This window comes from Colias eurytheme, chromosome 22, assembly GCF_061535395.1.
Source record: "Colias eurytheme isolate Ceu_HAF_F1 chromosome 22, ilColEury1 Martin Lab GWU primary, whole genome shotgun sequence".
Lineage (NCBI taxonomy): Eukaryota > Metazoa > Arthropoda > Insecta > Lepidoptera > Pieridae > Colias > Colias eurytheme.
The window spans coordinates 1,880,194-1,952,282 of NC_143001.1; the positions used below are offsets into that span (position 1 = coordinate 1,880,194).

The 72,089-nt window shown below is 32.1% G+C and overlaps 2 protein-coding genes and 1 pseudogene across 5 annotated transcripts; 1 reads left to right on the plus strand and 2 right to left on the minus strand.

Annotated features, from left to right (window-relative positions):
* Positions 1–1,484: 1,484 nt before the first annotated feature.
* LOC149898554 (uncharacterized) lies at positions 1,485–49,628 on the minus strand. 4 transcript variants are annotated; one of them, XM_090115040.1, is made up of 3 exons: positions 49,501–49,628; positions 2,318–2,443; positions 1,485–1,856 (listed from the first exon to the last, which is right to left on the minus strand). In XM_090115040.1, the coding sequence occupies exons 1-3, from the start codon at positions 49,589–49,591 to the stop codon at positions 1,630–1,632; spliced, it is 444 nt and encodes a 147-aa protein (XP_089971166.1). In that variant the 5' UTR covers positions 49,592–49,628; the 3' UTR covers positions 1,485–1,629. The 4 variants fall into 4 exon arrangements, with proteins under 4 accessions (XP_089971166.1, XP_089971162.1, XP_089971164.1 ...); XM_090115036.1 differs by lacking the exon at positions 49,501–49,628 and adding an exon at positions 44,121–44,424; XM_090115038.1 differs by lacking the exon at positions 49,501–49,628 and adding an exon at positions 21,160–21,350.
* A 6,412-nt stretch (positions 49,629–56,040) lies between these two features.
* On the plus strand, positions 56,041–59,821 carry LOC149898555 (uncharacterized). The gene is made up of 5 exons (XM_090114832.1): positions 56,041–56,281; positions 57,728–57,798; positions 58,284–58,521; positions 58,887–59,005; positions 59,404–59,821. The coding sequence occupies exons 1-5, from the start codon at positions 56,041–56,043 to the stop codon at positions 59,770–59,772; spliced, it is 1,038 nt and encodes a 345-aa protein (XP_089970958.1). The 3' UTR covers positions 59,773–59,821.
* A 2,430-nt stretch (positions 59,822–62,251) lies between these two features.
* The window catches only part of LOC149898556 (uncharacterized), a 12,030-nt pseudogene continuing 2,192 nt past the window's right edge, over positions 62,252–72,089 (minus strand).

Below are 72,089 nucleotides of genomic sequence, written 5' to 3' on the forward strand. Positions count from 1 at the left end.
TTTAAATAAGATCACGAAATCCTACTAATATCATGATTATCAATATAAAGAGGAACGATTTGTTTTTTTTTTCTTTATAATTATTTTGATACCAGCAGCTTTTCACCTGTACGTGTACGTACAGCTTTCACAAAAACCTTCATTGAGAACCACTGTATCGATTATAAAACCTCATTAAACTCTGCTGCATAGTTTTAAAGATCTAAACATACACATAGACATGTATAATATATAATATATAGATAGACATGTATAATATATAATATACAGACTAGTGGTCCGCCCCGGCTTCGCCCGTGGTACCTACATGTTTAAACTATCCTATCTCTCAAGTTGGATCGAACTGCACATGGTGTGCGAATTTTATTATAATCGGTTAAGTGGTTTAGGAGTCCATTGAGGACAAACATTGTGACACGAGATTTATATAATATTAAGATAAATCTGAAATCTCAAAACTAGATTTCGACTGGAAAGCGCTCGTGTGATAAATCTTGATAGGTCGTTATTTTCATACACAATAAAATATAGTGTTGTTTCACTTCAAGTTGAAGTTTTGTGAAAAATTTCTAGGAAATTCAATATATTTATTGTACGGTCTAGGTACATCTGTTTCACAATAATTATTCTCTGTATGGAAAAAGAAGAAGAGAAATCAAAACAAAAATAAAACAACCGTTACTTATAACTAAATATTTTTATTATAAATATATTAACACGTAATTTACAAATATACATTTATACCGCATTCGGTATAACAATATGTTCTTATAAAAATATTTCATTGTCCATTTATATAATAATTCAATAATTTAACAATGATCAGTCTTACGTCCTCAATGAAGACTGAAGATTATTAAAGTTATTTAAAAATAGTTATTTCGGTTTCGTTTTACATATTATGAAACTAATAACGCACCCGTAACGGTAACGATTTAGTAACTGTTGTGAAATCACTGTTACTTTTATAGTATTGAAAAGATACATAGGTATTCTTTATATTTCAATTTCGAATAACTGTGTACAATACGTACAATGTACATATTGTGACATGATTATTACTTTAATTTAAATACTCAAAAATACTTGGTGAGTGATGTGAAAATACCTATAATCATTTTTTTTACTAGCTTTTTTTATATAAACCTACTGTCAGTAGTGTAAAAACTGATTTGGTTATGTTTTTATATTACTATATGACATAATGTACTTGACTAGACAAGTAAAATTAAGTATATAGAAATATGAATACACAGTCTCCGGTAATTTTATTATCAAGCGTTTTCACACCAAATGTTAATTGACTATCTGAACCCGTTTGCTCTATATCACAAAATCGTATAAGATATTTAATATGGCTTGAAGCCTAAATGCATACCAGTTTGGGGCTTAAAGTAGTGTGGAAAAATATTACGTATTTGTGCAAAAAGTAATTATTTATTCTCGGTCGTAATTGTATGACAGAGAGTAATATCTTCATAAATCCTATTATATTTTGGTATTAAATTTTAACAACAATCATACAAATTGTATATATTTTACCTGTCTTTGGTAATGTAATATCTTAAAGTACAATTGGCCCCATAAATACTGGTTTTAAATAAATACATATAATATTTATTATTTGGTTCATGTCGCTACAGCGACTGGACGTCGCTCGTCGATAGTCGTTACCGTTGTCGTTTCTGGTATCGTTTCGTTGGGTGTGGTATTGGTATCGGTATTTGTAACAGTTGAATTCGAGCTTTGCGTTACTAACGCGTTTGTTATTGGCTGACTGATTGGTTGTACTGGTGGTTGGTATGCTGGATAGTGGATACCGACCACTTCTTCGTAACTTGGTGGGGCCATCGCCTCTGTAATGAGAAATAAAGGATAAGTAATTTGTTAAATTTATATCGATTGTAATATAAATTACTTTCGGGTGTACTGATCAAAATTGAACAGTACAAATTATTTACAAAATTTAATGCAATGTGGCTTTATTTGTATGTTGAGAAATATAAAATGTAGGAATGAAACAGTCATTTAATAAACATAAAACCTATATTCAACTGTGTTATAACACTAGCTTACACAAGCTTTTACTAAAAAAAAAATATACTGAGTAATCGATCTATCGAATCGAAGTAAAAAAATCCCCGTTTCCTCTTATAAGTAATGCATATTATGCATTTATTCTGAGAAATACGCCGATTATTTGACTTATAATTATATGGATTTGATAAATTTGCATGCTAAACATGCTGAATTGTAACATCTTTGTATATCTACCTAATACTGGCAAATAAATGAATTATTAAACCGGTCTACGTACCATATTTGGGCGGTGGGGGCAAGTTGGCCGGACTGACGTAAATAGTGGGCTCCGCTGTTGGCAGAGATGTTCGGGAACGGGTACCCATGTACGGTCGCCTCTGCTGCGGATTGCGCGTCTTTTGTCCTGGAATTGAGAACAAATCTGGTTAGTATACATTGAATAAACATCCTACAGCTTAGTATAAAAGTTTTTGAGGAGCAATAAACACTTTCACTAAACAATGATTCGATTAGGATTCTGCATGTAATTTGGTAGACATTTAAATCAGCGAAATTTGGTCAGTAGAACTAAATATTCATTGGATTAAAGATACTGGACCAAAATTGGGATCTTAATTAAAATAGCTATCGTAGGAATTTAAATGGCGAAATCGAATCATGATTGTAACTTTGTAATGCTTGCTAGTTTGCTTATTCAAACCCATCACCTTCAACTTGCTGTGCTAATGGATGCTAATGGATATTTTATTTGTTAATTTACTTATAATTCTACCTTGTATAACATTATATTGTAGCTAATTAAAAATTATAGCAGAATATAATAAGCTTAATTTATTTAATTTAACTATTTAAAATAGTTTAAAAAAATAGGGTTCGTAAATCCTACTTCGTCGAAATTATAAATCATGACGAAGCATTCAGTTCGCAAAAAATTACAATTTTGTACTGATTTGATAAGATACTGTTTCGGTAAAAGATTCGTTTGATAAAAAAAACAGATGAGCAAATAAGATACGAAGAAAAAATCTAATATGTATTTATTAACCACCAACCACCAAAACATACACGTTGCTTTGGTAAGCTAGCGATTGTAAAGATAATGGTTACATAATATCTAATTACAATTTATATAACGGGAAGAGGAAATGCGAGCAGTATCAGAGGCTTAATGTTAAAATTTGACACCTAATTAGTATGAATGAAAAAGAGGAAAACATTGAGCACTTGCAAGTCTATGCAGTTTCTATGCCTTTTTGAGTTTTAATGTTTTAAAATAGTTATTTTCCTTATAATGTAATGAATGACATCTGAGTAGAACAAAGAAGAATAAAAATATTTACCAATATTCATTAATCTAAGAAGGAATGATAATACTCCAACGCAAAATATAAATACACATAAAACAACTAAACACAACGCAAAACGTTGATATTGTTCACTTTTATTGTCACTAAATAAATGTGTATCGTTAACTTCCATTTTACCTAATACATATAAAGATATTCGAAACCGATTTATCGTGAGAATAATATAACGGTTCAATACCGGTATTCACATCACTGTTATTAAACATAAATCACTATAACGAACTAAAATTTTTAAATCTTCGCTACGTTTTGTATTCAAATCAACGTTCATAATAAACAAATTGTAAAAGCTTGTTGCTTTTTATACACTACTAGTAATTATTTTATCTCACAGATTATAATAATCAAATAGGTTATAATATAACATCAATATATATAACAGATAATCTTTTTTTAGTTTACTTTTTTGGGTTATATGGTTTTGAGGTTAGGGCTGTTCTAAATGTAAAATATAAAAATGATTGTATTTTATTGTTTTTATACACAATAATGATATCAAGTCGATGATTTTAGACTGATAATAAGTTATGATAAGATTTACTTCTTAGGAAACCTGAATCACAAACTGAAATACATGCCAATAAATTGAAAATTATTCTTAAAATAAACGCAACAGTTTACATAATTGATAACAATTGCAAACGTAGGTATATCTCAATAATTCTAGACGAAAAATTTAAATTGTATAAAAATTAAAAAGCAATACCTACATTTACACCACTAAATAATATAGGTAGATTCATTTGTTTCAGTTTAAAGTGTCATCCATACTAATATTATAAATGCGAAAGTAACTCTGTCTGTCTGTCTGTTACTCAATCACGCCTAATCTACTGAACCAATTTTCATGAAATTTGGTATAGAGATATTTTGATACCCGAGAAAGGACATAGGCTACTTTTTATCCCGGGAAAATGATGTAATCCCGGAAATCCCACGGGAACGGGAACTATGCGGGTTTTTCTTTGACTGCGCGGGCGAAGCCGCGGGCGGAAACCTAGTAATCTATATATCTATAATATAAAAATGAAACACGTTTTCCTTGGTCACGGCATCACGGGTGAACGGGTGGACCGATTTCGATAATTCTTTTTTTATAATATTCCTTGAAGTACGAGGATGGTTCTTATGGAAAGAAAACATAAACATGTACCTCGGGCGAAGCCGGGACCGGACCGCTAGTTAAAAAATAATTTGGAAAATCCAAAAGTGCACGCCTCATAATTTTTTTTAATAATTATTTATTAATTATTATTTTTGTTTATTTAATAACAATTAAACCACATCGAATCAGACCCTGAAAAATGAAAGGGTTCTATTCCTGAGCATACTCAAGCGTAAGAGAAAAAAAAAGACTCGATTAGTAAAGTATTTCGGTCGCTATCGTGTTAACAAGAAAATCCTCCGCACATACAGACACACGGACGTCCAAGACAGAACTTTTTTAAACTGTTTTTTAACTAGTTTAAATAACAAAAATGACATCAAAAATATCATGAATGTTAAAAATAGTGTTTTTTCTTAATATGTGTGTGTATGTATTATCTTACAAGTGCAATGTATGATACATAAAGACATTTTAAGTTTGAAAAATCAGATGTTTTGCGCGAAGTGACAGTACCTAGTACCCACCTCAACGCTTCGCTTATGAGGCGTGCAATAAAATTAAAAGCCTTCTAGAACAAGATGAGCTTGCATTATTTATATTTATTGTACTGATAGTTACATTATCTTAATTTAAATAATCAGTCTGATAAAGCATTAAAACTGCCAAAAATATCGAAATGTTATGAAATTTCCGTTTGGCTTGTTATTGCTAAATACGATAAAATCTGGAAGTGTTTTGTAACTAAATAAATGAATCATCAATTTTTAATGTTTGTTTATGTAAATACATACAATATAGGTAAACATTGTGAAAAATCAAAAATCGACTTATTTTCTATATAAAGAACTTTTATAATGAAGTATTAGAATTTTATAACGATACTGAATATGAAATTGTATTAATTTAACACAGACAAGCAAGTAAATTGTATGTTCTTGCTAGACGGTATATAAGTATACAGGGTGTAATCGTTAGGTAAGTGTGCACAGGCGATTATTCCGTAACTATTACAGATATCAAAAAACTTTATACTGATATTGAAAGTACTATACCTAATGAGTAAAATGACAATAATAACTTTTTAAAAATAAAACGCGAAATATCCAAAATTTTACATGAAACGCTCATTAAACTCAAACTTTCAATATCAGTTTAAAGCTTTTTGATAATAATAGTTACGGAATAATCGCCTGTGCAGTGTGCACACTAACGATTACACCCTGTCTACCATTATGATAGATATTAATTGTGTGACTAGCGACTGTGCCCTACGGTTTTACCAGTCTTGCTCCGTTTATATTGGTCTAAGCATTATGGTATATACCTAGCCTATAGTTTTCCTGGATAAATGGAATAACTATGTATAACAGTGAAATAATTTTTCAAATCGGACCGATGGTTCCTAAGATAAGCGCGTTCAAGCAAACAAACTGTTCAGCTTTATAATATTAGTAAAGATTTGGTTTATTTATCTCACGAAACACAATCTCAACGCACTAAGATATTTTCAAAAAGATTATCTCCATTGTCTTTTTTCTTCTAACACGTAGATAAGGTCACAAAGCACGTCAAGAATTGATATTTGCTATTGATTTCTTTGTTTTATCACAGCCGTTTTTATATCATATATTTTTTTATATTGAAAAGACTCGTATGTTATGTATTTAACTTTTATATAATCGAAAAGTAGAATTTGCTGCTATATCGCCAATTAAGGTTCTTTAAAGTTCGACGCTAACAGTTAAATATTAAAATTTAAAACAATATAAATTTTGTTTCTGAAGCCTGGTAAACATTTGTTAACCAACAAAGTTGAACGAACAGGTTTTTCATTTGCTGTCAACATGTTGAAAAGTTCTCAACTGAGGAGCAACAACATGTTTCATATGTTTACCATGAAAACGGGACTTATTATATATACGGGAATATATTGTTTTAATACTTAATGATTAGTGTCATACTTTAAATTACTTGTAGATAGTCTCAACAAATCGAATTGACCTACAAGACTTGTGCAGTTTAACCACCAATATAAAAATGTACACAATACTATAAAAACTACGTACGCAAAGCGAGCAATCGAACGCAGAAGTATAACAGCATCCATACAACAATAATTGACACCAACACCATAGAATACCACATCGTCATCTCCGTAATCCCATTATCCTTGACATCCTCATCGATCCCATCCTCGACGGCTCTATCCTCGACGATTTCATCCGGGAAATCGTAGTTAGGGTGACCGTAAATAGGCGACATTTTGACACTTGAAAAAATGTTTGCGAGACAAACACTTGAAGTGTATCACTAGTAATTATAACACTTTTTTAATTGTTTTTATAAATTTTTGGACACATTTTCACACAAAGGCGTTTGATAACTGCTAGGTATGTGGATGGTCGAGTGCTCTCAATAAATTTATCTGATACTATTGACATTATCGGATACTTTCATGATAAGTTGAATCAACAGATGTAAAGATCATCTGTGGTAAAGAATATATTGAGATATTATTTAAAGATAATATGTACTATAGATATTACGTACCTACGTGTTTTTTTTCAGTAAACTACCATATCTATTTATTTCCATTATTTTCACAAAAATAACAGTTGTAGGTAACTAGAGCTAATGAAGAATATAATACATATTATAATTTTTTTTTTTTTTTTATGTATAAGTCGGCAAACGAGCTTGCGCGTCACCGTACAGAAAGCGATGATTGGCGCCGCCCATGAACAACCACAGACTCTGGAGTATTGTGGTTGCGTTGCCGGCCTTTGAGGGAGGAATACGCTCTCTTCTTAAAGTGTTCTAAATTATAGTCCTTGGGAAATGCCGAATTTGGAAGGTCGTTCCACAGAGGAGTAGTGCGCGGTAGGAAGTTCCTCCTAAAACGCACGGTGGAAGAACGCCAAGTATCGAGATGATGTGGGTGAAATTTGAGCTTGTGGCGTGCGCTTCGGTGGTGAAATTCGGCGGCTGGTATTGTACCGAACAGCTCTTCAGAGCATTCACCGTGGAAAATGCGGTAAAAAACGCAGAGAGATGCGACATCTCTACGGAGAGCCAAAGAGTCCAGCCGATCAGTAATACAAGGATCATCCACAAACCGTGTTGCACGTCGCTGGATTCGGTCAAAAGGAAGGAGCTGGTACTTGGGTGCACCGGCCCAGAGATGGGAACAGTATTCCATGTGCGGCCTGACCTGTGCCTTATAGAGTTGAAGGCGTTGGCCGGGTGTGAAATACTGTCCCGCTCTACAGAGCACACCAAGTTTTTGAGAGGCTAACTTAGCCTTACCTTCCAGATGACAACGAAACTGGACATCACACGAAATGTCGACACCAAGTATACTAATACTAGCTGAGACTCTGGTAGGAAGGCCCTGAAAGCATGGAGATATGACGAAGGGTGTTTTTTTTGTGGTAAACGCACAAACTTGTGTCTTTTTAGGGTTAAACTCAACGAGGTTGGCTTTTCCCCAATTCGAGATCTTCTCGAGAGAGTTCTCAATTTGAGACACAAGTTCGTTCCGGCGCTCAATAGTGGTATCCCGAGACATATTGCATCGGCCGGTATAAAGCGCGTCAACAGTACTGTCGTCTGCATAGCAATGAATGCCACTGGTTAGTAGCATGTCATTGATATGCAGAAGAAACAGAGTTGGAGAAAGAACGCAGCCTTGTGGGACCCCAGCATTCACAGGCTTAGACTCGGAGCACGAACCGTCGACAACGACTTTAATGCTCCGCTCTGTGAGAAAACTGGTGACCCACTGACACAATTTCTCGGGAACCCCGTACGATGGAAGCTTTGAAAGGAGTGCCTTGTGCCAAACCCGATCAAAGGCTTTCGCTATGTCCAAACTTACCGCTAAAGCTTCACCCTTGCTTTCAATAGCGGTCGCCCATTTGTGAGTCAAGAGCGCTAGAAGATCACCAGCTGAGCGACCTTTACGGAAACCGTACTGGCAATCGCTAATCAGCTGGTGCTCCTCTAGGTACTCAAGAAGTTGGCGATTAATAATGGATTCCATTATTTTTGAAAGCAAGGAAGTGATAGCAATAGGTCTATAATTGGACGGATCAGAGCGATCGCCTTTTTTGGGAATGGGATGAATTAGGTTTATATATGTACTTATTATAGATATAAGTATATAGCTATATACCTGGAGGATGACATACAAAAATTGCACATATTAATTATTATTTGCGACAGATTTATCAATAATACTATATATTGGAAGGCACGCAAGAAGTAATACTAATTAAACTTTATTGTACCAACTAGATAAGATCACAGATATTAAAGAAAACAAAACTGATACGAGATACAAGAAGTTGAAGTGACAAAGACATTTAAGGGCCGATTTTTCAATCCATAGTTAAAACTTATCTGTCCAATGTATTACACGATTATATTAAAATGTCAAGTACGGCCAAAGAATACATTTTTTAAATGGTAGTTTTGTACGTTATTTGACGAATAAGTACCTATGAACCAAGGATTGAAAAATCAGCCCCGAAACGTATTCTTACTCAGAATAATGTCTAATAATGTTTTATTAGTGTTAATAATGCACTTTTTGTGTAGCATACACTTTTGGGAATAAGTAACCATTCGATTACCTATGCTACTTTTCTTAAGTATGAATAGAATAAAAGGTACTTTACTAAACGCCTAGTACTTTTTTTTAAATACAAAAACAACTAAAGTTAGTAATAAGAATTAAAACATTTACTTATAGAGGCCATCTTGATGCACATGATGACAAAACTCATGACCAGAAGTGTGGAAAGAACAGAAATATACACCAAAGACAATGTTGGTGGCCCGGCTTCCACCGCCTTAGAGTCTGACGCAATCATTTTCAACACTTACACTTTCACTTTACACTTTCGTACTTTTAAAGTGTACAACACTATTCACATAGTGTGACACTATAATTTTAAAGTTCCGACGTCACTAATATTTAATTAAAATATTAGGAGTCATTTTATAAGATTATAAAAATAAATGCAATGAATTCCTTGAAGTACCAATCACAAAACTAAATGGTTTAGAATAAAATATCTTTACATGGCATCGATCATGTAATCGTGACATAAAATTTTATCCATTGGAAAATATTCTTTGTTCTATTTTTATTTTCGTGCGAAATTCAATCTTGTGGCTTGGGAAATAAGTACTGCTATTTTAAAGTCTGGTGACGAGTATAATCAGCTAAAAAATGTATTTTACCTAGACAATGTATGGGGTACAGTTGAGCACAAAATTAGAAGAAATAATATTTGCTTTATCGAGGTATAGTAGAGTTTGAACTCTTATACGATTATTTGTCAAATATTTACTTTGATTGATTGAAAAACGTTACAATTTTTTATGCAAATATCTTATAAATATCGGGTTGCAAATTACAGAACGCATTAGTCTATACTCAACATTCAGTTAAACCGGAATATGGCAGAAAAAAGAAAGAGTCGCAAAATGTGTATATGTCATAAAATTCAGACATCGAAATCGAAGTATTTTGCAAGTTATATCTTGTACGATATAAGGAATATATTCATTAAAATCGAAATAAGTTATGCAAATCTTTTAATAGATAATATAGGACCCCAAAAATAAGATTTATTATAAAAAAGTAATAAATATCTATTTTCTACTCGTCTATACAAACCCTATCTAGATCGCGGTAATGAAAATCCGTTGTCACCACTATCTTGATCGATATTAATTCAATTCCAGAAATATATTCTCTCTATGTACGTTTTTACTGCAACTGTTTTTTTATGATTTTTAAAAGATTCCTTTTTCACGTAGCTGATTAAAGTTCGAAAACGAAATTTTGAGCGAAACAAACACAATTTTTTTTTATCTTAAAAACACGCTTATTTGTACTTGTAAATTATGGTACTGATATTTGATAGTACAAAGTTTGAACATCTGTTCGAAATAGAGCCTTAACGAGTCTAAGCGAATGCTTCACCTGTATGTTTGTATGTAGCACTTTTTAATACGCTTATATTCATAAGCGTATTGGAAATAGCTTTAAACGCGTGGTGGTCATAACGACCTGACAAAGAAACTTCCTCACAATCAGTCCCAATAGGTACCTATCCATTTATGTTATTAAGTACATATATATTAAATAATTAAAATAACTGGGACATACTTATTTTATCGTACACGTACAAAATATTCCGCGCCTCGTAGATAATATCAAAATAATCTTTCTATTATCTATAGGAAATCAACATTACACAAAATATATTCTATCATTTACTGTTTACATTTGAATATCAAATATTGCCTTATTTCAAAGGTTTTTCTTTCACATTTTCAAAAACATCTACCATACTTCTCGCTTTTATCAAATAATTTTTTCTCTTACGCATAATATGTTCGAGTTGTCATACTGGCCCTCTTCACAATGGGCAGCGTTGGCCCAACAAAATGTAATACTCGTCGATGTTTGCCCATTACTGCGATTAATAAACATCTACATTCTACAATAACGGCCGATCATAGTAGCGAAACCAAAAGCTCTTCCTTCGCACAGAAATACTTTTCAACAAAATGAATACAGATAAAATGACGTGTTCTACAAAACAAAACATCTGTAAAACATTTATCAGATTATTTAAAGACACAAGTCTAAATATAACGCATAATAATAGTTCGTAACTTTAAAACGACTAGAGAACCCCACGACTAGAGACCAGACAAGTTTAACTGAATAAAAATCACAAATTTTAAGGCTCTATCAATTTTACATTGTGTAAAGCCTACTGGGCTACATTTTTTGTTTATCAGTGAGGGAATTCCCTTAATATGTAAAGTAGACATTTACATATTATTATATGCAATATTATTCTATACAGGTGATTGGGAAAAGCCAGGGGACTGACATATTGTCACATTTCCCCGAAGATTAATATAGGTACACTAATTCTGTTTATGAATTACTCAACTATTGCGTCATAATATGTGACGTCATATTTAAATTCATGGGGGGGGGGGGTAATACAGCTGAAGAAGGAGAGGGGGATTATAAAACGTTGTTGCACAATGACTCTTAAATAATTGTCATCTGGTGAAGCTTTTAAGTATTTTAGAATAATATAAAACCTACATGGCATGAACTATGGCAAAGGCTCTAGGTGGCTTATGTCTGCCTTCTAATCAAAGAATATGTACAATATGATGAAAAATATTTAAAGATAAGACTTACTATATTGCCGAATGCCGACCACCATCAATAAGAGCAGCAGAAAAGCCATCCAAAAAATAATACTCGGATACATTTTACACAATTAAATTCGCAACACAATGATACAGAATAATGAAAAACGAATATTTCGTACCTTTTGTACAGATAATTAATGAATCTAATCTATATTATTATCGAAAATAAGGTGATAACCCAGATAAGAGTCTGTGAGGAATTAATTGAAATCGATGGACAGCAAAAATGCGTACTTACTTATTAAATTTACATATTTTTTATTATAACCTCCCACTGTGCCTCCCATCAAAGGCGGAAAATATTGATAAACAGAACATTGTTTATTTATGAAATCCGTGACGCGCATTACAGTGGCACACAGCGCCATCTATGAATGAAGTAATGAATATGATGATGAGATGATACATGTACTTATAGTTTTAAATATAAAAAGTATGTTCGTTTGTTTCGGCGTCTTTCACGCGTTGCAATCGACGTTCATATTGAAAAAGTTTATAGCGATTTTATAACTCTACCAAATACATAATCGGCCCTAGGAGCTTAACTAATAATGTTAATTTTTAACGAATTTTAGTGAATATTTTATTACGATCTATTATCTAGTCAATTAATAAAATAATCTACTACTACTACTTCTACTTACTTAAAGTAAGTTACAGTACTTTAAAATTCTTCTGTAATTTAAGAAACCTATTATATATTTATATTACAATCTAAAGACAAATCGCTAGAGTACTATTTCACGGTATCAAAATTTTACTTAATTTATCAGTTTTAATTACCTAGTATGACTTCATTACCAATGTTGTTACAATTTCTATCCATGTCCTCATTTGAAAACTAGAAGCAAAATATACATTACTATATTAAGCATGTTTCCAACTACGGCTAATGTTCGTGTAATTAAACATTTTTTACTAAAAAAACAAGTATTTCTAAGTTTCTGTCTAAGTCTATGTAGATATTAAAGTACTATAATTGTACCGCTATGATAATGTTCCTTAAATTGGTATTAAGGTAAAATATATATTGGCTGTTTAGTTTGTTTTCACTTTTCTTTAATGAAAAAAGAATGTTGCAAAAGATTAATAAACTAACACATTTTTTAAAATTTTCCAATATTGCCCCTGCGGCACATCTGCGGCAGGTACGTGAGAAGCCGGCATAATATTTCAATAATAATTATTTTATTACAGTATATTTTTAACTAGCTTCCGCCCGCGACTTCGTCCGCGCGGATGTCGGTCTTCGCGTGGATGGTTTATTTCTCCATTTTGAGTAGCTTTGACAATGAAATCTTATAAAAAATAAATTAATCACATTTTTGGGTTTGGTATCGATCCAGTAACAGTTAACACCCCCTGCTATTTATTTTTTCAGGCCTAAAGTGCAAGGTAGCGCATTTAATACAAAATTTTCCTGGATCTGTAGCTATCCTATAAATTACATTTCTTATAAGATATAGACGCTCAATTAAACTATGGTATGTACGAAAACGAACTTACCAAAATATCTCACAAGAACACCATACAGAATCCAAAATATTAATATATTTAGCACCATAAACAACAATAGAGATGGTAAATTCGACATTGTTCTATTGCTATCGGTATTTGACGTATAACTGGTGATATTTTATCGATCATAATATAAAATTAAGAATGTATAATGCGATAACGTTTATCGGGTGATTATTTCTACATTATAATGCTTGTTGCTTTGAGAATAAAGGTGAGGGAAAAGTTCCAAAACACGGAGCATATGGTGATTCAAATCTACTAAGTATATTAAAGAAAGGTTTCCAGAAATGATAGGGGGTATATTCAAGTGATATTGTATTTAATTTGGCAATATCGTAATCGTCGTGTAATAGCTTCGTTTAATTATATATTGCACGCCTCATAAGCGAAGCGTTGAGGTGGGTACTACTGTCACTTCGCGCAAAACATCTGATTTTTCAAACTTAAAATGTCTTTATGTATCATACATTGCACTTGTAAGATAATACATACACACACATATTAAGAAAAAACACTATTTTTAACGTTCATGATATTTTTGATGTCATTTTTGTTATTTAAACTAGTTAAAAAACAGTTTAAAAAAGTTCTGTCTTGGACGTCCGTGTGTCTGTATGTGCGGATCCTTTTTCTTGTTAACACGATAGCGACCGAAATACTTTACTAATCGAGTCTTTTTTTTTTTCTTTCGCTTGAGTATGCTCAGGAATAGAACCCTTTCATTTTTCAGGGTCTGATTCGATGTGGTTTAATTGTTATTAAATAAACAAAAATAATAATTAATAAATATTTATTAAAAAAAAATTATGAGGCGTGCACTTTTGGATTTTCCAAATTATTTTATATTCTTGCTGATATATTAATATCATTTACTTTCAGACTGAAGGTCGTTTATGAAAATTATTGACACCCAAACATTTGCTGATGTTTATTCCAAAATATTAATTGAAACTTTCCATTGTATGTACCGTACAAATATATAGGTAGATATGATGTGACAACATAATAAATTGACTTTGAAAAAAGCTAAAATGTTTTGTCTAAATATATCATTCTAAGATTTAGTAAATGAAAAAGCTTAGTAAAAATATACGCCTATTGAAATTCACTTAGTCGTTTCGTTATTTTCTTGCTCATCTCTTTTTACCAGGCGCCTCAAGTTATAGAGCGAATATACTTGGAAAATTGCTATTATGAATCCGTAGGCGCACTAAATTAATTTGAGGCAACCTTATAAAACACAAGTTGTACTGAAGAATAGTTAAATTAATGAAAGCACAAACGTAATTATTTTTTTTTAATAAATGCCTTATTATCCGTAATTTTAGTAATGGTATTTACTGAGAATTGTACATATAGCAATTCAATTTAAAAGCGATTAAAATAATGATGAATTATGAAAACATAATAATAATTGTAATTTGTTGATATGATGAAATTTGTAACAATTTCTAAATACTAAATTAGTAATTACCTATAGCTATGTAAAACACCAGCAACCTCGCAGGACAAGATAGCTAACATCAACAGTAACAACATTCGTTCTAAGACTTTTGATAATTTGTTAGATTTTATATTCATACAAAAATAAATATTCATTTAATTTTTCGTTTGAATATTATAAACTCTACTACTAATCTGCGAACGAGAGGGGGAAGGGGGCGTCGCGTCGTCCCTTCGATAATTTTTAGAACATAGACTTACAAATGTTAGGAGAGTACAATAAAAGCTTAAAAAATAATTTAAAAATAATTTATTGCGTTATGCCAAAAGTCGTAGAACAAATGTTGTTACAAGTAACCCTGTATATTATGTAGATTGTAGGTACCTACTTATACATTGTTATTCAAATCATGTGTATTGTTTTCATACGATAAAGAATCTTCAAAAGATAAATATATCAAAGGGATATGTAGGGAAAGTTCAAAGTACCTACAGATAAGATTTCACCGGGATTACCTGATAAATATTATGTACTAGCAGTTTTGTGTACTATATAAAGAAAATTCGTTATGAAATAATATTCAATCCAATACCTAAATAATATAAAATTTTCGTGACTGTAAGTACATTCCTCTTTGTGTTAGGCAGATTTGCCAAAGGTTTATAAACCATTTTTTATACCGTTTTTAATATTCCGAAGTTTCGTGGTTCAAGTAAAATAGAGCACAAAATTTTCGCAATTATTCTGCTTTTCATTGTTTCCTGGATCATATCTCTATGTAAAACTGTATGTGACATAATAAATACCAGCTATTTAAGATCCTACGTCAGCTGTTGTTAGCATAGTGTAGTCAGAAGATTAGTAAGATTAAAGAATATTGTAGAGATGACACAAGAAAAATTTGATTATATTTATCAAGTAGGTATAGTACCTAGGTACCTAAAGCAAATGCTTGAGAAATAAACCAAACTATTATAATATTTCTTTTATAATTAATACGAAAGTTTATGATAATTGATGTTTGCTGATATAATATTATGAATGTAGGTTGCCCAAATACTAACTTATTTATTTTTACAACTATTTAATGTACGACACCATTTAACATTGCAATTTGCAATACATAAACTATATTGTTGTACAGGTGGGGATGTAAAGTACAAATAGCGACCTTATCGGTTATAAGCAATTTCTTCCAGGCTACCTAAGGTAAAGGATAAACAAGTCAATAACTGCGTTAAAAACAACCGACTTCAAACTTGCACTTGCAACATTTACAAATACAGACAAAAATGCTCATCAAAAATTTTTATGGGACCAATTCGACACCATCCCGCATCGAACAAAAAAAGAATCACGTAAATCGGTTCAGAAACCACGGAGTAATCGGTGTACATACATAAAAAAAAAAAACATACCGGCCGAATTGATAACCTCCTCCTTTTTTTTTGAAGTCGGTTAATAACTGCTCTTTACCCTGCTGTTATGTGAATTATCCACCCTAGGCAAGGTTTTTACATGTTTGCTGTTTCCTAGATTATACCGTCATTAAATAAAACAAAATGATGATAATATTACTCCTAATGATAATTAACTATAATATATAAATTTAATATCTCTTGAATTCTCGATAATTTTATGTAAGTGTTTTAACGACCACTATCACCTAATTAAAATATTTAAGCCATTTCATAGATATCCGATAATATTCAAACTTTAAAAATATTGCTATCTTTTCAGCATTTATTTGAAACATGTCATATTTAAAAATAGTGTTCTTGCAGTTGTACAAACAATGCAATCGAAAGGACATTCATAAAACAATAACTATGTTGTTCATTTAAACTCAAGTAGGTATGTAATAATAGAAACTATACTAATACTCGAGTTAATACGCAATTTATTATAGATTATTGTATTAGATAATAATAACTTGAATATAAAAATAGAAAAAAATTGATCACGAAGCGGGATTCGAACCTGCGTCTTTTGCTTTGGCGAACGAGGCGGGTTTGAATTTTTTCCATTCTTTAAAAATATCTCATTTAGGGCCGATTTTTCAATCCTTGGTTAAAATTTATCCGTCCAATAAAGTATTACATGAACATTTTAAAATGTCACCTGTAAACTATCATATACGGACAATGAGAATAGGTACATTTTTGAAATGATAGTTTAATACGTTATTCGATGAATAAGTTTTAACCAAGGATTGAAAAATCAGCCCTTATAAAACATCATATAAAAGTGTATAGTATCATATCACTTACGATTTCTAATAAAGTTCCCAAAACAGAACCACATCCAAAACAAATACAGGCACATAAATATAAACACACCGGACATAACAGACGTTACTATATCCATCTTTGTTTCACTATTAAGCACACGAACCAAAGAGTTTGCATATAATCTTATCTTTCCACGTCATTATCAAGGAATTATCGACATCAAAACAGAAATTCGGACGCGAACGCACGATAAGTATGCTGGTTGTTGAATGAAGACATCGCGGCGAAATGTTAACGCTCGTAATGACTACATTGATGGCTAACCTACGTACATTAACCACAAAGCTGTGTGAATAGGACATAAAGTCATATTATTTCGTACCTACACTAAAGTACAATATCATAGAAAAGAACTATACAAGGAATATTATACATTACTTTGGCCAGTTCTTGTCAACGGCAGGGGCCGGGAATAAGAGGTCATAATACGCCCCTAGTGTACCAATTTGTTCATATATAATTCAATTGTAAAAGGAGGGATCTCAATTTCTACAATCATAATATTAATCTGATTATATTGTTAAAGCATTATTGCTCATTGTTATTTCTATTGTAATTATATAGAGATAATTGTATGGAACTCATAAATTAGTATGGATATATTGTGTGACTCTCAAAGGATTAGATTTATTAATAGAGGAAGGGCATTTAATTTATATTTATTTGTAGACGAAGTATTTGTTGTGTTCGTTATTGTCAGGAGAAGTATTTTATGAAATAAAAACGAAATTTGCAATGCGAAAACATAACGGCCATAAAATTCACGGGTTTGACAATTTTCGCGAAGACAGTTCCACGTGGGTCATCCTATCCTACTAATATTATAAATGCGAAAGTTTGTGAGGATGGATGTATGTGTATGTGTATATATGTTTGTTACTCTTTCACGCAAATACTACTGAACACATAGGATAGGTTTTATCCCGGAAATCCCACGGGAACGGGAACTATTCGGGTTTTCTTTGAAAACGTGGGCGAAGTCGCTCGCAGAAAGCTAGTAATAAATATTGGTAGTATAATCTTATAGACTATTACAAAACAAATATCTTACGAAACTAGGGACATCTCTACATAAGATCGTACATAAGTTTTTATTTATTTGAACTCATGTATCACTAGAAATAAATATTAGTTTAATTACGACCGGTTTCAATTAATTACTATTAAAATTAAATACAGATAATATTTTCTTCGCGGGTTCGCTTCTATGTGAACGAATAATTAACTATGAAATAGGTTTCGCAAAGCATTTTCGCATAGAAAGAAATTGGAGAAATTGTTACCAAAATCTTATTGTAATTAAAATCATTATAATACTTCTACGAGTAAATACTATATACAACTTTATGCTATATTGAAATTGACCTATTAGAATTTTATTATGCTTAATATGCAATATATCCATAGATTGACTGACCCAGCAGTCTTTATAATATCCTCAAGGGAAATTTTGTTCATAAAATGTCCGTCATATTTTCTCATGTAAAAGTTGTTTACTATTAAAATCTAACAAATCAAAGGTAATAAAAATAAATCCTCATACTTACTTGTAAATAAAAGTAATATAATATCTTTCCTGTCGGATTATTTATACAAAGTAAACCTAGATAATAGAAGAAGATTTAGAATTGTATTTTCTTACATTTGCTTTCATTCATAACCCGTATAGAGTTCCACGAATTTTAAAGAATAAAGAAAACACAAGTAAAACATGAGTAAAACCTACTTTTACTCTAACAAATAGTAAAAATGAACTCATTACACATTTAAAAGGGTTTTAAGTTAATTAGTAGTACTCTTTGTGTTATAATCGGTTATTGTCCCTTGTAGGAAAACCTTCTATATTTCTATACCTACTATAACAATGTATTTATCTGTAACTAGCTGCGACCCGCGGTTTCTCCCGGGTGGCTTCGCTCCTGTTGGTCTTAGCCTGATGATATAATAGTCTACAACCTTCCTCGATAAATAAATAATTTTTCTAATGGGACCAGTAGTTCCAGAGATTAGTGCGTTCAAACAAACTGTTCAGCTTCAAAATATTAGAGGAAGACAACATTTTTATATCGTAAATAATTTATGTTTGTTACTGGGTAATGATAGCTGAATCTTTATGAATAAGTTTTCTAATATGTATTTTCTCAATATTATTTTTTCGGTGTAAGCATACTAATCTGGGGGCACGGTAGTGCCCCCGCCAAGACAAGCCAAGCGAGGCGCACGGGCACTACCTACCTTTTCTCGAAGCGCTTCGACGTTTTTTTGAACCCTCATAACTTGGGTTTGGATAATGCTAGATCAACAAAATTTTCGGGATATATTGTCAATAGCGGACTTATTGAACATATTAAGTTTTAATTACATTAGCTTTTATATTTCAGATTTTATTTATATCTAAAAAACGCTAATTTCGTCACTGACTCACTGATGATCATCAAAATTCTTAAGGTATTTCCTAATGTCCTAGAAAGCTGAAATTTTGTATGTAAGCTAGTATTAGCACACAAACAACAAAAAAATTATAAAACTTGTAACTTTCATCCCCCAACCCCTTAAACTAGGGGATGGGAGTTTGTATGAGACCTGTAATTTTAAATTAAATTTTGATGACGCTAGAGGTCTAATCTAATAATCTAAAACTTGGTTCCCCTAGATATATATATGTATAGGTACTCCTTGTTAAAAAAAAATTGTTACAAACAACCTACAAAAAGAAATGAAATCCCACCAAAAACATTTTCATGTAAAATGTTGCCAAGACGAGCCCATATGACTCGCACTGTCAAAAAGTTATCAGATCTCATGTAGAGCCAAGCTTCTAACACTACACGCCCTAACTCTACAAGGCCTAACTTCACAAACTCTACACCTTAGTCAAAATATGTGGCTTGGCCGTTCGTTACTACAAGAACTATTGTATAACACAAAATTAATGAACAGTGAATTAATTTTTCACCTTACGCCGATGTGAATGTAGCGAAATGGCCAAGCCACATATTTTGACTAACGTGTAGAGTTTGTGAAGTTAGGCCTTGTAGAGTTAGGGCGTGTAGTGTTAGAAGCTTGGCTCTACATGAGATCTGATAACTTTTTGACAGTGCGAGTCATATGGGCTCGTCTTGGCAACATTTTACATGAAAATGTTTTTGGTGGGATATCTTCTTCTTATATATAAAAATGAATCGCAAAATGTGTTGGTAAGCGCATAACTCGAGAACGGCTGAACCGATTTCGATAATTCTTTTTTTATTATATTCCTTGAAGTACGAGGATGGTTCATATGTAGAGAAAACGTAAACATGTACCACGGGCGAAGCCGGGGCGGACCGCTAGTACTACATAATTTTGGTCGTTTGACAGTTTGGTCATACATATTTTAACGTAACTCCATCCACTCTATCTATATATAAAAAACCGCAACAAAATCCGATGTAAGCAATAAGCATCAGGCAGTGGGAAGCGAATTTGTTTTATTATAATATTATGTAGTGATAATTAAAACCTCACAAAACACTTAAATAATAACAACCAACTATTTGCTGATTTTGTTCGTTTTTAAATTTGGGTCATAAAAATATATGAAATGCTTCGTAATCTGCATAATTGTTTGCTTATTATTTGTATTATTTTACTTGATTAAGATAATTTTTATTACGAACAATTAAACAATCGTGTTCAATGTTTACTGTTTCAATTGTTTTCTTTTATAGAGGAAATAGTTTTAATTGGTTCACTCGGATAAGGAAATTCGTTATAAAGGGTAAAGATTGTATTCCAAAAGTGAACGATTGGTGGAAACGAAAAAAAATAGTCTTTATAAAACATACAAAATCAAAATTAGTAAATTTCGTTCTCATTCAGTTCGCGGGCTCGATGCCATTCGATGCTACGCACATACTCACACAGACACACACACACAGAGTACAGACATGTCAATGTCAAACTTAGAACTCTCCGTCATTTTCGTTTTCACAACTGACCAAAATCAAGAGTCTATTATGAAAACTGCACTAGTTGGCATCCATAGAACTATAAGGATACTAAATTCAACTGTCCTTATTGCTCACAATACACCAACATACCTATCTCGCTCTAATACAAAGGTTAAAATAGTACGATTATAAATCTACTTACTCAGTTCATAACAGAGGACGATGGTGTTCATAAAACAAAACAGAACTATGAACATCAAAATAGCAGGCACTGAAAGCACCAAAATAATCGCAACCGTCTCTCTGTCCAGCATTTTGAGGTTAAACAAACACTGAATTTAATAAAGGTCTAATTACATACAAAATACGTTGTTTTTCGATATGTGACCGATCTGATGCTATCAGGCTAGAGATAATGTTATCAAATGGTAATGACAGGTTGATAATTAGCATGTACATTGAAGGTGTAATGAAATCGTTTTAGTTGAGTGCCATCTGGTGGAGCATGAAGTGTTTTATTGAGCTTCACTATATTGCCTACAAAACCCCTTTTGTCTTTTCTAACATTTCCTAAGGATATATTAATCGCCTTAGGCCGCGACTGCACAGACAGGCGGCTTGCATAGCGCCCAGACTACAATGTAGAGTGTATAGAGAGTAAATTGGCAACTTGCTAACTTGGCATCCTTGGCATCATTATCCCTTTCACACCAACTTGCTAACTTGGCAAGTTGGTGTGAAGGGGATAAAAAAAACATATAGGCGTCATTCAACGTCATATTTTCTTGTTACAAGCTAATGGTCATAGTGCAATCTCCAGTGTATTAGATATAAGCTTCTTGGTAGAGGCTAGTAAGACGTCAAATGCAATCAATCAAAACAATCGTGTCAATCGTTCATTTTATAAAGCTACTCGCTAGGCACTAAGCAAGCCTTTATGTCTGTGCGGTCGTGGCCTTATCGATTTACTAGCTGCGCTACGCGGTTTCACTCGCGTGGCTCCACTCCTGTTAGTCTTAGCATATTTTTTTAACCTATAGCCTTCTTCGATAAATGGGCTGTCTAACACCGAACGAATTTTTCAAATCCGACCAGTAGTTCCTAAGATAAGCGCGTTCAAACAAAGAAACAAACTCTTCAGCTTTATAATATTAAGTATAGATTAGTATAGATCTAAACAGATTTTTACAGGTTTTATTTTAAAAAGATATGACTTAACGCCTGTCGTTAATCGTACACTTCCCTTTAATCAAGATATCTGTCTATATTATAAAGATTAAAGACGACCATGATATTGTTGTTGTGATTAAGTAGCGTCCGCAGATAAAGTATTTAATTTTTACAATTAATTACTTTTTATCGAATGCGAAAGATATTATAATTTAAGTTGTTAAAAAAATAAATAATAAAATACATAAAAAAGCACTAGAGATGATAGATTAGATTATTGTATGATTAAAAAGCAAAAACCTTGACGTATATAAGTTTATGAAAGTAAAAAATACAGGCTACTATCTTTATCGACACCAAGAGCATCCAAATTCGATCAGCTATTTATAAATGAAAGAATATCCATCCTTATAAACATCCATCCTCACAAACATTCACGCTTATGACAGTCGTATTTTACTAAATATACTTAACGTAATACTAAAATCTTAGTTATTCATTTTATATGAAAAGCTTATTTCTTGCGTACAAAAAGCTTAGTTCCAAGTTCAAATCTCACTGAAGCACGCATAGGGGTGGCACAAATGAATAATAAGGCGCGTTACGAGAAGGGAGCAAAAGAATAAGCAGTCGAACTGGTTGATTTCCTGTCCCTTGTCCTTGATAATATTCGAGCGATGCAATAAACAAATTTACCATAGGGTTGTCAACAAATCAGTTTTTAAACTTCTTATTATTTTAGTTAATTTTCATTTACAATTGATTTACTATAGTGTTGTCGAAATCTCAGTTCTTAAAGCTGCTATTGCACGCCTCATAAGCGAAGCGTTGAGGTGGGTACTACTGTCACTTCGCGCAAAACATCTGATTTTTCAAACTTAAAATGTCTTTATGTATCATACATTGCACTTGTAAGATAATACATACACACACATATTAAGAAAAAACACTATTTTTAACGTTCATGATATTTTTGATGTCATTTTTGTTATTTAAACTAGTTAAAAAACAGTTTAAAAAAGTTCTGTCTTGGACGTCCGTGTGTCTGTATGTGCGGATCCTTTTTCTTGTTAACACGATAGCGACCGAAATACTTTACTAATCGAGTCTTTTTTTTTCTCTTACGCTTGAGTATGCTCAGGAATAGAACCCTTTCATTTTTCAGGGTCTGATTCGATGTGGTTTAATTGTTATTAAATAAACAAAAATAATAATTAATAAATATTTATTAAAAAAAATTATGAGGCGTGCACTTTTGGATTTTCCAAATTATTTAAGTTTATTCTTATCCTTAATTTACACATGAGAACATAGAAAAATATAGTTTCTTGTTATAATTTAGTGTAGCACTCTAATATTCAAGACCAATTTTAACGTTACTTAACATAACATTAACGTATTTTTCACGCCTCTAACACGCTTCAGGTGAATGCATAATCATATTATATTCGCTAAGTAATTAAATATTGCTTGGTAGAGATTGTATGTTAGCGATAAGGCATTTTTAACTTATCTTGAACATTTTAGATTTCGTTGATATTGTGCGTTGCTTGTTTTTTGGTGTTAAATTAAGTATATTTTATTGTATACGATTCCTTCTATTTAAGTGACATATTTCACTATTACTTTAATTATATAAATAGTAAGTAGGTCATATTGCTTGACTGCGGTGTAGTTTAAATTTTTATACTGGTTTAATTAACTTGAAATTAGTTGAGTTTTATTTTTGACAACCCTGATTTACGAGGTCCCGCGCGTGATTCCGATGAAGTGCGGCAATTCGTATGTAAGGACTCTATCGATATTATATAAATAAAAAATATTTATACACTATTGCAGACAGATATATTACTATGCATGTTTCGATGACTCATTTTAATTAAAGCGCGACATAAATAAGAATAAAATCCTAAAATTTATTTAAAAAACAAACACAAATTTAACGATTAATCGTGATGTATCTAAATACATACCAAGATTTAAGAAATCGGCAAAACAGCTTAAATTCATCGAAATTGTAATACAGTTTTTTTGCTGACTGTACCACGCAGGATGCAATTATTCAATTGACATCTGACTCTTACATTACATCACATTACATGATTGAACTCTGCCTACGTTAAATACGAGATATCTAATATATCCATACTAATATTATAAATGTGAATATGTCTGTCTGTTACGGGTCAATCAATGTTTGAAACATACTTACATACAAATTAATTTTAACTGATGCAGATGCTATCAAATCGACGAATGGTTTCAATTCAAAGCATATTTTCGTTACAATAAGTACCTACCTAGGCAATTAATCGGGCTTTGAGTAAAAATAGTGTACAAAAACATAGTATTATAAAATTGCAATTTTTTAACCCAATTGGATTGAAAATCGAAAAACATTGTCCAAATAATACTCCATAGATAATTAATTATTGACTCAATAGCAAAAATTTTAAGACCAGACAATTTAAATAAACGGCAATAACTCAAAAACTTACCAATAAACGAGAATATCCTTATAATAAGTACACCAACAAATAAAATAGCGGCCAATAGAAATATGAACAAAAACTCCATCCTACACACACACTAACGTCATCCACAAACACATGTACAAGATATTATTATATTATATAAAAAATCCACGCATATCATAAAGTTGATTATTGCGTACTGAAATGAGAAATCGCTAAATAAAAGCATTTTCATTATAGAGATAATTCTAATCTTATCTATATTCGTTGGAGAAGAGAAATGGTATAATAATTGTACATATTATGACGTTTTTAAGTGACTGTATCCATGTCATGATTTTTATTTGAACGCTGTAAGTAATAATATCTACAAGAGGAAAAGGTTCTTCTTATGTCTTTAAAGGAATTACATCTATACTAATATTATAAAGCTGAGGAGTTTGTTTGTTTGAACGCACTTATCTCAGAAAATATGGGTTCGATTCCAAAAATTATTAGTGTTTGATAGCCAAATTATCAAGAAAGGCTTATAGCCTATACATATAAAAATATTATATTATCACACTAAGACCAATAAGTGCGGAGGAATGCGGGTAACACCGTGCGGCATAAGTCATAACTAGTTAATTATATAATATACTAGCTTCCGCCCACGACCTTGTACATGCATCCCCGTTTTTCCCCGTTCCCGCAAGAATTTCGGGAAATCCTTTCCTAGCGGATGCCTACCTGCACGCCAAATTTCAGCCCGATACGTCCAGTGGCTGTGCGTTGAGAGATCACTATATCAGTCACCTTTGAGTTTTATATAATATATATAGATATATATATATATAATATCTTAATTAGTGTAAAATGTTGAAGCTTGTTGTCTTTTATTTTTGCCACATTTGATAAAGAATCTATATTATTAAGTAGATATTTTACTTATGATTAATAATATGATGTCGAGATTTCATTTCCGCTGATAACTTGCATATCCGTTATAATAATTATCGGCTGTTTAAATAAATAAATATTTCAGCATTGAGTATTTCAGGACAATTTTCACATAAATTTCATACTAAACTTTCGCAGTAAGAGCTAATCAACCGGAAATTTTAAATAATTCAATTCAATTATTTTTTTAAAATAGATGGATATTATAAAAATGTAATATTATAAACTGAGATAATAATATTTTATTCGTTTTTTTGGATAGGTGAGCGTTTTCAAAAAAAAGTGTACCATGGCTGAATTTATGGATAAATTTTAAATGTTGCATTTTTAATAAAATTTTGATTCAGAAATTTTAAATATACATCATAGTAAGTGAAATTATATTTAATTGCTTGCAGATTAATTTGTTTTACGAGAAATCATCAAAATAAATTGGGACTGTGAAAAAAAGTGTCAGTTTTGCGACAGTCATCAATGCTCATATAACTATTAACTACGAAGAAAGACGCAAAATATTTTGATTGTGTTACGAAGATTATAACATACATTATTTAAAAAATAGAAAATTGAAGTCGACAAATAATTAAAATTCCTATTAAACTAGCTTTAAGTTCTGTTTTGCCACAGCTGATGCCAAAGTAGCCGTTACTTTTACGATACTTAATACATTTCGATTAAAATCGGCAAAGTGATTATTTTATTTCGGAACAGTTAAACCATTTTCAATATTGAAATCAAATTATTTGTGTCCCTTATAATAAAAAAATGTAAAAACTAAAATTTTTCTTGTCGCAAAACGGGGGACTGTCACAAAACCGATAGACCATTTTTTATAAGGCTAGGTTTATATTGAATCCAATTAACATGGTTAAAATAAAACCGAGAATACATTTACAAAAATTTTATTTTAGTCTCATAAAAAAAATACACCAACACACATTTTGACACAGTATCAATTTTAGGGTAAAACTCAGAGTTACACTACCTACACCTTTTAACTTTCCATACATGTATCACATATTATGTATTCAGGGTATACCTGCTGACCAACGCATTCATTGCAATACCATTTTTTGCAAATTATACATGTCCTTTTTGGTCCCGAGATTAGTGAAACCTAAAAATATGAAAAAATTATAAAAATTATGAAGAATATTACAATGACAATCTAGACTTGGCTTTATGCTGCAGTTTTGCGACTTTTCTTGTCAGCCTATAGGTCACGAAGCAAAATGTTGCAAAACTGACGTGACGTTTTCTTTTCAGTTTTTAGTCAAAATTATATTCTGACGAAAAAATGTGCCAACACTGATTATCAAATGTAAATAACGGTTAATGAATATATTGCTCATCTTCTGAAAGTATTTAAACGATGTTTACTTACCTGTATCAAGTAATAATATGTCTCAAACCAGACAGTAGAAATTGCAACGGCCGTTGCACTCACAAAACACGTCTGTTTTACTCGAACTGTATTTGAAAATAAGCTTTTTTAAATTGGCGGACGGTGAAAGTAAACGATAATTTTGCCATTTATAAAATTCAAATAGTAATCTAAAATTTGTAAGTGGCATTATTAGCCGTGATAAACCCGACATGTCCGGTCGGTACCACTTTTTAAGATATTTTTGGAAATCAAATTGCTTTTAAACGATTATTATAAGGCCTTAATTATGAACTACATGCGACGATTCGCAAATAAATGTACTTTTAGACGACACTAAAACTTATGGTACCTTGGTATAAAACTTTTTAGAATCGCTTCTTTAACATCGAAGAACTTGGATGGGGACACGCCAAAAACTGACACTTTAGTTTTAAAAATGATTATTTAAAAAAAAGTACGCAATGTTTCCGTGAATTAATTGTTTGCATTTATCAAATTATGATGTATTTAATACTTTTCAAGCATAAAAATAATTAGCCATCATATAAATTTTACTTGTTATTCGACTTGAAACACAGGGGACAGGCCGAAAGTGAGGGGTACACTTTTTTTTGAAAACGCTCAGGTACTGTTTTTAATTCAGCAGTGACATCTATAGAAATTTTTATGAAGCAGAAATAACTTTTATATTTTATCGTAGTTTGCTCAATACGCGCTAGAGGGCGCTGTATCTAATTGTATGCATAAACTTGAAAATGGTGTCATTATTTTGCAGCTTATCCTGATTAGTATTTTGAGCACAGAATACATAATAGTAGCTAAACGCAAATTTTGAGTTAAATTCGGTTTAAATTAAACTTTAAGAAGCAGTTTATTAAACCTAGACTTACCAGCTTGTAGGTGGTGTCATTATTTTGCAGCTTATCCTGATTAGTATTTTGAGCACAGAATACATAATAGTAGCTAAACGCAAATTTTGAGTTAAATTCGGTTTAAATTAAACTTTAAGAAGCAGTTTATTAAACCTAGACTTACCAGCTTGTAGGTACCCCACCGGGCCACCCCTACTCTCTATTTTTTGACGGGGTGGCATTTTTCCTTCTTACCTAGATACTTTATTTTGTTTATGTTTTTAATAAATACCTAATCTCGAGAATCACTCTTAGCCATTAAAAATCCCATCAAAATGCCTAATTAAGTATATACAGACACAGCTGCCACACAGACGCGACGTCTGAAAGCGACTTCATTTGATACTAATTTCCTTACTAATTTCTAAGAAGTGAGTTTTTAGAATACAATCCTTTCTGCCACAACTAATATTATTCTAAGTGGGTGATGAAAATTGCAATGACTTGAAATTTATAGTTACCTACCTACGTAAGATCTATTATAATATATTATCAGGAAGTCAGTAAGTCATAATTTATCGTAATGGGCTAATTGGCTAATTACAAACCAACTAGGGTCATGGAATTTATTGAGGTGTAGACCTTTTTAAGTAAACGATTTTTTTGGACTTAGTACTTAACCTTTAAAATAATTTTCAAAATAATAACTCATCTTGATATTAGTATAACAATTATTTACACAGTTAGGTATTCGATATTGTAAATGAATTCCAATTATACAGGTTGTCCCACTTTCGGTACATACCTACTAAGCTCAAAGGTGGTTATAGTTTTGCATACGCTGAGTACGTAAAAATACTTATAAAATTCTAGACGCAGTTTTTTTTTCAAATAGAAGAATTATTAAAACTACACTATTATTATTATGTGTACACCTATAACTACCTACCAGCACGTGAGCGGACAAAATGCTCATATTAGCGAAGTGGTATATGCCGGCTGCGCGAAGCTAGAGAAAAAAACATGGATTTTCAGGAAAAATTTAGCAAAAAAATTTTTGACGTAATTTTGTTTTTAAGTATTTTTTTCGTGATCAGTGTATGCAAAACTCCAAGTTCCTTCGCGCTTAGTATACCAATAGTGGGACACCCTGTATTATAGATTAAGTACCTAGATTAATCTAATAAGTAATAAGACTCAAGGTATTCTAATATATAAATAATTTGGAAAATCCAAAAGTGCACGCCTCATAATTTTTTTTTAATAAATATTTATTAATTATTATTTTTGTTTATTTAATAACAATTAAACCACATCGAATCAGACCCTGAAAAATGAAAGGGTTCTATTCCTGAGCGTAAGAGAAAAAAAAAGACTCGATTAGTAAAGTATTTCGGTCGCTATCGTGTTAACAAGAAAAAGGATCCGCACATACAGACACACGGACGTCCAAGACAGAACTTTTTTAAACTGTTTTTTAACTAGTTTAAATAACAAAAATGACATCAAAAATATCATGAACGTTAAAAATAGTGTTTTTTCTTAATATGTGTGTGTATGTATTATCTTACAAGTGCAATGTATGATACATAAAGACATTTTAAGTTTGAAAAATCAGATGTTTTGCGCGAAGTGACAGTAGTACCCACCTCAACGCTTCGCTTATGAGGCGTGCAATATAGCCATAATAAGCTACCTACTCTAATAAAAAAAAGACGGGTTGCACTCCGGGAGTGCCGGCATAAGTGAAAACTTGATTATTAACGTTGAGCATGTTTGTTATCCATCCGTCTTACGCTTTTTCGATCAGGTCACGTGTCCTGACGCGAGTTTAAGATTTTATACCCAACGCCGCTAAAGAAGTTTTCACTTCAAAAATAAATACAAAACTTACTTGCAATGTGAACAAAACGGAAAGCATATAATATTATCACAGCACTAACAACACACGCTAACACAAAGTATAAGAAATACATAGCGTTTACATTCATTTCGTATTGACACGCTCACGTCTCATTTACTATTAAATTTGTTTATATTTTGTAGTAAATATTAACAAGTTCAATGCTATGATAAGATATAAAAGTGCATTGTTCTGAGTTTGTTTATGTTTTTATTGTGTCATAAATGCAAGGTAAGAAAACGATTGCCCTACGGCATTCTCGATGCCCTACGGTCGTTTTGTATTGCATCGATATTACGGAAGTCAAGGTTAGGTGTCAACTTAAACTAAGATGCGTGTGAAATTATTGTTTTTTTAACATACAGTTCATTGACCCGAAAGTTCGGAAATTCAGTTTCGAAATCAAGAAAGATTAGACGTCCGCGTCGATGACTTTTCCTTACCCTTCCTCTTTTCAAGAAAGATTCATCATGCAGGGCATACATATTAGAAGTAGCTGCAATTTTCTTATTTGATATAATGACCTGAAGTTCAGTGAATGTCCAAAATCAACCTCATTTAAAATTTGTTACATTAACTTCATCAATTTTATTTCAAGTCCCTGATATATGATAATTATTAGTTAAAATATGTACCTACCTATAAATAAAACGTCAAAAAAAATATATTTAGGCTTCTTGTGACATCAATTCTCTACTAACATTCCTGAATTACTATTTAATTAATTGGTAGAGTTCAATTAATATTGAAGCTAATTATTATTCAATTATGTTGCACCTATGAGTTAAATCCATACTAATATTATAAATGCGAAAGTAACTCTGTCTGTCTGTCTGTTACTCAATCACGCCTAAAATACTGAACAAATTTTCATGAAATTTGTTATGGAGATATTTTGATACTCGAGAAAGGACATAGGCTACTTTTTATCCCGAGAAAATGACGCAATCCCGGAAATCCCACGGGAACGGGAACTATGCGGGTTTTTCATTGACTGCGCGGGCGAAGCCGCGGGCGGAAACCTAGTTAACAATATATAAGAACAGATACCTATTTATCAACGTCATCTCTTTCAGTGCATTTTAAAACAAAGCTATTTTTATATAGACTATACGGTGAACGACTGATTTTTCAAAGCCATAAGTAATAATTCAAAATTAATCCCCTATGGATTAATATAAATATACTATTTCAGTATCAATGCACTTTATATAATCTGTCTGTAGGTTATCAAATGTATACAGAAATAATATTATTTGGGATTTGTATTGATTTGCACAATAGGATTTAGTATTGCGGTAGATTATGTTTTATTCACTTTGATAATATAAATTATTATTATTACTTTTAAGTATACGTATTTTATTGGACTATTTATGAGTAATATAGTGAGGTAATTTGTACAATTGTTATCTGTAGGTGAAATTCGTACAGATGGTTCTGGTGACTTATCGATAGAAATATGCTATATATATAGTTACGCTAATTTTATCTCTCAATCCATACTAATATTATAAATGCGAAAGTAACTCTGTCTGTCTGTCTGTTACTCAATCACGCCTAAACTACTTAACCAATTTTCATGAAATTTGGTATGGAGATATTTTGATACCCGAGAAAGGACATAGGCTACTTTCTATTCCGGTAAAATGACGAAATCCCGGAAATCTCACGGGAACGGGAATTATGCGGGTTTTTCTTTGACTGCGCGGGCGAAGCCGCGGGCGGAAACCTAGTAGAAAATAAAATAGGTATTTGATAGGAAATATTTGTACAGATTTTAAATGTGACTCACACAATATGAAATGAAAAATATGAAACACGTTAGAAATGGTTGTAAGTTAAATTGAGAAAATATTGTTTGATGCCTCAAGAACGGCTTAACAGATTTTAATAACTTTTGTAGTAAGTATTCAATTTGTCTACGCTTACATTACGACAATAATTTTACACCCAAATTCACAAAAAAAATAAGCGAGCTGGTAGCAAATAAATTCAAATCACTTACATCTTTCTGTTGCTCCTATAGCAGTCCCATCCAAAATACAATAGGATAAGCAAAGCCATAGCAAAAGGTATAACTATTAGCCTAAAAGCTACATCTCTCGCCACATTTCTGTCATCTTCATTCATTTTAATGTAGAAAAAACTTTAATAAAAAAAAACAGAACGCATTAAAAACTTTTTACAAAAACAAGTTATTTTTTATCTGTGGCCGTCACTAGTCTGTCAATTTTCCCGCCAGTATGCCAATTTTTTTTCGGGGAACCGATCGAATGCTCTTATCATATTAACTGTTAGTCAACAATGATTTATCGTTATCATAACATCTAATGGGTTTGTGAATGAGTAAATTTATAAGTACTTTTGTAATATTTAAATTAAACATACTACTTAGTGCATATTTCTATGTATAACTAGCTGTGCCCCGCGGTTTTACCCGCATTGCCCCGCTCCTATTAGTCTTAGCCTTATAGCCTACCTCAATCAATGGGCTATCTAACACCGAAATAATTTTTCAAATCGGACCAGTAGTTCCTGGGATTATCGCGTTCAAACAAACAAACTCTTCAACTTTATAATATTAGTATAGATATGACGCATGTTATGTTTTGTTTCCTATGAACAAGATCATATTTGAACACTCACGTATTTCCTACAGATTAAAAACATCATATTATTTATCTATTATGCCCTCTAAATGTCAAATTAGTTCGTTATTCATAATTGACTTTTAAAGGTATGCGGAAATTAGTGATAATGACATGAGACTAAGTACTAAAGCCGTAAAGATAAAAATCTCGGATGGTTTGCATGGTGTAGATATGAAATTTGACATAAAAAACAAACATTTCTGGATAATTACCTACATTTGGTGGTATATGTATTTAATTATTTTAAAACATTTATACAGTAATGCTCTATCTCAGAGCTCTACCTATATGTATAGAATCAGTTTTAATCCCTACTTAATATTATAAATGTGAAAGTAACTCTGTCTGTCTGTCTGTCTGAAATTTGTCTTTAGACCCTGAGAAAGAACATAGGCTACCTTTTTTCAAAACACCACGCGGGCATAAGCTAGTAACAAATAAGATGAGTCTGAAATTATGTTTAGGTAAATATGAAAAATAATTTATTTTAGCCCCCTAAAGTCCCTTCACATCGAAATATTTGTTTTCAATAATTGATTACAACATCTACTCGTACAAGGGAAAATATTCTATAATATAATATTGGTAATAAGGGACCTAAAACAACTATAGCAGCGTTGGCCCAACAAATGATCATCGATGTTTGCCACCATTACGGTGATTATGAAGAAATATCTACAATGATGGCCGATCAGACACATTAAGCCACATTTTAGGCCCACTACACTATCGTGATTTCCTCGCCCAACGCTGCCCATTGTGAGGAGGGCCCAACATATTCATCTTTTTTCTTTCCTCAAACTCAAACGCAAACAAAACTCAAACTCTAACATTTATTTATTCAATTAGACTTATTTTAGAAGCACTTTCGAAACGTCATTACATATTTTTAACATTTACCACCGAATCCGAAAGCAGTAGGTATCTATAGAGAAGAACCGGCAAGAAACTCCATAGTTGCTCTTTCAAACATTCCGAATTGAAAACTAATTAAGAAACATTGTGAAACAACACCCATCATAAACCAAACCTATAACTTATATCACGAGTAATCCATAATAATCATAATAATATTAAATAGAAAACAAACAACAATTATTAAAGAGAAAACCGACAGAATTATCTCAAGTAGGGGATCAATGGTAATGTCATATTGATGTTGCGTCAAAATCACATGATGTTATACCAAATGATATATTAAGATTTTGTCACGGAAATAGCGTTTTATTTTTGCATTTATCTATGGAGATCAATGCAGGCTAATCTCGTATCGCAACGCAGTTATCAAAATATGCTTTTGATTTGAATTATGAAATCAGAGAGGCTTTGTAAACCAATATTGCACTGTTTATATATTATTACCTATCCTATTAATATTACAATTAATGTGAAAGTTTGTACAGATGTTTGTTACTCTTTTACGCAAAAACTACTGAACCGATTACGATGAATTTTAGCACACATATAGAGGGTAACTTGGATTAACACATAGGATAGGTTTTATCCCGGAAATCCCACGGGAACGGGAACTATGCGGGTTTATCTTTGAAAATGCGGGCGAAGCCGCGGGCGGAAAGCTAGTGTTATATATGTTGATATAATATGTTCAGTTATTAAGTGTTTCAATTTAAAAGTATATTACATTATAATGCCAACAATAATATCAGCCAACGCGCACTTGGCCAGCGTGGTGGATTACGGCCTGATCCTGAACCGCGGGGCATAGCTAGTTAACGATATAACTATATGTACCTCTATTTTGTTTAAATAATTGTATTAAATTCTAAGATTTACGCTACAAGGCTGCATGATAGCTATATTTGTTTATTTTGTAATAGGTATATTTGAGTAAGAGTTGTAAACCCGCCGCGGCCGTTGTTTACTTGTTACTATGCTCAATTTAAGAGGAAAACGAATCGTAATAATATGTTATAATTATTTATATCAGTGCAGAATATTCTTCAGTATCATTTTTTGCATTATGGAATCAGAAAAGTCTTAAAAAAGAGCTAGTGTGCCGAGCACACGTGTCAGAAGTAAAACTTGAAAACTTTGGCAAGATACAAAGATACGAAAATCGTCGCCTTACTCCTTGACGTGACGGTATTGCCATAACGCGAGCTGAAATTTTACTCTCAAAGTGCTTGTTTTTGAAGTATTTTAAAAATATAGTGTCTTAGTCTAGTGAAACGCACCTCTTGCCCATTAACTTTTACTTCCACTGTTTCTCCTTGACCACCAGGTTGTCTGGAAGAGATCGCTGTCTTAGCGATAAGACCGCCTGTTGTGCTCAACTGTGTCTCTTTCTTTTATACATTTGATTTTGTAATTTTTATGTCCTGGTGCACAATAAAGTATTTTTGTTTGTTTGTCTTATAAGATTAATAGCATTAAAGCTCCTCCTTTTTTGGAGTCTTTGGAGATTTTAAACACTACGAAATAGCCGACACATTTAGATTTAGGATCAAAGGATAAAGACATAATAACACGTATAATAACGAACCCATAATATTCAATTACGTGCAAACTGTCAATTACAAATAATACAAGTGAATCACATGACTTTTGCTACGCGTGATTTTGATTTACATTTGTTGACATTACATATTGTGTTTTAATAGCGTTCAGTTTCAGTGAATGTTTGTTGAACGTTTCTGCAAATTGAGTTAACTGATTCAAGGTTTAAATAGATTTTTATAAGGCTGGTTTTATCCTCTAAATAATATAGCCCACACTGTATTATTCTGTGACTCTACACGTATATTTTAAGAGGTTTTTTTGTGTTTCACTCAAAAATTGAAAAAGATTGTGGAATTGTTTTAACAATAGAAATTTAATTTATTTCTCAGTGACATAAGGCTATTTCCCTATTGTTTTTATACCGGTTCAATCTAGATAGAGTCGGGTAAGCGGCTAGTATTGAAATGAAACTGTTTGTTTTCCTATTTGTACTCACACCAATACACATTTTATTTTAATTTCTTTATTTATTGGAAAACATAGACAGACAGAGATATATAAAACAAAACAAATCTTATTAACTAAAGATACATGAAATTGTCTTCTTATGGTTTTTTCACTGTGAACATATATTATTTTTGCCACCAAGGAACAGGAAAACAAACACATTTTTCAATAAGAGACATGCGCAAATAGCGCCCTTATGGCTACAGCCACCTCTTCCAGGCAACCATAAAAGATAGATAAGAGATAATAAACCTAGTTCGTCAAAACCTCAAGCCTTGTCGAATCTAACAACAATATGATATTTGACCAAATACTAAACAAAGAAAAGTCATTGACTCGTTAAGTATGTATGTTCTTTGCAAATATTGTTGAAGATTGTACTGTACTAGTTTGATTTCTTAAAAACATTAGAATCATACATAAACTACAAACACACACACACACACATAAAATTAAAGTCTGAAGGAAAAAAATAAACAAACTAAACGTTAAAGGAAACAATAATCATAATTTTGTATATTTTACGTATAGGTACACTTGAAAACGCGTACGCCTATTTTACCTTGCTAGGGAAGAAGCGAATATTAAGAATTGGCGCTTCATATGGACGCGAGGTGGACGCATTTTTGTGAGACGCGATGCGAAATCGTCATCCCATTGGATACGGTCTGAAACTGAACTGCGCAAGGTTTTTTCCTCGTTTTCCAATTAGATTGTTCTATTGGAATTGAAAAACATGTAATAGATGTTAAAATATTATGTATTACTTTTATTTATTTAAGTAAAACAATCAGAAGAGTGTTATTTTACTGTCTATATATTTTTAAATTTAGTTTTTGTAATCACACATTTTGTACACAAAATTATTTTGGTATTTTTAAAATTGAGTCTACATGCCATATTCGGTATCTTAACTTAGAAACTTTGATCGGAAACTTGTATAATGTTGTGCCCTCATGTAACAATTCATTCAATTACAAGGTTTGTCATTCTTACTCACCTCGTTGTCATAGTTTAATCGTCTGTAGCGTAATATGTGTGGTTGTGTGCCGGTTTGCCTTTATGAAAGCCCCCCCAAATACTCTCAATAAATATATTTGTATTTCACCCGTGTGTATAAAATATATTAAAAATGCGGTTTTAAAAGTATTATATTTATGTATTGTTTATTACATCGTAGTTACATTTATATATCTATATTTTTTTAATGATGAATGGGAATAATTTGAAGATTGGTTTTCTTAATCCGGGCTCACTGGGAACGGGGCATGAGGAGTTTATCGTCGCAGTAGAGCGGCATAATGTAGATATTTTAGCACTTAATGAGACCTGGCTGCGTGCGGGAGAGGAGGGGCGAGCGCCGCGAGTGCCTGGCTATCGACTCAAACACATCCCTCGACCAGCTTCTATACGAAGTCGGGGTGGAGGAGTTGGGTTTTACATCAAGCGAGGTCTAGCGGTCGCGTTGCTCTCCCATCCCCCCAATGATCTTGTGGAACAGATGTGGATTAAGTTGGCTGTCCGGGGCAAGATCCTTGTTATTGGTACTGCCTATAGACCGCCTTGGTTGGATTGCGATACATTTTTTGACGCTATCAGCGAATCTCTGGCCTCGTTTGTGTGGTCTGATAGTGTTATATTATTGGGAGATTTTAATATTAATTTTTTAAATAAACAAACAGCTAATGCAAAAAAGTTAATGCATTTTTTAGAAACTATGAATATAAATCAGTACGTAACAGAACCTACTCATTACATTGACGAAACACAAACACTACTGGACCTAGTTTGTAGTAACTCTCCGATAAAAGAAGTTCTTGTTGACTATATTCCGAATCTCAGTCATCACGCTTTTATCTGTTCTGTTGTGAATGTCAAAAAGGAGAAGGCGGTACCCAGATGGATCACCTTCAGACCTCTTAAGGATATAGACTTTGCGGAGTTCAATAAATTCGTTTCTAATTTAAATCTGGATTTCATGCGCAATCTGTCAAATGTAAATGAGATGGTAAATGCCATAACAAACTTAACGCTTACCATTTTTGATTACTTTGCTCCGAATAAAACAAAATATATAAAAGAGAAAAGCTATCCCTGGATAACATATAATATTAAACTGATGATGAGGAGGCGAGATGAAGCACATGCTAAGGCAAGACAAAGCGCTGAGCATAGACCCTATTACATTGAGCTAAAGAAATATGTAAAAGAGGCCATAGTGAGAGAAAAAAATGCATATTTTGATAAGTACATTAACTCAAATTTTGATCATCCCAGAATTCTGTGGAAGCACATAAGAGATCAGGTAACTCTCAAGGAAGGCAAAGACGCTGATTTGCCATTAAATATCAGTAATCCTGAGGAAATTAATACTCATTTCCTTAATGTGCCGGGAAATTGCAACATTCAACGGAGTATAATTGATAATTACATTGTAAAGCGCTATCGGGACAGTGATACGATGTTTCAGTTTACAAATGTATCTGAAGAAAACGTTATGCAAACATTGAAGGCGCTTCATTCGAACGCAATGGGTGTCGATGGTATCTCTTTGGATATGGTAAAGCTAGTATTGCCAATCATAGTACCAGGAATGGTTAAGATAATTAACGCTTCTTTTAGCACGAATACATTTCCTGAGCTGTGGCAAGAGGCAATTGTGAGGCCAATTAAAAAAACCAGTACTCCTGTTGATTATACGGGGCTTCGTCCAATTAGTATTCTCCCCTGTCTCTCTAAAATAGTAGAGAAAATTGTACACCAACAGATTACTGCGTTCTTGGAAGCAGAGAATATATTGCCTCATTTACAGTCAGGATTTAGAAAAGGACGAAGTACAACAACAGCTCTAGCCGACGTTGTGGATAATGTGCTAGCCTCACAAGATCAAGGTCAAGCCACAATTCTGGTCTTACTCGACTACTCTCGGGCTTTTGATGCTATTAATATAGAACTTTTGCTGTCCAAACTAGTTTACTATGGCTTTGGTCCGCAAGCAATACTCTGGTTTGAAAGCTATTTTAGACATCGATTTCAGTCTGTAGTGGTCAATGGAGAGGATGGCAAGGCGCGTTATTCCCAACGCAAACGTCTTACAAGAGGCGTTCCTCAGGGATCTATTCTGGGACCGCTACTCTTTATCCTTTATACTTCGGACATAACAAACTGTATGCTCAACTGCAAGTACCACCTTTATGCAGACGATATTCAGTTGTACATCTCTTTCCATCCTGGAGATACGCAACTGGCTATTGATAAACTTAACTCCGATCTAAACCGCATAGCAGATTGGTCCGAGCAAAACGGTTTGTTATTGAATCCAGGAAAGACAAAATTTATGATTCTTGGCACTCCCTTCCTTATTAATAAAGTAGAATCGTTGCTTCAACCAGTAGTTATAAAGGGAAGTGCATTGGAGCGTGTAAGGGAAGCCCGCAACCTTGGCATTATTTTTGATGAGTCTCTCAGATTTGAAAAACATATAAGTAAGACAATATCTAATTGCTTCTATCGACTGAAGGTGTTATATCGAATCAGAGATCACATAACACCATTGCTAAGGGTAAGGCTGTGCGATACTTTAATTTTGTCAAAATTCAATTACGGGGATGTTGTATATGGCGAGCGCATCCTTGCGCGAACAAGGAAAGCAATCCAGCGTGTACAGAACGCATGCGCTCGCTATTGCTGGAACATACCTGCCAGAAGCCATATTACGCCTTATCTAAATGATGCCAAGGTACTGAACATGGAGAGTCGACGAAAGTTGCACTTTGCGGTTTTGCTATTCTCTGTAATACGCTCCAATGTTCCTATCTATTTATACGATAAACTTTCCTGGTTAGGTGACTCAGATTCATCTTATAAAACTAGAAACGCGTCAATCAGATTATCGGTACCCAAGCATCATACGACAGCTTTTCGAGGCAGCTTTCGTTACAGCGCAACGAAATGCTGGAACAACTTGCCTCCTCCTCTGCGGGATACAAAAACAATAAACACATTCCGTCTAAAATTTAGGCGATTTGTTTTACAGCAGCAAGTCCAACAATTTTCGGTGCGTCTGTAACGAACTTAATACTATTAACTAAATAGTCTGTGCTAATAGTATAGGTACCTAATATTATGTGTGTGAAAATGTCCTGAAATATTTATTTATTTTATTTATTTCATTTAACTTATTATGTTTTATTTAAAGTTTTTTCATGTAGGCATTCTATAATAATATAAGCGTATTTTATGTAAGTTTATGGTGACCTTATTTATTTATCCGTATCATGTATCCACAAATTATATTTAATATATTATTTTTAATTCTATCTACATGCAAGCGGCTGACAATCTGGACGTCGGAAGGGTGTCACTGAAAATCAGTGCTGAGGCGTTATGCCTCAGGTATCCTGAGTGGCATCCTTTTTTGGCGCACGCAACCTCACATATTTTGATGGTTATATTATTATTTTGTTTTACTTACTTTACTTAAATTTTTTTTTTCTTCTTATTTTTTTTTTTAACTTCGTACTTTGTAATGTTTATTATGTACTTGTGAGTTGTGTGTGTTGAAATAAATGATTTCTTTCTTTCTTTCTTTCTTTCTTTCAAAATTATATTTTTCAAGTTTATGAAAAATAACGTTTGGATAAACATACTACATATAACTTAAAAATACAATCTTCATCTTTAGCTGATAGTCTTTTATATTACGTTACAAATGCACAAAAATACATATTATATTCATTCAGCTGGCGCCATCTTTACAGTCTCAACAAGGAGGATTAAAGTATTGTTAAATACGTACTTCTAAATTATCACTTATAATACCACAAGAGCTTCAAAATTATCGGGTATTTTCCGATAGGTTCGTTGCAAACAAATGAAGGAGTCAAGTTTTTAGTCAAGGTTAAAAAATCACGACCGCGAAGCGCGGGTGATTTTTCCTGAAAAACTTGACGACTTTATTTGTTTGCAGGGAACCTTGAGGGAAATGCCAGATAATTTTGAAGCTCGTGTGGTATTCGGGAGATTATTTTTCCGTCCCAAATGTCGGCCAATAATTTCACAATTGAATTGAACCTGTCAGTTTGACGTCAACGACCAGAGAAAATTTTCAAAAAATTGTCAGTATAATTATATATTAGTAGGTTGTACCACGTGACGTCGAATGGTGCAATTCTATTGGTCGATATTTGGGTCGGAAAAATAATCTTAGTCATTCGTCATTACGCTGACATGTATTTTTACTTTTATTGCCTTTATTTTCCTGGTACTCAGGACGTATAAAAGTTTGATAGGTTTATTATCCATACTATTATAAATGCGAAAGTAACTCTGTCTGTCTGTCTGTTACTCAATCACGCCTAAACTACTGAACCAATTTTCATGAAATTTGGTATGGAAATAGTTTGATACCCGAGAAAGGCATAGGCTACTTTTTTCCCGGGAAAATGACGCAATCCCGGAAATCCCACGGGAACGGGAACTATGCGGGCTTTTCCTAGAAAACGCGGGCGAAGCCGCGGGCGGAAAGCTAATACTATTATAAATGCGAAAGTAACTCAGTCTGTCGGTCTGTTACTCAATCACGCCTAAACTACTGAACCAATTTTCATGAAATTTGGTATGAAAATATTTTGATACCCGAGAAAGGACATAGGCTACTATTTATCCCGGGAAAATGAGGCAATCCCGGAAATACCACGGGAACGGGAACTATGCGGGTTTTTCTTTGAAAATGCGGGCGAAGCCGCGGGCGGAAATTTAATCCGTCATAAAATAGGTGAGGTTTGGCAGCCCTGGGATATGCCTGGGATCTTGTTAATTCTATGTTGATTCAATTTCCTTTCTTTTTCCACTATGCTCCATAAATACATTGTATTGTCTATATGATAATATGTCAATGCTATTTTATGAACCAAGGTAACTGAAGCAAAAATGTACAAAGTGAAGTCTTCCTGTATACATATTATTACTAGCTGTGCCTCGCGGTTTTACCCGCATTGTTCCGCTCTTATTTGTCTTAGTGTGATGATATATGTGCCTATAGCCTTCCTCGATAATGGGCTATCCAACACCGAAATAATTTTTCAAATCGGATCAGTAGTTCCTGAGATTAGCGCGTTCAAACAAACAAACTCTTCAGCTTTATAATATTAAGAATATATTAGTATAGATATACTTCACGTGTTGATATTCTCGTATATATTTATAGCAATGCAATAAACGCAACAATGTTTATTCATCTGGGTTTACCCGAGATAAAGGCAATGAGTAAATTTCACCAAACTTGGATTATACGTTTTCGCAGATAAGACTTAAATGTTAACAAAAATTTCATGACGTTTTTAGAAAGTTTGATATGCTTGTTTGAATAGTTCCTTTCAGGTTATTACGTTCGGCGTATTAAACCGGCTACTCACGTACCTGCCGCAGGGACAATTTTGAAATTGGACCCTTAATTGGCTCCTTAATTGTGATCTGTAAAGGCAAGCAGGGCAATTTAGAGAACAACTGAAATTGTTCCGACCGCCGGCAAACCGAGATTGTTCCAATATTGCCCCTGCGGCAGGTATTCAAAAATCGGTGATATGGCAATAATTTCATCTGTTTAAGTGTGTTTTTTAAACTGTATTAATTATTTGAATACCCAACAAGTTTTGAAAGAATTTGGATATTTCATTTTGTTTTAAATTTTCTCACTCAAATATATGATAAATCAATTGTAGAGTCGGTTGATTCTGATAGTAGAGTTACAACATGTTTTGTTTTGTAAAATACATACAAACACCAGATTTGTAAATATGTAGTCAGATTTCATCTAAAAACGAGTTTATTAATAGATAATTAAATATAAATAGAACCAAAGTGACCCCGGTATATCCTTGGCATAGAATTCGATTACCGAATTGCGCAAGACATGTGTTGCATGCTAATATTTTATATTGTTATTACAATGAATGAGATAAAATAATAATTAATTAAACTATTTAAGTAGGCTAATAATTTACGTATTTACTAGGAATACTATAATGTAATGTACCTACAAGTTTGCAATACATATACGTCTTCATATTGCTGAATTATTAAGAAAAATGTCGGTCAGGCAGTTGCCATCTTCAGCCCATATACGTCCCCAGTCCCCACTGCTGGGACCTTCAACTTCGAATCGATAAGTCATCTTTTAACATTCAACTGTATATCTTTATTTATCAAATAATGCAAAGAAAATATGTCCTAGAAAGAAAACACTAAGACGAGGAATAGCTATTCAAGGACATTATTTTTTAGATATAAAAAACTACTAACTAGCAAACCGGGCGAACTCCGTTTCGCCACCAAAGACACCTTTTCTTTGCTATAAACCTCACGGAGCCCGAGACCTTTCCAACGAATGCAAAACCGTGGAAATCGTTTCGTGCGTTCTGGAGTTATAGCGTCAGGAAGGAAAACCCGACTTATTTTTATATAGTAGATAACTGCATTCAAATAATGTATATTTCATAAGCATAGGCATTTCTTTGTAATTTCTTATCAGAAACCCAACTTAATCTTGAGTTACGTTTTTATTATGTTTACAAGAGCACAGTCACGTTTTTAACATTATTTAAATGTTATATTTAATTAACTAATATTATACCTATCAAATATCCATTGACATTAAAAATTAAAATCGATTTATTAAAACGAAGTTTAAAACTTGAACTCAAACATTTATTTTTTCTGCTATACATATTTCGTTTAGAAACGCTTTAAATCGTCAAAATATCCACTGAAGATATATTATGTCTTGATGAAGTTACAGGAATTAATTATTCAGTCAAACTGAAATTTATTTTAAATAACGTGTTTAAAAACTATAAACACTTAGTTATCATTTTCACATAATATTTTTGTAGTACCTAGTGGGTGCAGAAGAGCGAGAAAACTAAAACAATTTTAAAATTGCAATTAATACTTAATTGAAACCTTTTAAATAGAGCATACATTAATTGAAAGTAAGATATTAGGTATGTATGTTAATATAATGACATAGGTGATAGAATCCCTTATATTATGTATATTTTATATTTTTTGTTACGTTATTAGTTTTTTTCACTCTGCAAGGTGGTAATCAATTTTTAAGCGCTCTTCACTATCGTATATATAATATTATGTAAATTTGCTTATTGTTTTACAATATTCCAATTTAAAGAGGAGATGGTATAAATAGTACGATAATTTATCGCTCTAAAGTTCTATAGAAAAATAACAATACTTTTAGTAATTACTTCAAAAGATTGAATCTCAATTTTATTTTGTAATATATAAGATTCAAATATATAGGTATTTAAAGTTTTTTTTTTGTAACTAATGTCGACAAAGATGTTCAAACACGTGACATTATTTAAAATTGTATAAAATTGCAGTTTTTGTTGATTTGATAAAAAAACAAATTGTTGCTTCAAAATTTATGACGTTACTAAGATTAAAATTTTATATAAAACTTACAAAAAATACAAAAAAATATATTGTGTAATATGTGCTCTTCCACAAAAAACCTAATTGGCTAATTTAAATTATTATGCAGACAAATACCTTGTCACTAAGAATAATAGGGTAAGTAGGGTATTGAATTTTCGACTAAAGCATTTCGGTAATATTATCTATCCTATGATAAACAATATTTTTGCAAAACACAAGGAAAAAGTGAGTTAAAATTAGAATTTAGAAATTAAGAAAATTATTAATTTTGAAGTTAAACAGCTTGGAAATTTTATTATTATTTTAAATTGAGCTTTTGAACACTGAAATAAAAACGTAAATAGCATTTGTGATAACTTACCTTTACTTTTGTATAAAACGTAGATTAACCTAATGAATATTATTAAAATTAAAACGAACACTGGCAATAGTCCCAATACTTTTCCCGCATCCGATTCAGCGGGATGCACTTGCCTTGTAACAATCGAACTGTCATTATAAAAATCACTTAGCACATTCATTTTAAAAGTTTTATCATCTGTATTTAAAAAAAAAAACAAAAACCTGTGACACTTTTAATTAAAAAAAAAAAAGATCGCGGCTATATTCTAAATTCAAAAAGCCGTAATGTCATTTCTTTCGAGTCGCCCGCGTTTTCTGAGCTGCGTGTGTCAAATGCTTCTAGGACGCTAGCGCAGATAATAAATAAAGATTTTGTTTCGATAATTTCGATCGTATCGTCTTACAATTAGAGTTGATTATCGCGAATTTACTGGAACATGAATGGATTGTACGCGAGATTGTGCACTTTTGAGATAAGCCGAGATTCTACATGTATTCGTTATTTTTTTAAATCTGCGGCGATCTGTGTGATCTTATTATAGATGATTTATCTAGTATTTGTAGATAAGGTTATCTAATTTATTTCTAACGATGTGACATTTTTGACTATTGTTTTATATCGTGATAAAGTTTATTTTTAGTGTGGTTCGTGGTATGTCTTATCATTCTAAAAACATTTACTGAACATCGTAGTAAATTTATGAAAAGTTGTTTACGTTTAATTCAACATTTTTGAAAAGGAAAATTACTTGAGCTTCTTGACGTGCTCAGTGCCGTAGATAATACGAAGTATTATGATTTATATAGACATTATGTTGCTACATAATATAAATCTTCGTGTTTGTTTCTTTGTTACCTCTACCTGCAATTAAAATCAATTCGGAAAAAGTCACTCGATAAGCCGTTGTAGACGATCTGAGCGTGGAATCCTTACATCTCACTAATTAATAGACTTAAAAAAAAGGAATATCAATTCGGTTGGTATATTTGTTTTATATGTACATAGGGACTCTCTGTCCATATGTCCCTTTGTATGCTTAAATCTTTAAAACCACGCAACGGATTTTGATGCGGTTTTTTTAATAGATAGAGTGATTCAAGAGGAAGGTTTTAGTATATAATTTATAAGGTTTTATACAAGGCGGGCGGGAGAAGCCGCGGGAGGGTTGCTAGTGTATAATAAATCCTTACTTATTAATGCGAAATTATGTTTGTTTGTCTTTCTTTCGTCACAATGGAGCGATTTAATGGTATGATGACAATTAATTCCCTTATACCTTTAAATTTAATAATGCATTGGTAGAGAAGAGACTCTACCAGAAGTAGAGACTTATGCAAATGTCCATGGGCGTTGGAGACGAACCACCAGCTCAGTTGCCCTCTTGTATATATATATATATATGTATGTATGTATAGTTAGAAAATCACGCTTTAATACGAAAAACTCATGAAATTATTGTGTTGTCACTGTGGTTGTCACCGACTCTACTAACATGATAATTGTAAATGCGAAAGTTTGTGAGGATGGATGGATGTTTAGTACTCTTTGTCGCAAATACTACTGAACCGATTACAATGAAATTTGGTATATATGTAGCTGAAGACACATAGTAAGACATAAGCTACTATTTATCCCGGAAATCCCAATGGAACGGGAACTATGCGAGTCTTTCTTTGATTACACGGGCGAAGCCGCGGGCGCAAATTTATTCCTTCATAAGTGTACAAAGTTTGAATTAAATCGTTGGAAAAGTTGGTCAAAATCGAGTATAAAGGAGTCTTTCACACAGACATAATATGTGTTACATACAAACATACAGCTGAAGCAAATAAAAACGTGTAAACTATAGCACCTCCATGACATGATACTTTTTTTTGTATACTGCAGTATATAAAAAATCCTTGCCATCCAAAAGGCCACGTGCATACAATGTCACTGTTGGTAAAACAAGGTTATGATAAGACAAAAACATACTTCATACTTGTATAACTTTCCTCAATTATTATGTAATACGACAATTATAAGGTGATTGATTAGCCTTTGAATTTCCTTGTAAATAACACGTTAAGTTTATTGTTTTCTTTTCTTTTTATAAGGAAATAATAAGAAACATCTTTAGTTAGACTAGTGGTAAAATTAATCTATACTAATATTATAAAGCTGAAGAGTTTGTTTGTTTGTTTGAACGCGCTAATCTCAGGAACTACTGGTCCGATTTGAAAAATTATTTCGGTGTTAGATAATAGATAGCCCATTTATCGAGGAAGGCTATATCACAGTATTACAATATTATTTCCTCATCACGCTAAGACCAACAGGAGCAGAGCACCGCGGGGAACAGCTAGTGAAATATAAAATGAATATATTTTAACTATTATATTTTTAAGATAAAGGAGATATTTAAGAGATACGCGTAAACAAACTCATTTTTATCATGTGACGTCATTAGTATATAATTATGATTTTATCCGATTGGAAAACATACATTAAAACATAATTAGTGTCATTAATTTAGACTAAATACCATACACTTGATTAAAGAAATAATTTGATATGTTAGCCGTTGAAATTATAATAATATATCTTCCGCTATATTAAAGCATTCTAAGTTGTGATATGAAAATGTAGAGTCAAGAGATAATACTTCATTTTATTCAAACTCAAACATTCATTTATTAAATTAGACTTCTTCTAGAAGCACTATTAAATCGTCATAACCATGGTCATAACAAATTTTTAACATTTGCCACCGATTTGAAAAGCAGTATCCATGGAAAAGAATTGGCAAGAAACACCATAGATGATGCCAATATATAATATTTGTTTATATTTTCTAGTTATTCTATATTACTTATAACATTTATAAGTTTAATAAACCTAGTTATCTATAAATCTCTAGATTTGTGCATCACCTGACTCTAGGTGTATTTAAGTACAGTTTACCTTAGTATTTATTTATTATATTTTGAAGATAACTGTTGTCTTTACATGATACTGCGCTTCGCGGTTTCACCCGCGTGGCTTCGCTCCTGTTGGTCTTAGCGTAACAATATATAGCCTAAAGCCTTCCTCAATAAATGGGCTATCTAACACCGAAAGAATTTTCAAATCGGACCAGTAGTTCCTGAGATTAGTGCGTTCAAACAAACAAACTCTTCAGCTTTATTATAATATTAATTAATAATTATATATATATTAATTTGCTACAGAAGATTAATTAGCTGAACCATTTAATACAATTATGTATATTGAATCAAGAAACCACACAAATAACGGTCAGCCAATCTTCACGTAACCTAAGAAATGTAGGTAAATTAACTACTTAGTTATGGGGCTTCAAATTGTATAATAATTGGTCAACAGAGCGTTTGATAACGCTCAAATGAGTTTTCTGTCTTTAAATTACTTGCCCATCATTTGATAAAAAATAATAAAATTATACCACTAGCTTTCCGCCTGCGGCTTCGCCCGCATTTTCTAAGAAAAACATAGTTCCTGTTCCCGTGGGATATCCGGGATATAACCTATCCAATGTGTTAATACAAGTTACTCTCTATATGTGTGCTAAACTTAGTGCTAAAGCCTAAATGTCATTGTTATCGGTTCAGAAGTATTTGTGTGAAAGAGTAATAAACATAGGTAGGTACATACCATAGGTAGATACATACCTACACTGAGAGTTGAGACATACTATACAGGGTGTCCCACTGTTGGTATACTAAGCTCAAAGCAGGTTATAGTTTTGCATACGCTGAGTACGTAAAAAATATTTATAAAATTCCAGACGCATTTTTTTTTCAAATAGATGAATTCTTAAAACTCTATGTGTACACCCATAACAAGCAACCCGCACAACTTTCCCACCAGCAAGTGAGTTATCGTTTAAGATTATGTTTTCATAGACAAAATGCTCGCATTAGAGAAGCGGTATATGCCGGCTACGCGAAGCCAGAGATGAAAACATGGATTTTCAGGGAAAATTTAGCAAAAATTTTTTAACGTAATTTTGTTTTTTAAGTATTTTTTACGTGATCAGTGTATGCAAAACTACAAGTCCTTTCGCGCTTAGTATACCAACAGTGGGACACCCTGTATAGGCTACATCCATCCTCATTAGTCATTATTTTATAATATTAGTAGGATAGGATGTTATTAATAATATTATTAGTCTTGAATGCATAAAGGAGTAGGTAAATACCTATTTATAATTCAAACTGCTAGAGAGAGATTCGTCTACGAAAGAATATGCTAAGTGTAACAATAAACAAATCTATTGATTTGATAAATAATGCAAGTATATTCTAGAATATTCCAAATGCGCTCAATTTAATATTATACAGTATACGAACGAATATATTTTAATTATGTTTACTATTCATTAAAAAATCTGATAACCGCCGTTGTTTTCAGGAATATCAGTGAAATTTTTGTTTTAGTTTCAGCGCCATCTAGGACATTTTACGTGAACTATTATTGTACCATGCAATAAAAATATTTGAGTGATAACATGTTTTACGAATAGATGGCGTTGTAATAAAAAATAATATAAATTTGTAGTTCAGTAGAATTAATTGTATAGTTTCAGTTGGATTGAATAACCATTTTATTTGAACAGTACATATTCATTGGTATTCTTTACCGTAGTTATATACAACAATACCAAAAATATGCAAATACCTAATTCCAAAAGTATTTTAGTAACTACATACTTAAGTAAGTAACTAATTATGTACTTAAATAATTAAAAAAAAAATATTAGCAGATAAGTAAGGAAGGAGCTATAAGGAAATATATTTTTATTGAAGATGTATATAGAATGTAATTAAGTAATAATTATAATAAAATGGTCAACCACACATAAAACATTAATTAATACATAGGTAGTAGGTACTTTACCTACTGAAATCTATTAATTTTACCAATATAATAATAATATCTATACTAAGCAAATGAATTACTTTCTAGTAAATTTTATTTTAATAATTTAATTTATTTAAAATCGTTATTAAAATGAGCATTAGGCACAGCTTTTATCCAATCACTGTTAGTAATAAACAGCATTTTAGTTATATATTACAAAAAAAAAATCAATACCAAAAAAACGAATCATCAATTAGTATCCTACTCGAAAAATATCTACGCACAGATAAAAAAAAAAAGTTGTGTGGTTTTATGAAACCACGGTAAAAGTGAAACTGTTCGAACGGTTCCGAACACTGCTTTGTGTAGCGCATGTCGCGTGACGGTCGGCTGCCGAGTAGGTATACCTACTCGGCAGCCGCGATACACGCGACATGCGCTACACAGACCAAAAAGTTTGAGACGATGTAATAAAAGTTTCACTTTAAAAATGCAAAATGGCGCCAAATTTGACATCTCAAGTGCAAAAAAAACTTACCGATCAATTCACACAGATGCAAGCAGACGCATGTCAATCCATACACCAAAATTAGCAACAAAAAAGGAGACAAGAGCACAAGATAGTCCATTTTTTCGTTTTTCACACACAATATAGCGAGTATGCTAAACAATACGGAATACAACGTTATCTCTTATCTGTACCGATTTGATAATAAAATAATTAAATCGATTGACGTTGTAGTTATGATGGAACTTTTGGCAAATTGTAAAAGGTCTACCTAGTTCATCTGGTTGTACTTTCTAGGTACTCTACCTATTACCTGTTATTAGTGTGATACTAGCTGGAACACGCAGAGTCACTTGCATCGAACCCGGACCAAAAAAAGGCATCTAGGTACTATAATCTATCTCTGTACCAAATTTATAGAGCTGATTTTGCGTGAAAGAGCAACAAAAAACTATCCATTTATTTTTAGTTTTTTGCATTCCAAGATTTACTTTCGCTCTATAAAGTAGCTAACGTTTTTCTACACCGCCGTCGTATCGAGTCATTCTTTTTAAAAAACATCGTCAAATAATTTTTATGATAATATATAAAAATACATCTACAATAATAAAGCAAATCGCTCACGAGCGATAAAGCCGCTCTTTGTACATCTCTATTATAACTTTATAAGCTATCTTAACTATGTAACTTTATCACTGTGTATGTAATAATAAAGAGTATTTCATTCATTTCATTCATTCAAAACATACCTAACTTATTATATTTATTTAATTATTAATTTGAAAGCTATAGTAACATTATTAATCGTTTAAAATATTTTAAATTATCTAATATCCGTAACATACTTTTAAATACCTAGTTATGTTTAAAACGTGTTGACGAAAACCACAATCAAAGATTACAATACGATTATGAATGATGAGTAATAACAACGTTATTATGAAATACATATAATTTATTAACTTCCTAGTTTTAAGTATTTATTCTTACAATTTATTACACAATATCATAATCATATAGAAGAAGATTAATAAGATATTTCTGATATTAATCTGTAATGCATTGTGATAAAGTCTATTTATTTTTGGCTCTCCTTTGTATAAAATACCGAATATTTATAGTAGGAATACAGAACAATTAAAGTATAGTTTATTTCTGCTTGGTACCTAGATATATCCCTACTTTAATACATATTATAATTGCGAAAGTAAATCTGTCTGTCTGTCTGTCTGTATGTCACGCTTTCCCGCTTAAACCTCTCAACCGATTTTGATGAAATTTGGCACAGACAAACTTTAGACCCTGAGAAAGATTATAGGCTACCTTTTATCAAAACACCACGTGGGCGAAGCCGCGGGCGGAAGCTAGTGTACAATAAAGATAAATAAATAACTAATTAATGACTACGTAATAAGACGATTACTTGTTGCATCATAATTATCATTACATAGCATACAACAAAGTCGCTTTCTCTGTCCCTATCTATGCTTAAATCTTTAAAACAACCCAAGGGTTTTTGATATTGTTTTTTATAGATAGAGTGATTCAAGAGGAAGGTTTTTAACCAGGCAAAGCCGCGGGTGAAAAGCTAGTAAGGTTGTTATGTATGAAAGTAATTTGTATTCTTTTTAGTTAAATTCTATCGTATTGCATAAGCCTTTGGCAACCATACCACTCAAAGAGAAAATATTCATGTTTATCTAAATCAGTTATCAAGTCGAATATATCTATTTGATAAAAGTTATTAATAGATAGAAACATATAATCTTATGATTAAATGTCAGCCCATCGGGGTTGACGCATCAATTTTTAAGCTATAATAATTACAAACAGACATACAAATAAATATTTAACTTAAAACACTATTTTTTATTTTTACCTTAAATTTTGACAATTGAGTTTACTGGTCTTAAATATTTAGTTCGGCTTTCATAATATTAATAAAGAAATCACATACGTATTTTCTCTATAATCGTGAAAATGAATGGTTGGTTGTTTCTCTACCACTCGAAAACAGCTGATGGGATCTGTATCAAACTTGGTACATCTAACTATCTTGCGTATTACATAAAACAGCTTATCAAATGTATAATAATATGAAATTGGCGAAAAATGTTGGATTACAGACAGGTTGTTCAATGTACAGTACGATTCACGAAAATGACCACAAATGACCGTCTGCGCACGTACACTCACGAAAAAAAGACTTTTTGGTTTTGCATAACCAGCGTTTACAACATTACACAAATTATTTAACCTAAATTAAAATATTATTTTCCTTACCTTACCTAACTATGCAAGTAAACTATGCAAGTTACTATGTAATGACGATTCGAAAGTGCTACTAAATAGTAGTCTAATTGAATAAATGAATGTTTGAGTTGAGTTTGAGTTGAGTTAACTGGCGGTTCCAGCTGATCTAATATGACGTATAAAAGAAAATTGAGTAACTACAGGTTACTCAATTTAAAACCTTTAACAACAGCTCGAATTTTAATGATTTGATGAATTTGTTTCCACATTGATGGTTATCTAAAGTATAAACTATTAAAATGTAAGAAAAAGTTTCTGTTAATCTATAGAAGCCGGCAAGCAGTAAGTACCTAAATCTATACTAATATTATAAAGAGGAAAGGTTTGTATGTATGTATGGTTTTCACGCATAAACTACTGGACCGATTTTGATGAAATTTGGCACAGATAATATTTTGACCCTGAGAAAGAACATAGGCTACCTTTTATTGTGAAATATGTACCACGTTCGAAGCCGGGGCGGACCGCTAGTACTTAATAAAATCACCAAAATACTTACTGAAAATTTTGACAACATATCTGCCAATCACATAGTCACATACTTGTAAATAAATCAACACCAATAATAAAACAACCACGAAAAACATTAAATAACAAACTTCGCGAGTATCCAAAAACATTTTTTGGTTATATTCAAACCGATTTTCGCACTATAATAAAATTCCATTGTCTTTATTAAATATCTTTATATACAAAATGTACAGTTGAAAATCAACTCTATCTCTATGAGTTTAAAGTTCATTTCTATTTTGTTTTAATTCATGATTATGTGTTGTAAACTTCGATCGATGTATCTGTAATCTTCTCAAGATTGATAGTAGATTTTGAACTCTATATAATTTGTAAATAAAGTTGAAATTAATCTGGCTTCATATGTGTTGTTTTAAGATAATCTGATAAAACCAATGTCGTGAGAACAGCCAGTTTAAAGAGATCTATCTTAAACAAAACATTTGAACAATACAAGAGGTTTAGGAAAATTTTGAGGGTCCTAATAATTTGGTCATGTTATTATTATTGAATTACTTAACAAATCATCTGGATTTGAAATATTGTTGCAGTAGATATTATGAATAATTTGAAATGTGAATAACATTCACAACAATTTAAAATTTTCAAACTGTTTTTAAAATTTAAAAGAGAAGGCTGATAACAATTTGTTCGTAAATTTATCTGATGAAAAAAATAAAAAATAACTTGTCTTTCTTTAAAAATAATGAGCCATTGAATCAATCAAACTTAATGAAAAAATTCATACAATTTCGAATTTGATGCGCTGTCATTTGGTACATCTTCAAAAAATGTAATATCCTCGATCTCTTTCCTTATCATTAATTTCACAATATTCTATCTGTTTCCCACATTACATATAATCGAAAACGAAATTAGCCTTAAAAAATTGTGGTCATAATATTTCTGGTTTTGAGATTTTTGCAATTTTATGAGATTCTGCGCTGCTTGCAAATGTTGTAGGAGTTGGAAAAAAATCGATAGAATAAAAAAATGACAAGATAATGTGTAGGTACCTACCTAGTTTTACGGCGTTCGGTTCTTCTAAATATAATTAATAAATCTAAAGGTTCTGATGATATTCTTAGATTTTGTTAGGATATAAATTATTGTGGTGATTTTTAAACCATTAAAATAGCCTGTAAGATTCATTAATATAATCTTTCTTTTAATGTACGTATGTACAATTTAACATACCTTTTGTCTAGTATTTTATTTCACTACATAAGTGTAAACTCGAATAATAGACAAGGGTAATTTATTAAGACAGAAGCTTAACAGTAGCCGTTAAAGTAACAATGACATCGGAAGTAGTTACGCCTACAGCTTCCTTTACGAGAGAAATTATGAGGTAGAGTCGGCAGTCGTGTGCTGAGCACACATTTAAGAAGTGAAACTTCTTTGGAAAGATTCAAAGATACATCGTGAGCGATTTGCATATATCGCTTTACTCCATGACGTGACGGTATTGCCATGATGCGACCTTGAAATTTTACTCTCAACGCCCCCACGCGCGCAACGATCTTTTTATAGAAGTTTCACTTCAATAAAAAGATTTAAATCTAATTTAAGTCCTAAAAATGTAACTTGTTATTTATTCTTAATAATTCCATACTATAATAATTTTTGTAGATTTATTTCGTATAGGAATTTTATGATAGAAATTTCTTTATTCAGTAGTTAATGTAAATAAATATACAGATATACTGAAAAAGATAGTTTATATGAATCATTATGAGTTATAAATTATAATATTACAATACAGTTACGCATTCATTGGTTCAAAAGGAAAGGCTGTTCTTGAAAAATTTTTTATTTCGAAGAAAATTGATTTTGCCAACCGTACTCCGTTTTCAACAAAGCCGCTTGGAACTGCAAATACAAAACAGATTTATTTGCAATTGTCTTCGGTGCATATTTTTATTTTATTTAGTTTCAGTTAATTACTGTGCCCTGTTTAATGGGATCAGCGTCTTGGTGAAGTTTAGTGGTGTAACCAGTTCGTGTAACCAAATTATTCACAAAATAACTTTTTTGTGATTTTTTTACACATAGCCTTAGGTCTGAGCCTATAGCTTACCTTGGTAAATAGGCTAACACTGAAAGATTTCAAATCGGATCGTTCCTGAAATTAGCGCGTGCAAGCAAACAAAAAACATTGCAGCTTTATGTTATAGGTACTAGCTGTGCCCCGCGGTTTACCGGCAGTGCTCTGTTCCTGTTGGTCTTAGCGTGATGATATAATATAGTCTATACCCTATAGCCTTCCTTGGTAAATAGGCTAACACTGAATTAAGATTTCAAATCGGATCGTTCCTGAGATTAGCGCGTGCATGCAAACAAAAAAACAATGCAGCTTTATGTTATAATTAGTATCTAACCATATCTAACTTCAAATCGAACAGAAAATTTAAAATTGGTGTGTTATTTAAAATTATTCTCGCATTCAATCAGAAAATATAAATGCTATAGGAACATATTGTGGTTGTTTTTAAATACATGTTTTTATTTACAAAACAATTATGTTTATCATTTAATTGTTTTCGAATCAACCAGTAGTGTATAGTGTTGCATTATGACGTGATTGTTTTACGATGAAATTAATTTTGCTTCTCTTGATTGTATTTATAGGTTAATAAATATTAAATTATAGCTGTTGTGCCCCGCAGTTTTACCCGCGTAGCTCCGCTCCTGTTGGTCTTAGCATATTGATATGTGGCCTATAGCCTTTCTCGATAAATGGGCTATCTAACACCAAAATAATTTTTGAAATCGATTTCTGAAATCAGCGCGTTCCAACAAACAAATAAACAAACTCTTCAGCTTTATAATATTAGTATATAAGTACCTATATATAAGTATATAAGTACTAATGAAAATAGGTATTTACTCAAAAAACTACAGCTTTTAACTTATTTACAGGGGTGTGCGGTGCAAAATATCCCTGGATTGGTATCTTGGAAGTAACTAGCGGTAAGTTTCTATATTTTTTAAGTTTGTGAGTTTATTTTGTATGAAATGTTCGATGAAACAAGTCGTGAATTTCTATTTTCTAATACGGAAATTTCTATTATCGATCTTTATATCTATAACAAGCTTGCTGCCCCCGGATTCGCTTGGGTTGACCTGACCATAAAATAGTACTTGTTAAAGATATAGAGCTCTCCAATGGTAAAACTATTTTAATTAAAAACGATTGAGTATTTTCGTGTTTGTTGCTTACAAACAAAAAGAAATAGGTATATTTTCGCTTTATCATATAATTTAGTATAGATCTTTATCAGAGTCATGAGATTTTTTATAAAGTTTATAAAGAATTATAATATTTTTCAGATTATGGAGCAAAAGCGGCAACAGGATTGATAATGATACAGAAAAACGTGTCAATAGCTGTCGCCAGTGATATAGCAAAACTGGCCAACAATTCGTTAATGTATGTACATATTACATGTGAAATAAGAATTAATATTAGGATAATGACCCAATCCTACTAATATTATAGGAGTTTATGGATGCAATGGATGTTTGTTGTACTATTTCATGCAAAAACATAGTAATCGGCTCTATTAAATCAATATTAATAAAGTCTGCATGAGTTTGGCCTATATGACATCTGAGAACATAACGTACCTATGAAAAAAATTCCTCATAATAAATAAATCTATCACAAATAAGTCATTATATACATACATTCACTCTACGCATCTTAAGGCCGCGTTTCCATCTGCAAGAAAACTCCCACAAGAAATGTCTGACAGTCTGTCTGACAGCAGCTTGTGGGAGTTTTCTTGCAGATGTAAACGCGGCCTTATTGTATTAGATATTGTTATCATGTTAAAATCTTCTTTTAGAAAAACTGCAAATGCATACTTCCTTCACAAAGAGGTGACCTATGAATGTTGTTTGATAGACTTCAAAATACATCCAGAATACAGCGAAGTGATGAACACCATAGCCTTGGTTCATTTAAACTGTTATGATAATTATTGTGAGTATTCATTTTTCTTCGACTATTTTAATTTAATAAGTCAGTATTGTTAAACGCATTTACTTACTTACTTACTATGTACTACTACTTGTATGTATAAAATTGTTTACAAATAACTAGTTAAAAATTACTAGCTTTCCGCCCCCGGCTTCGCCCGCGCTATTCTATGTCCCGGGGTAAAAGTAGCCTATCTCCTTTCTCGGGTATCAAAATATCTCCATACCAAATTTCATGTAAATTGGTTCATTAGTTTAGGCGTGATTGAATAACAGACAGACAGAGTTATTTATAATAGTATGGATGTAGAAATGTTTGTTCAATTCACAGGTTCAATTGAATGTTTTATTTATTGAATTCGTGTAGATCTATATATACTTCGTGGAAAATTATCGTATTTAAAATATGTAGTTTGGTATGTTTTCAGGGAGCGTAATTAACTTGCCAAATGAAACCATGAACTTCCAGAGCAATCTAAATACGATATTATTAAAGGACGATGGTAAGTCATATTTAATTTCATCTTATAAAAAGTATTATATTTATTCTAATACCTATGTAATAGATTTTCATTAAACGTGTCATATTTATGTAGTAAGTCCTCCTAAAATACCTCAAATTATCAAAATTATGTTGGTTAACGTAGAATGTACGCTTGTATTCAAAATAAATACAAGTAACATTTTTATTTTTTTACAATTTAGCGCCGATTTTTAAACGCTTGCGGATAAAACTTATCCGTCCAATAAAGTTTAACACGATAATATTAAAATGTCACGTAAACTTTCAAATACGGGCAATTAGAATACTTACGTTTTTAAAATGGCAGTTTTATTCATTATTCGACGAATAAGTTTTAACCAAGGATTGAAAAATTAGACCTTATTTTTACAGTTGACCTACGGTTCCGTCAGATAGAGAACAGGGTGCAAGAAGTCGATAAAAAAAGTTGTGAAGAATTTTATCAGAATGAAGAGGTGAGGTTTCATATGCACTAAAATTTTCCTTGCGAAACCACGCTATCCCTGTGTTACCTGTGTAACAACCAAATTAAAATCGGTCCAGCAATTTTAGAGTTAATCGTGAATAGAAATGACAGACCGACAAACGTGGCGGATAATATGTAGAGATGTACCTAGTAATAACAGCTTACATATTTATTAGCCTTTTGCAATTAATATATTAGAGTAGTCACTTATTAAATATTAAGTGTATAACAATTCGATTCAAACTTAATGGCGGTTCGGAAGTTAGGTGCAGGTGCGAGTGCGCACAGGTCCCTTAAAGTCCCGCTAATACCTAAAATTGTTTTCTGCGCATTGGATCGTACGATGTTCCGAGTCGCTATTAAGTTTGAATCATACTGTACTAGGTAAATGATAAGATTATAATATTTACAGATCAACTTTCAAAGTCTTTGGCCTAAACACTTCATATGTGTAAAAGCAGACACAGAACAGAGTTGTGTAGTCGATCCAGGAATGGCGTTGGTTTCTAAGATAAGGGATCAGTGGATTCTGGTAAATTCTAGTAGGTCTAGTTGAACAAAATGGTTAAAGCCAGCTACTCAAGTACCTGCCGCAAGGGCAAATATTGGAACAATCTCGGTTGTACGGCGGTCGGAGCAATTTCAGTTGTTCTCTAAATTGCCCCCTGCTTGCCTATACACATCAAAATTAAGGAGCCAATTAAGGGTTGCACTTCCAATATTGCCCCTGAAGCAGGTACGTGAGTAGCCGATTTAAGTTACGTTTCAATGATTTTATTTGCAGCAGTAAAATATTATGTAGGTTATGTAATTAAAATTTAGAGTGATTGCCACCAAGCAAAATATTTTTACTTTGCATATTTCTCAGATTTTTATTCCTTCTCTGAAAACCCGATAAAGATTATATACAATATGTTATTACCCCCTTATTTTTATCACGATTGTTACTTTAAATGTGTTTATTGATCTATGTGCTATAAAATACATGATTTTTCTAATTATTGATCAATTTTACAGGTAGGAATAAGCATCCTAGGTCCCGGCTGCTCCCTGCCATCTAGATACATAAAACTATCTCCATACACAACTTGGATACACAGAAATTTATATACTAATAAATACTGTAGAACGTATCGTTTAGATACAAATTTGTATAGAAGAAACAAGAACCCATTTATACCCAGTGAGAGTATTGACAGGCAAGATGATTTTGTACTGGAAAAACTGGATGATATGACGATGGTGTTGAGAAAAAGTAAGTTAGTTGCAGTTTTGGTAAGAAATTATGTAAACAGATGTTTCTAGCTCATGATAAGCTGAAAATAAATCTCTATTGATTACATTACATTTTCTGATTATGCAGAATATATTTGCTTTTCATTGCTATTTCTTCGGGAACGCTAAAATTAAAATAAAGACGAGAGAGATCTTATTTACAAGATAGAGAACTAATAAATCATATACTACTAATATAACATTTTTGTAAATATTTAACACAAAAAAGAGATAGTTGAATGCACATTAATAATTTTTAACCTGCATACCTGTGCTACTTTATGAAATAAATAAGAATAATATTATAGTACATAGGTAATATGAAATAGTAATGTAAAATTCTAGATTATTCTAACGTAAGAGAAACAGTAATGGGCAAGTGTTCAGATATAGATGGTGAACCTATGTACAGAGAAATTGGGAGAATTGAAGCCCCCGGACACATTGGAACAGGAGTTTATGTGGTATTTATATGTATTTATATTTTTTACTCAAAAGTTTGAATCTTTGGTTATTGTTACAATCACAACTTAACTACTGACCGTATTTTAATTAAATTTACAATTTAAAAGTAGTACTGGAATAACAGATAAGCTAGAGTAGTAGGTACCTACCTTTTGTCGTGTGAAAATGCACATCTATGATCTATTTATTTGATCTAAGTTAGGAAGCAAATGAACAAAGTATATTAATAAATCACATACACTGTTATATTATTCCAAATCACGAACGAAAAAATCAAATTTAAATAGTATCTTTATCGAGTAGAAGCCAACATTTAAAAGCATAAATAGGGCGAAACGCATTTTCAGAGTTCAATAATAGTTTTAACTATAACCTACTAAATCATTTCATTTTTCAGCTATCACTCTTCGACACGCTATACCCGAACATGACATGTGTGATGGTAACAGTACACTGCGACAAACGGACAAAAACAAAACTCTGGATTGACAAAGGCTTCCACCAGGACGACTTGGAACATCTCATAAAGACTGTACCAATTTTAGGACGTAATACAACAGTCCCGCCAAAAATACTCTTCATAAAAGACAGATATTCGAAGTATAATGACTATGTGACTACCAATATTATCTTCAAGTTTGAATTCACTGGAAAAGCCAAGATTGTTGTGGAGTTCTTTGGACAGAAAATTCAAAATAAGGAAGAGGAACCGAAGTTCGATGATGAGGACTTCTTACTGCGGTCTGCTAGGAAGTGTTTGTTTTAGTTGATTGTAAATTTTTTTGAATAACTTTGTGTAAGGTTTTAAATTTTTTATACGTATTGACATGAAAAATAATGTAGAAATTACAATTTCAAGAGTAATTAACGAATCATGTTCCTAACTAACACAACTGTTCTTGTTAGTAATGACTTGTTGTATATGTAAAAAATATAGTCCTTTGCGTATTCATCCATACTAATATTATAAATGCGAAAGTAACTCTGTCTGTCTGTCTGTTACTCAATCACGCCTTAACTACTGAACCAATTTGCATGAAATTTGGTATAGAGATATTTTGATACCCGAGAAAGGACATAGGATAGGTTTTATCCCGGAAATCCTACGGGAACGGGTTTTTCTTTGAAAACGCGGGCGAAGTCGCGGGCGGAAAGCTAGTAATATATAAATTGTGATTATATTGTTGATTAATATTGTATAGCACTGTATATTTAAATAAGAATCTTATCAATACTATCACAAAGCTTAATTTATCCACACAATCATAATTTTTAAAACGTATTGTCATAGAGAGAATTAAGTTGTACTTGTAGACAACTTATTTTGCATATTACCATAATATTATGTGTTTTATGTATTCGCGTTTAGTACAATGTTATTGCTACTGCAAAAGTATAAATAAATGATTTAATACCCTGTGTTGTTTTATTTTCCCTTGTATTAGTTTTTGTATCAGTTTAATTTTTAATATAAGTAGCTCACAGTGTATGCGAGATAAACCTAATGTCAGTTTAAATAAATACGATCACCTTATAAATACTGAGAATTGCATGAATATTTGGATCAATTATTTATTTGAAAATCTGAATTATTTTCTATACAGGTAATTAAAAGCACACAAGCACCTTTATTATAATATTATTTCCATAACATTGAGAAGAACAAAAAATTTATAAATTTAATCAAACTCTCAACTCCATATGAATATTGAGAATACCTGTTAATTAACACAAGACATACAAAAGAGCCTCTGGCACATTCTTCGACATTTCATCAATTTTATGATGCTGTCGACTTACGAAACTCTACATCAACGTTATACCAACGCATTTGATACACCAACACTTCAAGGATCAAAAATACATTTTCATAATATCAAATGAATTGATATAACAGCGAGTATATTCGTCTGTTGATTTGGTGTTGATGCATACGTTATTTTTATTATTTTATAAATAAGTGGTCTGATGATTGACATATAATAACCGTAGCTTGAAACCTGTCGAGCGAAATTAGGGCTATGAGATGAAGTTGTTGGAATTGTTATTTATAGGCTACGGCTATTTATAAATAGCATTTATTTTTTATGAACACGACTCGTTTATTTTACGAAAACATACTTAAGATTAGGTACATCGTAATGTCGCTCATTTTAGTAAAACTGGTACGATTTGAAAAATTATTTCAGCGATAGACCATTTATCGAGGAAGGCTATATTCTATATATCATCACGCTAAGACCAGGAGCGGAGCAATGCGAATAAACCGCGGAGCAGAGCTAGTGTAATACTCGCGTAAAATCAAACACATGAAAGTACTAGAATTGTTTAATTAGTTTAAAGGTACATAGTAAAACAGTAGAAGCTCAAAGATCACCCCTAAATTGCAGTACAAGGGCATCTAGAGCCATTATAAGGTAAAGTCATAAGGTCACAGACGGTTGAACTGCCCTATTTTAATAAAAGTTTATTGCCTAGGGATAGGGATAGGGATTCAAACCAAGCCATAATCGTTTCGGTTAGTGCAATTGGTTCAGAATTAGACCATTTAACATGAAAGTAATTTAATAAATGTTAACGTAGCAAATAATTATGTTGGTGTAATTGTAGGATTTTTGGAGTAAAATTTCAAGGCCGCGTCATGACAATACCGTCACGTCATGGAGTAAGGCGACAATTATTTTAGGAAGTTTCATTTCAATAATCAAGTCATAAGGTGTAAAAATTACAATCAACCTTCATTTTTAGGTGTCCAATGCATTTAAAATTGAGAACTACCTTTTTTAATCTATACTAATATCACAGACTAATAATAATATACTACGTATACAACTAATATTATAAAGAGGAAAGGTTTGTATGGATGTATGTATATTGTATGTATGGTTTTCACGCATAAACTACTGGACCGATTTTGATGAAATTTGGCACAGATAATCTTTAGACCCTGAGAAAGAACATAGGCTACCTTTTATTGCGAAATATGAACTCACGGGCAAAGCCGGGGCGGACCGCTAGTAGATAATAATTTGGTAAGGTTGTAAAATAAAACCACCGGGAAATGTTTGAAAATATTTATTACATTGCAATAAAAAATTTTTAATAAATTTATTAGCTTAAAGATACTAGTGCATTGTATAGAAGAGCCCATAGAGTAAGATATTTTAAGTGATGACATTTGTCGTTCTTTGATTTCACACAACAGAATATCCTCCAAAGATTAACTCCGTAAACTGCTTAAAATTTTAAAAATATGTAGCATCAATTAAATCAGTAGCAGTTCGAATCCACGATAAATACGGGTAGATATTGATAAATCTAGCTGGAGCTGCGCATCCTGGACCTCGAACACCAAACCCGATCTGAAAAGTAGGTACTTAACAACTTTATATTATTTTTGAATAAGAATTAAAAAACAAAAACAACTTCATTTGCATGGGTAGGTACTAAGATTTAATATATCGGTTTAATCTTTCTTTAGTTATAATCAAATTTTCTTAAATGACTGCGATTTTGTTAATTTACATGAATTATGATATCATAATAAAATTATTATCACTAACTTACCACACTCCAAAAACCAGTAGAATTCGAAGCAAGTACCATGCCATTATCCCAAACGCAGTTTTTCTTATTATTAATGGCATATCCACATTGGTACTGTGGCAATTTTCCTCCAGATGACTATAATAATTAAATGATCAGATCCTGTCACAAAGTAGGTATCATCGAATAATTTAAAATAGTGCTTTCGTTAGTAGAATTCCGAAAAGTCTGGACTGATTTAATAGAAAATTAAAATGAAGATAGATCATGTTATAATCATAAAAGGGACCCTTATAATTTAGCTAAAGGCTTTAGAAAAAATACTATAAAAATAATAAATAAACATACCCCAGCCCTGTTATAAAATTCTTCGCAAAGTGGAAGACTGACGTATTGCATTTTATATATTACTTTTTCCAATATCTGATTTTCTGAAAAAAAAAATTCTCAGTTATAAGGAGGAAAATTTAAAAATTTAAATGTATTTTGCATAAATACATAAGTGCAATTATTATATAGTAGCTGTAACTTTATTTAACAAAAACATACACACGTTTAATAATAATCAATTATTAAAATAAATTTTCCTTGCTTTTCCTTCTCCATTCCAAAAATAACCTCAATATATTACTTAATTTAAGAACAAAAATATACATTACTAGCGGTCCGCCCCGGCTTCGCCCGTGGTTTACGTTTTCTCTACATAAGAACCATCCTCGTACTTCAAGGAATATAATAAAAAAAGAAATCGGTTCAGCCGTTCTCGAGTTATGCGCTTACCAACACATTTTACGATTCATTTTTATATATAAAGAAGATATATATTACCATCGGTGTATCCCAGTGCATAGAGGTACGTAGACGCATTATAGAGATAGCTTGGCCAGCATATAGGCTTTAGATTGGAGTAATTTTCTGAAAATTAACGTAAAAAATTTTGTATTAATATGTTCTTTGTCTCAATGTTGCCGAGTAGATTTATCATATTTGTACATTCATTTTAATTTGCTTTTAAATTTAACACGATGTGTATTTATTATCCTGTACACTAAAGAATAAATAAATTCAAGATTTAGCTTATAAAAGTGTGCTGCCAAACTATCTCCAAAACCAGACACTTCACATACATCCAGACATAAAAAAGACGTGTGGCACTCGGGGACTGCCGCGGTAAAGCTATTGCATGCTATGCCTTCAAGCCACACCTCCGAGCCCGTCGGAGCGTGCCCGCGATAGAAGCTATGCAATAGCTTAAAAATGTACCATAAAATCAGTAAAGTCAGTTGCGACGCGAAAGCACGATTAATAAACAAATTAACAAACACACTCACATAATATTATAAAGGATTAAAAATTACGTAGGTATATTAAAGAGAGAAAGTCTTACATTACTAACCATTGTCCTTATCAATGTCCAGCTCAATCAGAGCCAAGGTATTATAAGTGGTATATTCGTATTCAGGGTGCATAATATAATCTTTGACACCACACGTCCAGTATTTGCCATCTGATGTGATGAACATTGCTTTACTGTCCGTCCTTAAACATTTTCAAACTTGAAAAACTTAAAAAAAAAGAACAAATTAAATCACGAGGTGGGATTCGAACCCGCGTCTTTTTGCCATTCCGGGGCAACGCCTAGGCTGTCGGCAGTGATCCCGCCTGAGCGATCGAATTTCTTCTACTCTTTCAGTTTTATGTGTCTAAGGGATACCCCACGCCATCTATTGAGATGATTTAACAACCAAAACAAGTTTCAACTAATATGAAACAATAGATTTCCGTCCGCGGCTTCGCCCGCGTTTGAAAAGGAAAACCCGCATAGTTCCCGTTCCCGTGGGATTTCCGGGATAAAAACTATCCTATGTGCTAATCCAAGTTACCCTCTATATGTGTGCTAAATTTCATTGTAATCGGTTCAGAAGTTTTTACGTGAAAGAGTAACAAACATCCATACATTCACATACATCCTTACAAACTTTCGCCTTTATTATATATATTAGAAATATTAGAATATTAGATTAGATATTAGATATTAGATAGATTCATTTCAAACTTTTGACTTAAAAGATGAGAAGATGATGAATTGCTCTAAATTCTACTTCTTCAGTTTAAAAATGTGCGTTATTTTTCTCTTTTGAATAAAAAAGATTAAATAATAGGGTATATTAATTTTATGGTTATTCTCGTAATATCTCGTAATATTTTCAAAACTCTACAAAACTTATTTTCTTCTTACCGTAGCAAATGCCTTGAAACTCTGGCCACATCACTACCGCTCACGATTGCATATGTGGTTTTAATTAACAATAGCCCACTGAGAGCCGTTTGAAAATTCGAGCCTTTATCTAAAAGATTTATTGAAAATATTTAGGACTATTACATTTTAATTATAAGTAACATTCTTATTAGAATGAGCTCTAGGTATGTATGTTCCTTTGAACTTGTTTATCTTGCATGGTCCGTAATTTCCAATGTAAGTTACAGAAATATTGATTTTAAACTTTAGACGTCAAGTGCATGTCGGCATTGGTATTTTTTATTTATATATAAGAACTGCAATTTACGCATGTTAAAATGCGTACAAAAAATATCCAAAACTAAGTATTATGTAGATGTTAACACTTAAACTTTACAATGAGAATTCTTATCATTCAGATAATATGATCAAGATACTAAGCTGCCTCATAGAATACACGACAGTTAACTACATATTACTTTAATAATATTAGATTATAAAATAGGCACTTACGAACATGAACCCGTAGTACTCCTAGCCAGGGAAAGCTTGCATTTTCGCCTATATTACCTTCTTGTACGTGTGTATTGCCCTTGTCACATGCTTTGACGACCAAAGCTCCTGAAATAAAATAAATATGTATTATTTTTTTAAGCACAAGAATTTTCAATTCATTTTTTTCTTCGTCTTCACTGGGAATCGAACCCAGGACCTGAAATTTAAAGCTTATTAATACGAGAATTTTATGATAGAGTTTGGTGAATATTTAAAGATTTAAATTACAATATTTCTAAAACAATAATCTCATTATCGAAGGATTTTAAAACTGTAGCGTATACACGTATTGTTAAACAACAAATTATTAAAATCAGTGATTAACATAATAAATTTAAAGTAAATAATAGATCAATCTCTTTAAGATTTGTTTGCTTACCGAAAATGAGAAGTATCTGACTCGAAACCAATACATTTTGTAACATATTCAATCGAGTTTGGCATATGTTAATTTTACGGTTTGTTAACCATCATAATTTTATGACTAAAGGCTAAAACTTAAGTTTGTTCTCAGAAACAAAACTTATATACTGAATTTAATTCTTAAGGTAAATATATAATCACAATCAGTTCACTAGTCATTATAAATAAATACTTACATTAATCTTAGAACAAATTATTTGAAAATTTTAGTACCTAGGATCCCTTTGTAAACATTTTTACAAGCATAATTAAATTTATCTCAATTAGATAGGTAGGAATAATAAATAAATATTTATTGGATGGTTGTATAGATTATCCAGATGAATACTTTATCTATGTATATCTTGATTTATCTATGTCAAATCTATATAGACTCTCACCCGAGAAGCAACAACATTTAAACAAAGATTCCAGAAACATTTTTTATTAACTTTTGCTCAACAAATGGTAACCATGGATACGAAGCTCTCCATTGCACTTGCATTGCACCAAAGATGTAACAATTCTGATACATAATTCATGGTGTGTTCTAGAAGTAATTGATTGGATCAGAAAGGCATGTTATCGTAAATCGCGAGTGACTGTCAGTTGATCTGTATTAAAAAGATTTAACAGTACTAGACAAAGCAACTCAGATTACGAAAAGTCGAAGATACAAAGGTGTGCTCCACTTGGTACTGTTTTTATTATAGAAAAATGTAAAATACAAATGGTATTAATAAATATTAAGATAAAGGAAATGCGTCTTTTTTGTTGAATTTGATATTTTTGGTTTTATGACAGTTAAATTCAATATAAATTTATAAAGAATAGAAAAAATTTGATCACGAGGCGGGACTCGAACCCGCATCCTTTCACGGCAATCCGGGGCGGATGCCTGACCAACTCGCCCACCTGTGACTCAGACACCGACCGTGACCGAGTTGGTATAATGGTTCGAATACGTATTTTGTTCAGAAAGGCATTGTTCATTATGCTACGCCGAATAATTGTGTTATATTATTGGATACTTATAAATGAAAGTTTAGATTCCGAGTTCTTCACTGTAAACTTCTCATTCTAATTAAAATATTTAATAGCTAAATAAATAGGTAGGCAAATTATTTTATAAGAAACATGAATATTGGCGATCAAACGTATTAATGAGCTTTGATGAAATTACAGAAAAAGAAGGAATTACGATATAGTTTACTTTGCTCAAGAAGCGTATATAAAACAGAAGTAGTTCCCTAAATTCTAAAATAAGCCCTTTCATTATTTTATGATAAAGAAACATAATATACCCAGGTTAAAAAGTAGGAGCAAAGTGAAAGAAACAGCCATCTAATTTAGTAGACTGGCAACCGATAGGCTCAGTCGGTGCGGTCTTCGCGTCGCACTTTTGTTTTTATTCCGACCACAAATCTTGTTAGGGACGAACCAGCTAGACACAAATAGAACAAACCTTTTTGCTGAATATTGAGCGAATTCGTACGCGCTTCAATATAATAAAAATAATTTGGAAAATCCAAAAGTGCACGCCTCATAATTTTTTTTTAATAAATATTTATTAATTATTATTTTTGTTTATTTAATAACAATTAAACCACATCGAATCAGACCCTGAAAAATGAAAGGGTTCTATTCCTGAGCATACTCAAGCGTAAGAGAAAAAAAAAGACTCGATTAGTAAAGTATTTCGGTCGCTATCGTGTTAACAAGAAAAAGGATCCGCACATACAGACACACGGACGTCCAAGACAGAACTTTTTTAAACTGTTTTTTAACTAGTTTAAATAACAAAAATGACATCAAAAATATCATGAACGTTAAAAATAGTGTTTTTTCTTAATATGTGTGTGTATGTATTATCTTACAAGTGCAATGTATGATACATAAAGACATTTTTAGTTTGAAAAATCAGATGTTTTGCGCGAAGTGACAGTAGTACCCACCTCAACGCTTCGCTTATGAGGCGTGCAATATGATTGTTAATGTGTCATTATAATTACGTATAAGTTGCAATGGTGAAAAAAACAGCGTGTGTGCCGAGCACACTTGTCAGAAGTGAAACTTCTTTGGCAAAATTCAAAGATATCAAAATCATCGCCTTAATCCATGACGTGACGGTACTGCCATGACGCGACCTTGAAATTTTACTCTCAACGGGCCTAAAGAAGTTTCTTTTTAAAAATATTTTAATCGGAGTAAAAATCAAATTTTTTAACACGATGAAATATACTTAATTGGAACTTTAATATTATTTGTCAAAAATGATTCTTAACTCAGTTTAAATGCGGATAAAACTGAATCAGCTATAGAGTTGTAGAAATAAATATGCAATAGTATTTTGTATATAGTGTACATACTTACTTAAATTGCCTATTGTAAAATTTCGTGCAAGAATTTGCAATAAACCTGTACACGAATTCAGTTAATTTTCATTTGCAAAACTAAATTATGTTTCTCAATTTATGATTAGACTTGAATGATGATATTTAAGGAAAATAAATTACAAAATCAAAAGTGGATAGCAAAAGTTACTATAAATTTCTAAGGTTCTTATATTTTTCACAATTTTTCACAATTTTAATTTACGTGGTGCCCGGTTAAAAAATTGCCTATGTTCTGAAATAGTACCTACCTATAATCTACCACTGTACTTATTTTCATTCTTATTGTAAAATACTTATTTCCATTCTTGGCGCAAGTTTTTCATATTTTTATGTCTGTTTAATCTCCATCCTGACCGATGTAAAAACTTAAGTCAAAATGATTCAATCAGTATCTACTAATACTCTTACAAATAAATAGCATTTAAAATGTATTTATTTAAAACATTCAAAGCCTTATATTTCATACATTTTCCATACATATCTAAAATTACTAAAATACAGCAAACGACCACCAGCGTAATTCAAACTGATTAATATTAATGAGTCAACATACATTTAAGTCAAATTATCGTTATCACATACACGCATAAATAGGGAAATATGTTTAGGCATTTTTTACAAGAGCGATTACTTACCGCGAAAAACGTCGCTGAAAGTTGAATTATTCTCTGCTACGGGTACAAGGGTGCTTTTCCGCCAATAATGTGCGAGAATCATATCGCATAATCATATCGCTTCATTTAGTTGAAGCTTGAAGCGTTTAGCGTTTGAAGCGATACTATTGGTTATTTACAAACACATGCCTAGCTACATATACTCGCACATTATTGGTGGAAAAGCACCCTAAGTCCTAGGTCAACTGACGAAACTTATAATAAGAAGTAAAATATAACATGATCTTATTACGTTTATTCTGTATGTATTGTGGAATGTGGACGTTTGAAAGATTGACGAATATAAAAAATAAATTCTACTTGAATTTAATTGTAAGTAAGACTCTTATTTACTTAAGTTAATCACGCTCTATACTTAATGGTAGTGATTGTTTTACTCCAATTCAAACCAATATGATCATGATAACGAATAATGAAGGAGAGCGATATAAGTCACTACTAATTTTATACGTTTGCACTTAAACTCCTCGTCTACAACAGGCCTTAGCTTTATAAATGCGGGAACTAACAATATGCAATTTAGTTAAGAATCTAGGCATTTAGGTTTAACTCGGAGTACTGGGATCTTTATCACAGTGCACTTGAATTGCTGAGGGAACACGGCCTAGGTCTCGGTTTATTTAAATTACTTGTAGAAATAATCCAAATGTTTGCAAACATTTGTACTGAATAACTTGTAAGTTTGTTGTATTTTTGTTTGTTTACAAACATTATAAATAAATAAATAAATAAATATTATAGGACATTATTACACAAATCGACCTAGTCCCACAGTAAGCTCAATTATTAAGGCTTGTGTCGTGGGTACTAGGCGACGATAAATATAATATTAATATTTATAAATACATATATATAGATAACACCCAGACCCAAGAACAAATAATTGAGTTCATCACACAAATATTTGCCCTGACCGGGGATCGAACCCGGGACCGTCGGCTCTGTAGGCAGTTACTTTACCACTGCGCCAACCGCGTCGTCATTGGTGTTTTTTTTTTGGCTAGAAATTACATATGTTCGCAATTTATAAATAATTTGGAAAATCCAAAAGTGCACGCCTCATATTTTTTTTTTTAATAAATATTTATTAATTATTATTTTTGTTTATTTAATAACAATTAAACCACATCGAATCAGACCCTGAAAAATGAAAGGGTTCTATTCCTGAGCATACTCAAGCGTAAGAGAAAAAAAAAGACTCGATTAGTAAAGTATTTCGGTCGCTATCGTGTTAACAAGAAAAAGGATCCGCACATACAGACACACGGACGTCCAAGACAGAACTTTTTTAAACTGTTTTTTAACTAGTTTAAATAACAAAAATGACATCAAAAATATCATGAACGTTAAAAATAGTGTTTTTTCTTAATATGTGTGTGTATGTATTATCTTACAAGTGCAATGTATGATACATAAAGACATTTTAAGTTTGAAAAATCAGATGTTTTGCGCGAAGTGACAGTAGTACCCACCTCAACGCTTCGCTTATGAGGCGTGCAATAGAGTTTTATTTTATCCTACCCTATACTACTAATATTATAAAAGTTCAAGTCTGTGAAAATGGACTGATGTTTGGTACGCAAAAATAATGTCACGCCGATCTAATTGTACATGGTTTTGAGCCAGATTATAATTTCATCTATAGTCTGAGTTTGTAAAATTTCTACTTGTCTTTTATATATTGTACTAGCTGTGCTCCGCGGTTTTACCCACAATGCTCCGCTCCTGTTGGTCTTAGCGAGATGATATATAGCCTATAGCCTTCCTCGGTAAATTGTCTATCTAACACTGAAAGAATTTTTCAAATCGGACCAGTAGTTCCCGAGATTAGCGCGTTCAAACAAACAAAAAAACTCTTCAGCTATATAATACTAGCGGTCCGGGGCGGCTTCGCCCGTGGTACATGTTAACGTTTTCTCTACATAAGAACCATCCTCGTACTTCAAGGAATATAATAAAAAAGAATTATCGAAATCGGTTCAGCCGTTCTCGAGTTATGCGCTTACCAACACATTTTGCGATTCATTTTTATATATAAGATTAGTATAGATTACTCTTCATTCTATCTGGTCTACTGGCAAAATAATTGTTTCCGTTTCTGAGTATACCATCTACAATCTCACGAACAATCAAGTCTTCCCTGTTATACCTAAGGCCATTCTCCCATTACGATACGCACAGGCGATTCAAGTATCCTGCAAGTCTCGGAGACTAGTCGCCGCGGAATATCTCACATACATTGGTCACAGTATTACAATATTATTTCCTACAGTAAGGAATCGCCTTTGATGTCGCGCGATGCCGCCGCCAGCGTAGGTACTTACGCTGCCACAAGAAAATACGCTAGGGTTGCAACAAATGGGAAATAAAACAATTTTGATTATTAATATTATGATGAAATCATTTATTCATATGTACATTCAAAATAATTGCGATTATTAAATCTGATGTAATTATTTGTTCGTAAATATATAATTACAGATATTGCACTGCTAAATATTATTTACGTGGACACTTTATTTTTGGATGATCTTAATTGTATATTATACCATTTAACTAAGTAATGCATTCGCATTGGGATGTACAATCTGATTAGAAAATAATGAGGACAACATATACATAGCTTTGATTTTAATTCAACAGATACAATTAATACAATCTTTCTGAAATATTGTTTTCTTCTGGGATTTCAATGTAGATTTACATCCGTAAACGGAACAGTTTTTGCGCGTCATAATAGAATATGTAAGTACCTATATATATTATAATAAAATTATTACACAAAAAATACGACTGCGTCGTCCTTTCGCGATAGTTAATGCAAACTCAGCGTGATTGCATTAAGCGGCCCGCGTCGCCCGACCCCCCGCCAGTTCCCCTCCGTTTCTCTGCACAAGTACATTCGTCGCCATACTGTAGGATGGTAATACTGTGCATTGGTTGTGTGGTCGATGCATACATTGTACCGGTCGCGGTAGCGTAGCTGTAGTGTGCGAGCCTACATACAAATGTATGTGAGATACTCCGCGGCGACTAGTCTCCGAGACTTGCAGGATACTTGAATCGCCTGTGCGTATCGTAATGGGAGAATGGCCTAAGTGTAAATATAATATACACCACGATGAACAAGCATTCAATTATCTCTGATTTATTCGACCACCATTCACTACGGAAATACATACCTAGATTTTATTTCAGTAAACAGGCAAGAATGCACAATAATTCACAATATAATGACCCACCACAAGTTCTCATATAAACAATCATTAGG

What these genes read in the sequence shown, in the direction of transcription:
- LOC149898554 (XM_090115036.1), bottom strand. Translation starts at nt 44,280, where the DNA reads ATGAATGTGCTAAGTGATTTTTATAATGACAGTTCGATTGTTACAAGG. An exon ending in CGTTTTATACAAAAGTAAAG is followed by an intron (nt 2,444 to 44,120) that starts GTAAGTTATCAC and finishes TCTCAATTCCAG; the next exon opens with GACAAAAGACGCGCAATCCG. An exon ending in GCCCCCACCGCCCAAATATG is followed by an intron (nt 1,857 to 2,317) that starts GTACGTAGACCG and finishes TTCTCATTACAG; the next exon opens with AGGCGATGGCCCCACCAAGT.
- LOC149898555 (XM_090114832.1), top strand. Translation starts at nt 56,041, where the DNA reads ATGTCTGACAGTCTGTCTGACAGCAGCTTGTGGGAGTTTTCTTGCAGA. An exon ending in GACGATGGTGTTGAGAAAAA is followed by an intron (nt 58,522 to 58,886) that starts GTAAGTTAGTTG and finishes GTAAAATTCTAG; the next exon opens with ATTATTCTAACGTAAGAGAA. An exon ending in TTGGAACAGGAGTTTATGTG is followed by an intron (nt 59,006 to 59,403) that starts GTATTTATATGT and finishes TTCATTTTTCAG; the next exon opens with CTATCACTCTTCGACACGCT.